The sequence below is a fragment of the Scomber scombrus genome, chromosome 10 (assembly GCF_963691925.1).
Source record: "Scomber scombrus chromosome 10, fScoSco1.1, whole genome shotgun sequence".
Taxonomy (NCBI): domain Eukaryota; kingdom Metazoa; phylum Chordata; class Actinopteri; order Scombriformes; family Scombridae; genus Scomber; species Scomber scombrus.
In genome coordinates, this window is record NC_084979.1 from 13,061,644 (window position 1) to 13,133,732 (window position 72,089).

General features: G+C 38.9%; 3 protein-coding genes across 4 annotated transcripts in view; all 3 read left to right on the forward strand.

The window, feature by feature from the left end:
• The first annotated feature begins 10,795 nt into the window (after positions 1-10,795).
• Positions 10,796-42,864, forward strand: LOC133987455 (contactin-3-like). Its single transcript, XM_062426833.1, has 22 exons — positions 10,796-10,850; positions 11,628-11,763; positions 14,865-15,040; positions 16,434-16,529; positions 16,657-16,860; positions 17,738-17,840; positions 18,187-18,371; positions 21,383-21,519; positions 22,908-23,037; positions 23,567-23,717; positions 23,920-24,047; positions 25,400-25,569; positions 27,141-27,258; positions 31,906-32,064; positions 33,308-33,457; positions 33,641-33,711; positions 34,331-34,565; positions 35,343-35,452; positions 36,834-37,020; positions 37,965-38,077; positions 41,361-41,529; positions 42,767-42,864. The coding sequence occupies exons 1-22, from the start codon at positions 10,796-10,798 to the stop codon at positions 42,862-42,864; spliced, it is 3,081 nt and encodes a 1,026-aa protein (XP_062282817.1).
• Positions 42,865-48,189: 5,325 nt separating this feature from the next.
• Positions 48,190-72,089, forward strand: part of exosc10 (exosome component 10) — a 161,907-nt gene continuing 138,007 nt past the window's right edge. The window contains exons 1-25 of one of the 2 annotated variants that reach the window (XM_062427613.1): positions 48,190-48,356; positions 48,977-49,113; positions 49,605-49,728; positions 49,815-49,919; positions 50,118-50,277; positions 50,393-50,501; positions 50,591-50,666; positions 50,757-50,867; positions 51,082-51,225; positions 51,883-52,073; positions 52,256-52,412; positions 52,603-52,751; positions 52,952-53,002; positions 53,139-53,250; positions 53,349-53,396; positions 53,495-53,570; positions 53,855-53,964; positions 54,050-54,142; positions 54,991-55,059; positions 55,195-55,300; positions 55,383-55,456; positions 59,608-59,788; positions 59,911-59,975; positions 60,056-60,132; positions 60,232-60,297. In XM_062427613.1, the coding sequence (XP_062283597.1) occupies positions 48,231-48,356; positions 48,977-49,113; positions 49,605-49,728; positions 49,815-49,919; positions 50,118-50,277; positions 50,393-50,501; positions 50,591-50,666; positions 50,757-50,867; positions 51,082-51,225; positions 51,883-52,073; positions 52,256-52,412; positions 52,603-52,751; positions 52,952-53,002; positions 53,139-53,250; positions 53,349-53,396; positions 53,495-53,570; positions 53,855-53,964; positions 54,050-54,142; positions 54,991-55,059; positions 55,195-55,300; positions 55,383-55,456; positions 59,608-59,788; positions 59,911-59,975; positions 60,056-60,132; positions 60,232-60,262 (2,682 nt within the window). In that variant the 5' untranslated portion in view covers positions 48,190-48,230 and the 3' untranslated portion in view covers positions 60,263-60,297. Of the gene's footprint in view, positions 48,357-48,976; positions 49,114-49,604; positions 49,729-49,814; positions 49,920-50,117; positions 50,278-50,392; positions 50,502-50,590; positions 50,667-50,756; positions 50,868-51,081; positions 51,226-51,882; positions 52,074-52,255; positions 52,413-52,602; positions 52,752-52,951; positions 53,003-53,138; positions 53,251-53,348; positions 53,397-53,494; positions 53,571-53,854; positions 53,965-54,049; positions 54,143-54,990; positions 55,060-55,194; positions 55,301-55,382; positions 55,457-59,607; positions 59,789-59,910; positions 59,976-60,055; positions 60,133-60,231; positions 60,468-72,089 lie in introns of those variants that run through there. The other variant, XM_062427612.1, reaches the window with a different exon arrangement.
• srm (spermidine synthase) overlaps positions 68,893-72,089 on the forward strand; it is a 3,837-nt gene continuing 640 nt past the window's right edge. The window contains exons 1-7 of the mRNA XM_062427536.1: positions 68,893-69,117; positions 69,396-69,516; positions 69,624-69,716; positions 69,841-69,994; positions 71,374-71,457; positions 71,747-71,892; positions 72,041-72,089. The exon at positions 72,041-72,089 is cut by the window's right edge and continues 74 nt beyond it. Coding sequence (XP_062283520.1) covers positions 68,975-69,117; positions 69,396-69,516; positions 69,624-69,716; positions 69,841-69,994; positions 71,374-71,457; positions 71,747-71,892; positions 72,041-72,089 — 790 coding nt within the window. The 5' untranslated portion in view covers positions 68,893-68,974. The remainder of the gene's footprint in view (positions 69,118-69,395; positions 69,517-69,623; positions 69,717-69,840; positions 69,995-71,373; positions 71,458-71,746; positions 71,893-72,040) is intronic.

The following is a 72,089-nucleotide window of genomic DNA, read 5'->3' on the forward strand; positions in this document are numbered from 1 at the left end:
AAGGTTCCTTCTCCAGACGGCATGTTTCAGCTCCTTCCACAGATGTGGGACCGAGGATTTAGATCCGGGCTCATAGAAGGCCACTTCAGAATAGTCCAATGTCTTGCTCTTAGCCATTCTTGGGTGTTTTTATCTGTGTGTTTTGGGTCATTATCCTGTTGGAAGACCCATGACCTGCGACTGAGACCAAGCTTTCTGACACTAGGCAGCACATTTCCCTCCAGAATGCCTTGATAGTCTTGAGATTTCATTGTACCCTGCACAGATTCAAGACACCCTGTGCCAGATGCAGCAAAGCAGCCCCAGAACATAACAGAGCCTCCTCCATGTGTCAAAGTAGGGACAGTGTTCTTTTCTTGGTATGCTTCATTTTTGCGTCTGTGAACATAGAGCTGATGTGCCTTGCCAAAAAGCTCCAGTTTTGTCTCATATGTCCAAAGGACATTGTCCCAGAAGCTTTGTGGCTTGTCAATATGCATTGTGGCAAATTCCAGTCTCGCTTTTTTATGATTTGGTTTCAACAGTGGTGTCCTCCTTGGTCGTCTCCCATGAAGTCCACTTTGGCTCAAACAATGATGGATGGTGCGATCTGACACTGATGTACCTTGACCTTGGAGTTCACCTTTAATTTCTTTGGAGGTTGTTCTGGGCTCTTTGGTTACCATTCGTATTATCCGTCTCTTCAATTTGTCATCAATTTTCCTCCTGAGGCCACGTCCAGGGAGGTTGGCTATAGTCCTGTGGACCTTACATTTCTGAATAATATGTGCAACTGTAGTCACAGGAACATCGAGCTGCTTGGAGATGGTCTTATAGCCTTTACCTTTAACATGCTTGTCTATAATTTTTATTTCTAATCTCCTGAGACAACTCTGTCTTTCGCTTCCTGTGGTCCATGTTCAGTGTGGTACACACAATGTCACCAAACAGCACAGTGACTACTTGAAACCCTTTAAATAGGCGGACTGACTGATTACAAGTTTGAAGACACCTGTAATGCTAATTAGAGGGCACACCTTAGTTTAACATTTCCCTATGGTCAAATTATTTTCAATCTTTTCTAGGGGTACCATCGTTTTTGTCCAGGCCTGTTTAATTAGTTATTATTCTGTTGAACCACAATTCAAAAGCAATGTCTGATTTTCATTGGTTAATTTCAGTAAATGTTTATTTATTATTACTTATGTCAGTTTCAAGTTATTTCAGTGACCATTGTGGGTTTTTCTTTCATTAACAGAGGGGTACCAACAATTTTGTCCACGTGTGTATGGTGGACTTAAACTGTTAAACCTTAAAGTACTCAACTCTGCATTAAGAGCATCACTTATACTTAAATTTATTTTTAAATCTGCAGTGGTTGTCAGCAAAGTTATTGATGTCTGTTCATCCTCTATTTAATAAAAAAAAGTCTATCCTTACCTGCAGTTAACTTATTTTCAGTTAACTGCGGCTGTGGCTCAGGAGGTAGAACGGGTTGTCCACTATTAAGTCCACATGCTGAAGTTTCCGTGAGCAAGATACTGAACCCCAAATTACTCCCGTGTATGAATGATTAGCTCCTCCTGAAGAGCAGGCACCTTGCATGGCAGCATGAATGTATGAATGTGTTTGAATGGCATGTAGTGTAAAGTGCTTAGAGTGGTCAGAAGATTAGAAAGGCGCTATACAAATGCAGTTCATTTACCATTTACTATATTAAAGACAAAGTCATTTCCATAGTTATCAGGTTTCTTGGAAGAGGTCATAGTCAGCTGGCAGAATCATGTTATGAAATCCAAAGCCAAGTGTTAAGGTTCAATGGAAATATTTTGATTAATGATGAACCTTTGTCTATTGAATTAATATTTGAAAAAGGACTATTATTTTTAAATGATCTTTTAAAGAATTAGGACGAAATCATGTCTTACGATGGTCTTGTATGGTACGGTAATATCTGCTGTAGTGGTAGCTATTCAGTCAAAATGGGATGATTTGGGATGCTTTGACTCAGGCTGAAGGCTGGACTTAAAAAGGGGAAAGAAAAAATGGACGAAGTTCAACTAAAGGGATGTAAATATTTTCTTTTTTGGCTCTGTAACTAAGTAATTATATACAGGAGTGTGAGTATGTGGATATGTACAGTTGAAACCAGAAGTTTACATACACTGTATAAAAAGACATATAACCTTTTTTTTCCTCACTGTCTGACTTTATATCAGACGAAACTTTTCCTGTTTTAGGTCAGTTAGGATTACACAAATTATTTATATTTGCTAAATGCCAGAATAATGAGAGAGATCATTTTTTAGACAATTTTTTATTACTTTCTTCAAAGTCAGAAGTTTACATACACTAAGATTACTATGCCTTTAAACAATTTGGGAAAGCCCAGATGATGATGTGATGGGTTTGGAAGCTTCTGATAGGTTAATTGACAACATTTGAGTTAATTAGAGGCACACCTGTGGATGTATTTTAAGGCACACCTCAAACACTGCTTCCTGTGCGTGTGACATCATGGGGAAATCAAAAGAAATCAGCCAAGATATCAGGAAGAGAATTGTGGACTTCCACAAGTCTGGTTCATCCTTGGGTACAATTTCCAGATGCCTGAAGGTGCCACGTTCATCTGTTCAAACAACTATACACAAGTATAAACACCATGGGAATGTCCAGCCATCATACCGCTCAGGAAGGAGACGGGTTCTGTGTCCCAGAGACGAACGTGCTTTGGTGAGAAATGTGAGTATCAACCCCAGAACAAAAGCAAAAGACCTTGTGAAGATGCTGGCTGAAGCTGGTAAGAGAGTGTCATTATCCACAGTGAAACGAGTCCTGTACCGACATGGGCTGAAAGGCCACTCAGCGAGGAAGAAGCCATTACTCCAAAAGCAACATAAAAAAGCCAGATTACAGTTTGCAAATGAGCACAGGGACAAAGACCTTCATTTTTGGAGACATGTCCTGTGGTCTGATGAAACTAAAATTGAACTGTTTGGCCATAATGACCATCGTTACATTTGGAGGAAAAAGGGGGAAGCTTGCAAGTCTGAGAACACCATCCCAACTGTGAAGTACGGGGGTGGCAGCATCATGTTGTGGGGGTGTTTTGCTGCAGGAGGGACTGGTGCACTTCACAAAATAGATGGCATCATGAGGAAAGAACATTATGTAGAAATATTGAAGCAACATCTCAAGACATCAGCCAGGAAGTTAAAGCTTGGGCGCAAATGGGTCTTCCAAATGGACAATGACCCTAAGCATACCGCCAAATTAGTTACAAAGTGGCTTAAGGACAACAAAGTCAATGTTTTGGATTGGCCATCACAAAGCCCTGATCTCAATCCTATAGAAAATTTGTGGGCAGAGCTGAAAAGGCGTGTGCGAGCAAGGCGGCCTACAAACCTGACTCAGTTACACCAGTTCTGTCAGGAGGAATGGGCCAAAATTCCAGCAAACTATTGTGAGAAGCTTGTGGAAGAATACCCAAAACGTTTGACCCAAGTCATACAGTTTAAAGGCAATGCTACCAAATACTAATGAAATGTATGTAAACTTCTGACTTTGAAGAAAGTAATAAAAAATTGTCTAAAAAATGATCCCTCTCATTATTCTGGCATTTAGCAAATATGAATATTTTTTGTAATCCTAACTGACCTAAAACAGGAAAAGTTTCGTCTGATATAAAGTCAGACAGTGAGGAAAAAAAAGGTTATATGTCTTTTTATACAGTGTATGTAAACTTCTGGTTTCAACTGTATATGTTTTGTTGTTAATGCTGATGGTCCCACTTAATATTTTCCTTTACATGTACAGTATGTGTATGTATTCTTTTCACCTTGTGTAACAAAAAGAGAGAGAGAAAGATAAAAGGAATGCATCTGTCACTCAAATGTAACTATATGTTGTTTTTAGGCACCTGATATTATGACACACTGTGTCATTTTTCTTGATTTTGTCATTTATCACCTATTATATACTTTTCCTACTGTGACATGTCGAAATAAACTTTTAGAAAAGGGACAAATATCACTAATATCAATATCATAAATTTCCAACTCTGTCAGTATTTAAGTTATAACTGCAGATACCTGCTCTGTTACATTTCCACAATAACCAGGCGTGTTTTGTTATGTGTCATGAGTGGTACAGTGGTGAACAGATCCAGTTGTAACCACAACACTTCAGTCTCCTCCAAACAGAAACTAGTTTGAGTGATGTCTCTCAGCCCCCTCATATTCCGATGCATACCCGCTTCCACACAAAGAAACAGCCACACATACGCATTTTTGAGTCATTTTAACACCCCTCTCTGCAGCTCTGTGTTTTCAGCCACTTTCAGCTCATTATATTGGTTTCCTGGTACACATATGCTTGATTCCCAATGGCTCTCAACCTGCTCCCCCCACATTTTAAATGGCAGCCACTCCCAGCACATAAACTCACAAAAGCTGATTTTATGCTACTTATCTAGTGTCAAATGAAGGCTTGCTGAAGTAAACAAGTGACAGGTAAAGAAAGTTGAACCACAAAGACACATTTTTCTAGTGATCAGAAATATCTTAATGGTGCTTTAAAATAGCCAAGTAGAGCCAAGAAAACATTTTCACCAAATGCAAGATGGTTAACACAAAAGATGGCAAAAAAAAGAAAAGAAAAGAAAAAGGAAAAAAGGTCTTAATTAAGGTTTGGAAATCGAGCTCTTTTTATGTTTTAAATTTGCTGAGAGTAAGATGGAGTACTACAGCTTAATCCATACTGTTTGACAGTGTCACCAATCTTTTTTTATATTCTGCTTGTTGCAGAGATTCTCTGAGCATCATACTGTACTTAATCTTTTTCCTGATATAAGCTGACTGTACACTACAGCACAGAGACAAAGGAACTGAGGAAATGAGCCACGGGCAGCTAACATTTGACATTTTCTAAGGTTTAAGAAATTGAGTTGGTGGTTTGAATATGGACAAAACTCAGGCAGAAACACATCTTAAGTTCAACAGGCTGACAGAATAAGGAGGTCAAAGAGATGCCTGTGCTACTATCAGATGCATAAGTATGTATTTGTTTGCAGCTTTTAACTGTTGACATCTTCATCCTTGTTCCACTGTAGCTAGCACCTGGGCTTTGTCATAGTGGGTTTTTCTTCTAACAAGACTAGGTCAAAACCTATAGTGTATGTAGGCTACAGCTGGACAGTGTATGAAACACTAGAGGGTTTTTCATTTGTATGTTGCCTGGTTACCATCAGACATGGACATTGACAGCAATTTTAAGATGTTTGTTTTTTATGTAAGTTTAAAGGAATTTTATTTAAGATTTAGTGGCATGTATTGGTGTGGTTGCAGATTGTAAAAACTCACATGTGTGGTTTGCCTGTTCTGAGCTACTTTAGAAACATGGTAGTGCAACATGGCAGTCTCCATGGAAGAGGACGCACCTCCTATGTAGATATAAAGGGTTCATTCTAAGATAATGAAAACATAATGATTCTTATTTCCAGGTGATTATACACTAATTAAAACATACTTAGGAATATTATCTTCTATTTCTGCCGATATTTCTGCCAATAGATTCACCTAAATCTTTCACATTGGTCCTTAAGGTGTAGTTATGTGTATAGTACACAAAGGAAACACATTAAAAATATGAAAAATACATTGCACCAGATTTTGGGTGTAGAATATATGGTGCTATTGTAAGAAGGCGGGAGTTAAGACTGTTTTATTTATTACTTCACTTTCCTATGACCTGAAAAATAGTTTAAATGCAGTAGCAATCAAGTTAATCATTAATGCAAATGTGGAAGTGCTTTATTATAATGTGCAGAAATAGATTGACAGTAAGTTACACTGGTGACTTTGCGTAGATCCTCTCTTCTTACATAAATGTCAAACAAGGGTATTCTTTGAAGGTAATCATTTCATTATTCTCACCTGAAAAAATATTATCACTTATTAAAGTCACATATTAACAGTCATTCATTCATTCATTCATGTTTCATACCGCTTATCTCCTCTAGAGGGTCACAGAGGGGCTGGAGCCAATCCCAGCTGTCATTTGGCGAGAGGCAGGGTACACCATGGACAGCCCACCAGTCCATCACAAGGCTAACATATTAACAGTCCTACAATGAAAATTACAACAGCTTAATTTCTGCCATGTCAGTTGGTGCAAAATGCATTCATGGATTCTTAGCTTTGGCCGACCAAAGGTGTTACTTCACCCTTCAGTGAGTGACTCAGTCAGTCAGTCAGTGACAGACTTTGTTGGGGGCCTTATTTGTGTGATCCAGACAAAAAGCTGAAATAATGGAATGTAGGATTTTCTGTCTTTTATGTTCAGTTAATACCTACTGCAGTGCAGTAAAAATGTAACCAGAGTAAAATTATTTAATATGCTTTCAACATGCCCTGCTGGCACTTTTTCAAAGTGTGTGTTCAAAACATGTGTTCTCTGTCACATTGATGTTGCAAATTATTCAAAACACATGAGCCAAACATGAGCCACTGTTGCTATGGAGAAAAACTCATAGTCAGAGTCGCCAGTCAGAGCTGTCGTTAATTCCAATGAAGTGTTTCTGACACTAAGTCAGAAAACTAAACTTTAAACACCTGATGGATATTATTATTATTATTATTATTATTATTATTGTTATTTATTTTTTCCCCCTCTCAGTGTGACCAGTCTCCTAGGTGGGTGGGATGCAGATGTTGGTACAATGTATAATATGTAAATGTTTGAAAACTCCATAAAAACATATGAATAATAAACACCTGATGGATTTATTTCCTCCACCCACGGTTAGGCTAGCTGAATCACTTTTAACCTCTGAGTGGACGTTTCAAAATACTTCTTAAAAGCCATAGTTTACTTTTGATGTTTTTCTGCACAAAAGTGTGTTTTTCTAATCAAACAACCAAATTTTAACACAATTGGTCATATTTTATACCATGATTAGTTCATGAAAGTTTGGGGAATTGCTCACCAAAGGTCAAACATTGTCTATTGCAGCTTTAATATTTTACTTTAATGAATGTATCATCAAATGGACAATGTTGCACATATTCTCACTACAGTTTGTAGTTCTGTGGCTTTTGGCTGTACGAAACTAGCCTACGTATTATAGTTTTTCTCAGTCTCTTTGGTACAGTAAGTGCACTTCTTGAAATGATTCTTACAAATAGCACCACACAATGGATGGCCTGCAAAATCCTTAATTTATATCTCAAAAGTAAATATGTCAATGAACATGTCAAGCAAGATCAGTATTGTATGGCTAAGGTTTTGATGATGATGATGAGGATGATGATGACGATGATGATAATAATCATCATCATCATCATCTTTATTGTCCACAAATGTAGAAATGTGCCTTCAGCGTCACAGGTTGGTTAAAACACATCACAGTAAATCACAAAACATAAAATGCTAAAATAAAATAAACTGCATGTGGGCAGCGACGATCTCTAAAGCTGTGCACCTAAACCTGTTCTGATCATCTTTTTTTAGTTTTAAAATCTGTGGGGAATGTTCTGAAAAACTACACCTCATGTTTCTGTAACAGGTGCCGACAACCGTGGAGACTCCTCGTTTCAGGGCAATACTCTGCTTTGACGCAGGGGGGCGCAGTTCTCCGCCAGGTGGGTTTTCCTCCCTCCGCACCTTCCCATCCCATCGCTGCTGGTTGTGGCTGCTCCGTCCTCGCCGCCGTGCAGCCCCCTTCTTCCGTGCAGGGGGAGCTGACTTGATGCGCATAATAAATCATCTCTGCAAGATCCCTTTCAAGCCCAAATTCCAGACCTACGCGTGTTTGATTTCAGAGGCGAGACTCGAGCCTCTTGACTGGCGATGATTTAAATGTGATTCTGCACAGAAAACAACGTGGGTGTTGTTTGTGTGCGTGTGCGTGTGATTGTGTGTGTGTGTATGTGTGTGTATTTGTGATGGGGAGTGGAGGAGAAAGGGAAGAGCAGCGATATGAAACGCGTGTGTTTATGCCTCCTGTGTTATCTCTGACTGACCACCGGCTCAATTTCACCTGTATGAACGACCTTGCGATTGTGACCGAAATTTTCCTAACAAGGTTTCCATGGAGGATCAATCTGTCGCTTTTTCTGTGAGGGCTGAATTTGGTTCCTGCTGGTCTCAAGATATTTCAAGATAAGAGGTAAGACAAAAACATACATATATAGATGTATACCCCAAGAGCGCGCTTGGCATTTGTGAACGTGCACAAATACAGAAAGCTAAATTATTTACACAATGATATTTATATGTTGAAATATTTATTCACTCTAACAGGCTCACAAGTCGGCCCTGTCTTCTGTACTATCCCGAATTGGCACATCAGTTCTTCCTGCCATTGCCTGTTTGATAAGAATAATAATTGTTTGTTTAAGCTGGAACAACGTGCCCTCCCAATTGCAGCCAATTCCTTTACACTGAGTAGTCTGATTTAGGGGAGGCATGCAGTCAGAAACAGGCACTTCTTTATACAAAAAGGAGTTGCTTTGTGGCTCAGTCATGCTTTTCTTTGTCAAAGTGATGTGCACTTCCATGAGTCGCATGCTGGTATTTTAGCATTTGAGTACCACTGTGGTGCCTACCTGGTGTGATGCCACACTGCAGCCCAGCTTCACTTCACCTCACTGTCTGAAATATGTTGCTGTAGGCCAGCACCAACATATTTTAAAGCCAGATCAGCCTTGGGTGCATTTGCAGTATGGTGGTTTTATGTACCAGTTGATCAATGAGAAACCTTAAATGTGTTCAGGTGATATGAAGGACCATTTAAATATGCCTTGTTTAAAGGTGAAAAAAAAAATCTTACCTGTACCTTGAGAGTGTTGTGGCGGTGATTGGCAACATGCTTTCAAAGATACTGTATGTGAAAAACATGCAGACATACACACAACATTTATACCCTGCAACATTCACCAGGTAATTGTATAATGGTATGCCAAGATGTCAGCTGGAATATCTGTGATGAAGTCAGCTCAGGTCTTCAAAGTAAGTACACTCCCACTCTTCCAGCTGGGCTATTTGTTCAACCAGCCTGTTACTTGGATGCAGGTGGAGTGTGATGGAGGTGCTAGATATTGTGATTATACATTATTTTGTTCATGTCAGTTAACCCAGTGATGTGTTGGTAAAGGAGGGCACCCTTCTTGATTGAGAGTGATTCACCCTGTAAAAGCTTTCACACCACCTTCTATCACCATCATCAAGTGTGTGTGTGTGTATGTGTGCACAGATACATGCTTTTGTACATGTGAATCACTGAGTGGTCGGCTCCTGGGTAATATCAGAGACAGGATTCTGTATTAAGCATTTGTAAATGATTTATTAGAACTGCATTAAAAAAAAAAGAACACGTGGCATCAGCTGTTACACAGTGCCATCCCTAACAAAACCCCATTACAAATTAACCATAACATGCAAAGTCGACAGTAGTGTAATACCCTCCATACCTTCCAAACACCAATCCACAGTTCTGAGGTACCAGCAGTTTGCACACTGTGGGCCTATCATCACTGAGGTATGGCATGCAGGACTCCACTTGAGAAAAAGCGTACCAATCCCATTTTGCAGACTTTGGGGCGAAGAAAAGGACCGAGCAAACATGAAAGGTAGGGAAGAAAATCCTGGCAGAGACCCCACGTGTCTGATTTGACATCCAGGCAACTGACAAACAATTAGACTCTCCATAAGTAGTGCTCTGAACCAGGCTCGCCCTGGGATTAGGCCACAAATGAGCCGCGCATCACGGCTTATGTCTTCTAAATGGAAAGTGAGTATCTGTGTGGAGGCAGGGTGTTGTATTTGTTGTACACAGTGAGAAAGTGAGTTTGGTGTGTAGGTGTGTGGGGGTTGTGTGACATTTAACGGATTGGTTTTATCTGTTTCTGCCCTTAATATATCTTGAACACCTCTTGAAGAAATGTGTGTTTTGTGTATGTTTCTGTGTGTGCAGAGCAGCTGTTTTATGTGCATGCCTTCATGAAGATGCCCTCTAATGTACACGGATCTGCTCGTAGTGTGCACACGTGAATGTGTGGCTGCTCACCTAACGGCTACGTTGTTGCAGGTTCTCTGTTGTGTGTAGGTTTGACATTTCATAATTGTATCATTACTCGTTCAGTCTCCTCCTGCAAGAAGTGGGTGCATCGCAATTTGCAACACATGCGACGAGCAGACAGACACTTGCCCTTGATTATGGACCTGGGTAGAATGGCTTCCTCATCAGGCTGTCTTGATTCACCCCAGCATGTGGGGAGACACATGCTGCTGTGGGTGAATCTAATTGATTGGATGGCACCCAATTCCCAGGTCCAAGTCTCCTCAGGCAGCCAGAGTGTGAATCCGTCCAAGTGAAGGATGAGGCTGGGCGTTGGTTGCTCCCGTAATAGATTGGCATGGGCTTCCTCCCATATGCCTCTGGTATCACCCTCAGACATCTCTGGGTGCAAGTTGGCCACCTCACAGGGCACAAAGTGACACCGCCTGGATCTTCAATGATTGGAAATATGAGAATGCACTGAGGGAACAAGATGCATCTTGAACCAAATTCCATATCCAATTTTATCGCTATTATGTTTTATTAGATCCCTTTATTCCACCAAAACTTATGCTTCCTCTGTCTTGTCCTGACAGGCAATTAAAAGGCACAGTATTGAAAGTGGAATAAAAATGTTAGGGTTTGGTATTTTACAACTAAATTCTCGTTTCAACAGGTCAAGCTCCCCTCTCTCACAGAACACGAGTGCCATTTCAAAGCTTATTGGATGAAAGTCTCATTTGCCCTTGGCTGCCAAAGATGACGTTTCCATGGAAACAGCTTCTACTGTTATCAATCATCGACTGTCTGGCAGGTAAACCACCTTTTTATATGAGTAATGATTCTTTCACGTTTGGACGTTTACAGTTGCGGGATGATAGCTAAAGAGCCGAAAATCATGTCAGTGTCAGAGATGATAGGATGGCCCCGGTTTAAAGGAACAATCCTCAGTATTGACTTCCATTCACAATACAATGCGCTCGATCTTCCTCTTTACTCCCCTCTGATTGTAACCTGGTGGAGAGACATCGAATGCTGTTTCCCTGTTTTTTTACACTTTTTTTGGCACTTATTGGAAAATTTGAACAACACAAAGCACAGAGCAAAAACTATCCTTTTTTATTATTCAAAGAAATGTGTTATTTTTTATAATGTTCACTGAGAACACAGATCAATAATTGCTCCTCCAAATTCACAGCTTTTTTGAAATATGTATATAAGATGTACATTTACCAATAAATTAATGAATTTACCAATGAGGAACAAATCCCAAATCTCTTGTATTAAATTAAAAAATACTATATGTATCATAAGTTTATGTTGTACCACTATGAGTACATATAAGCTTGCCAAATTCAAAGTGGCAGGAATGTCAATGCAATACGTTGGTACATTTTCAGGTGTCCAGCTTATCCATTTGGAAGAGCGTGCACTTTGTTACACCTGAAAATAATGTGACATGTATTGAGTTTTTTTCCATGTTTGGTAATGTCCAACCTCCCCTTTTTGGAAAAGCGCTCCCCTGTTAGGCCCAAATATCCTATTTCCGATATCAAAAATGTCGCATTTTTTGTCACTGTTTTTCTGGCAGATTGTCTAGACAGCGGATCATATCATGGTCCGAGATGGCGGATGGAGCCAGGTGACTTATTTATTCCTGTAGACTCCATCGAGGAAGAGGCTACTCTGACTTGTGATGCTAAGGGACCCACACCTCTTCAGTACAGGTACACGCACGTTTATTACATTATTTTAGCTTTAATTTTTTAATTGGTCCATTTATGTTTACTTCAGCGAAAATCGGATCTACAAATCCACAACATTTGTGTGAAAACTAGATTATCAAAAATATAATTTGCAGCACAAAATTGTAGTTTGCCAAGTAAGAAAGTTCATTTCAATTGATAACGTAATCATCATGCATTGCTTTATTTGTATAGACTCAGGTGCACAATCAACAGTTCGCTTGCACTTTCCGTCTATTTTTACCTTGTTTAATGTAAATTACTGTGATCAGTGCAGGAAACAAACAAGCTTTGTGTGTGTGTGTGTGTGTGTGTGTGTGTGAAAATCAGTTTTAAATGATCTGCTCAGGATGTGGTTTGGTGCCAATCTTTCAAAACCAACAACATTTACAGTAAATAAGGATTCGTAATTCAAAGATTCTATTTTTCATTTGGCATGGAAAGGGGCTTGCTCCCCCATTAATTTTCTCCAAATTAGAATTAAATGCATGCATGTCATAATGGCTTCGCTAATTCATATTGACTAACACGCCACCGATCTGCCTCTAGTCTCGCCAGATAGTATCTTAGTGACACACATGCAGCATCTTAATGATGGTCCCCTCTTATAAAACACCATGAGACCAATGCAGGTTACTAGACACCAGTTGGCACCAACAGGCACTGATTACAAGTGTCTTTGGCGTTGAACAGTGGAATTACTGCAGCACAGCCAGCACAGACGAGCTCAATGATAGTGGTGTGGAGTACGTATGCTCATTATTTCAGGCTTTTCACATTCCCCGCCTAAGACCAGGTATTTCCATGTACTGATTAAAGGTGAGATGAGCATGTTTAACGTGGTGTCTTGTCAAGCTGGCTGTGCTAGGCACTGCATGCCCTCAGCACCTCTCTGCCTCCTCTCTTGAAGTGTAAATGGGCTCACACTGCTCCCTCCCCCTACTTCTTTTTTCTCTCTCTGTTCCTTTCCTATGCCAGTCCTGTCACTCAGTGAAAGAGATGAGGCTTCCACAATACACAGCATAATAAGTCATGGGAGAAAGCGACATACAGAAAAACATCTTGTCTACATAGGGTCATAAAAGTGGTGCAGTTTGAGATTTCTAAAATCTAAACAGAAGGTGACTTGACTAACCTTTACTCAACCTGAGATTTGAATCCTGTGGCTCTGACTGCAGTGTAATCCTGAATACTTGTGTTTCTTTGTGGTCAGATGGTCAGACAACATGTGTTAACAAAATGAGTTTCAAGCAGAGTAATTCAGTTTGGAGTTTCTATTCAATCACCTGCCCAATGTTCAGGGCACCACAAAGCAGCAGTGGCACTTCAAAGCAGGTCAAAAAGAGGTGAAAATGGTGACTCGGGGATAAAGAGCTCAATGCGTGCGAGAATGCAGACAGCTAAACAAAGACAAGTGTGTATCACTAGTTGATCCAAACCTTACAGGCAACATCTTAAACTATATAGTTGGAAATACTTGTAGGTTTCACCTAAATGTGCACACATAGCTATCGAGTACAAGTGTTTAAAATATGGCGGTGAGCACCCATCAACATTCAATGATTGGATTTTTTCTTTAAGAAATTATTTCAAACTTGAAAGCTTTTGAAAGGTTGACCATTATGGCCTCCATGTCTTTCATTTCCACTTAAGGAAAGCAGAATTAAAGAATGTGGCTGAAGGAAAGAAACTGTTATTTTCTATGCTTGAAGAAGAATGAAGGAACATTCTTGAACAGTGCTCCGTCCTTGAACCCGTCAGTGCTCCAATTTTTAATAGTATTTAAAAAGAGATAGCGTGTTGTGGTGGCAGAGAAAGAGTGTCTTTTCTTGCTGAATAATGGGACTTGTTTAAATCAATGAGTTAACCTTGTGTTTTTAAGAGTTCTTTCAGGTGCTTCATTTATTTGATAGCGCCATCTCAACCTGCCTTTCAAAGTATTCTTTTCTCTTAAATTCCCACGCCTGTTAAGCGTGAGAAGAAGGATGTAATGGAAGGTGAAAAAGAGTATAAAAGGCATCCTTTGTTACATCAACCCTACTGTTACCTCTTGCCAAATGCTAATGTTTTGTTATAATGAGAAGTCAAGGTGGAATAATGTCACATTATGTAAATTGTGACAGAGAAGATTTGATGGTTAAGATTGATGGTAATATATGATATGATAATGATATTTTGATAGTTATCTATCTATCTATCTATCTATCTATCTATCTATCTATCTATCTATCTATCTATCTATCTATCTATCTATCTATCTATCTATCTATCTATCTATCTATCTATCTATCTATCTATCTATCTATCTATCTATTTATCTATCTATCATAATATTGGGGATGTCTTTTAAAACCATTGTCTTCTGCTTTCCTTTAAATGGCAGAGGACAGCTTTGTATACGATACTCTAAGATTAAACTTTAATGATCCCTGTGGGGAAAATGGGTTAGCTGCAGCAGCAAAATAAAGAAAAAATGAATAAAAACAGATAAATACTGAATAAATAAAACATGTTTGAGTATTATATAAACACACAACCAATAACACCATTGCAGCACTGCGGATCACAGCAATAATATAATTGGATTACCCGGACAAAGAAGTATACAAACAGTTATGAAACACATTCAGAGTATGATAAATGTGCAGTTGTGTAATAAAAACGAGAGTTGACAAGAATGTGTGTCTGTGAAAAGTATAACCACGACTACAGAGGCCATTCAAATGCTCATCAATATACTTTTATATTGCTTTAGACATATACACACATTTATCAACTGCTTTCTCCAAGTTCCTCTGTAACTTACGTAACGGAAAATACTTGTGTATGTGACTTTGTCAGGAAAATAGAGGCACTGCAAGAAAAGCATTAATGGTAAAAATCTCAACCATTAACTTCATGCTGTACATGTCAAGCCCATAATTTCTAGACACCAGTGCAAATATACAGTGTGTTACCATTACTTATAGTGAGTTACTGCAGTGAGTTGTGTTCTCCGCTCAGACCAGTCAGACCACCTTGGTTGGTAGAAAGAAATGGACAGTGCATTTTGCCAGGGACTGATGGTGTCTTTGCCCTCACAGATGGTCATTGAATGGGACTCTCATAAATCTGGACCTGGATCGCCGGCGGCGTCTGTCTGGGGGCAACCTCATTATAAGCAGTCTGGACCGTTACCAGGATGTAGGGATGTACCAGTGTATGGCCTACAACACTGTAGGAGCAATCCTCAGCAGGAGAGCGAGTCTGCAGTTTGCCTGTAAGTTTAAAATCAGTGTATGTCACCTTTTACTAAGAAATGGCATGAAAGTGTACCTGCACTTTGCAAATAATGCAGACTCACACTGAACTGGGTGGGCGACATTTGCAACATTTATTAGAGTGCTGCGACATTGATGTGAAGTCACATTAAATGTTAAAGTAACAAGGGAGCAGTTTGAGTGTGATGACTTGTGTGGTCACTTCAAATGCACGTGCAAACTAAGAAGGACTACTTCACTTTGCTTTGCTTAGTTCGATTGAAAGTGAATGGTGTTTCATTGGATGTGCTCTGGGATAAATAAATCCAACAAATTGCAAAAGTGTTTGATGAATATCTTAATAAAACAGTCTGAAGCCTGAGGAAACCAGCATTTACTTTAACTGGAACATAATAGGCTTTTATTGTGATAAAAAGATATAATGCAAATGGACAAAATCTACATAATGTTTTAATGTTTAAGATTTCACACATTGCTTTAGAGTATATTATAGCTACATCATCCCAAAACATAGAAGTTAGACCGTATATAAACTGATTTTTTTCACTTCACATATCTGTGGTAGTGAAACCAGCAAACATCTGAATGATTAAATGCATACTTTCTGTTTATGTGCTATTCATTAAGGGGTCTTTTCATGCAGATCACGATAAAACATCTTTTCACACCTACTCCTGATGCTATCAGGACATGCAGATATTTTGGAGGTTTTATTTGACAAGCTTTTAAAACATGCACTGCTGAGACTTGTGCTGATGTGTGGCACCCATGAAAAGGAAAAATGACATTTAAAAAAAACTCAACAACAAAGAGAGCAGAAATAATGTCGTGGTTACAACTGATCATCTAGACCTTGCACCTTGCCTATTTTGTTTTACCTTCTAATGAAAATGGCAATTGCAACATGTCTATGGAGCATCAGTGATAAGTAGGAAAATATGTTGTCATTATTATCTTGAAATGTTTTATGTGGTTTTGAGTGTGTTTTATCTCAGCATTAATTGGATGTGACATTATAGGATATAAGTAAGTGAACACCCAAAAAAAGTAATGAGTTAATTAATTATTTAAGGTCCTTGTAAAACTTGCTGCACTGCTTTTCGGTTTATAAGTTCAGTGCTTTACAAACCACCATGTACTTAGAAGAAGCTCTTTTCTAGCTCTTTCTCTCTATTTCTCTCTCTCTCTCTCTCTCTCTCTCTCTCTCTCTCTCTCTCTCTCTCTCTCTCTCTCTCTCTCTCTCTCTCTCTCTCAGGCAAAAGTGCAATTCTCCTGACAATTTCCTTACAGATTTGTGTTAGTATCTTGCTGAAAGCTTTACACCACTCTGTTCCACTGTAATATGTGAGATCCTGCGGTGATCTCTCTTTTCATTTTTTTTTTCTGCCTCAGACTTAGATCATTTCAAAGTCCACACCAGAAGCGCGGTGTCAGTCCGAGAGGGACAAGGAGTGGTGTTGCTTTGTGGAACGCCCACTTCCTCAGGAGGTAAAACTCTCTAGCCTTCATCTTGACCTCCAAACAACCTCAACGCTGAAGTTCTAGTGGTGTTTTCTCCATGATTGGCTGATGTGTGTCCTTACACGTCTGACATGCATCCATATTTATCTTCCAGACCTTACTTATGCATGGGTCTTCAATGAGTACCCGTACTTTGTTCAGCAAGACAATCGACGTTTCGTCTCCCAGCAGACGGGGAACCTTTACATCTCCAAGGTGGAGCCCTCTGATGTGGGTAACTACACCTGTGTAGTAATGAACAGCATCACAAAGGGCAAAGTTCATAGCTCACCTACGTCTCTGGTCCTCAGGACAGATGGTAAGACCCAGCTTATGACCACGATATGACAAATATGCCTCTCAGCCTTGTATTACTGCAAGGACCTATCCTTTCAAGGTGGCTTTAATCATCATCTAGCATGAGTGCTCTTTATCCTGTTGTGCTGTACTGTAGTTGAATCACAGAGTGCTAATGCCTGTAAGTAAATAGTTTCTCCTCAATGTAGGGCAGCAAACAAAGCAAAAAATCTCTTCTTTGCTGACTTAGCTTTCTTTATAATTCGCATTCCCTTTAAAAGCTTTCCCTCTGCTTTCACATGACTTTGCAGCCTGGTTCTCGATGGCCTGTTGTTCTGTTCCCTCTCTGTTATGCTTTCATAGAAAGTGTGCATAAAGATTGCCTTCGAAATGAATTAAACATAAGCTGTACGTCATTGGACCATTACATTGAGTGTTCCGGTGGCTCAACCAGTTAGTTTCCACTCAGTGTACTGTACATGTAGCTGCATAAATTTAAATCCCATCGCATCACTTTCTGATCCTGGTCCTGACTGTCTTCTCTGAATACTGATACAAACAGTGAATCGACAGAGACTGGTGAACTGCCCACTCAAGCTTTAAAATAATACATAAACAGTCAGACTAGTTGAAAAAAGAAGATTTCAAACATATTCTGTCTATTCCACCAAGAAGACATTTAGATTATTCCTTGCTGGTTCTTCACTGCACTCTGGTGACTGCACACTTAAGTGATGTACTACTTTGAGTTTACCCATGAGAGAATGTTTGCTCATGTGTCTTCTATTTCTCCTCTGTTAGCTTTGCGGTGCTATTGTTTGGTCCATAATGCAAGCCATATTGCTCGTAAGTCATGAATAATGGAAGACTGAGCAAGTTCTTGTGCTTGCTCTTCATAGGAGTGATGGGTGAATATGAGCCGAAAATAGAAGTTCATTTCCCAGACAATGTACCCTCAGCAAAAGGATCAACAGTTACGCTGGAGTGTTTCGCCCTTGGGAAGTAAGCTGAATTCCTTGAAGCATGTTTTCAATCTTCTGCTGTCTTTTATTCCAGATGAGGAAGCCTAGGATTTCTATATAGTAAAGTTACAGTGGCAATTATATTTCTTAGAGTGTAGCACCAAGCCGTGATTGGTCTGAAAACCATGTGAGTCGGCTTATTTTGTTGCTGGATTGGCTTAACTGTGACCCATTCATCCGTTAAAAAAAAAAACGTTGAATAAGCTTTAAGCTCCATCAAACACTTTATTGCAGGATTATTACAGACACACCTGCAACCTGAGTGACAATCTGAAAAACTTCAAAGGCAATTATATCAGAATTTCTGCTTCCTCTTTCTTTTGCAGCCCTGTACCAGAGATCACCTGGAAGAGGGCAAACGGAGTTCCCTTCCCCAGCAAAGTCAAAATGAAGTACTCCAACGCTGTGCTAGAGATCCCCAGCTTCCAGCAGGATGATACAGGAGCGTACGAGTGTGTGGCCGAGAACAAGATGGGCAAGAACACAGCCACTGGTCGGCTGGCATTCTATGGTACTGAAGATTTTGTTTGGCTTGCAAAGACAAAAAAAAAAAGCCTAGCTCAGATATTTATATCTCCATGATAACAGAGCTACCCCCAAAACAGTGGATACATTTTTTTGAGTGTTGAAACCCCTGTGAAATGTCTTGTTTCAAGATCAGAATTTGATACAGACACTCCGATAACATTTTCGCTGCATCATGAATCATTTTATCCCATTCAAATAAGCAGGGGGGGGGGGGCTTTGGAGACATCAACAATACGTGCTGATACAAAAATGTTTTATTTTTGGTCTTTTCATGGGATTTGTCAACAGTAAGACAAATATTGAAAATCACTAGCCTTACCTTCAAATTTATAGCAGCTGAAATGTTTAAATGAAATGTTTTAAAACTTTTGTAAAACTTTTATTGGATGATTAAAAACTCAAAACTTGTTCTACTCTAAATGGTAACCATATGAATAACACTTTCAATTCACCCCTAGAACTGTTATCTGAGAAAGCATTTCTCGGCATATCTAGACATGCCAGTTTCTGAGTATCCTTCTGAATTCAATGTAAGAATATAAAAATTGTTACATAGAAAATATTTCACTATATCATAAAAATATATAAAATGTTAGTCTACCACTAGATATCACAAAAATGCCTAATTAACAAAGAAGTCTCATGAATGGAAGGTGTCAAGCTAAATTTATCACAAACAGCAACATATAATTTGCGTGTTAATGTGACTCTTGCTCCCTGCTCTCACACTTTATAGCAGTATGTCACTCATTCTGTTTCTCTCACCTTCATATTCTTAATACAACCCTGATAATACATCAACTACTGCCCTCTCATTCACACCCATCTCTCTGTCACTCTCCATTTCAAACTCTTGTTCTGCCGTTCGATAAAAGGCATAAAATACACTCTGTACACTCCCATAGTTTCTAAATGTTGCTGTCATTCTTGCTCCCTTTTGTGAACATTTTGATAATCTGCTTAAACATATTCAGACATTAATCATTTCAAATTAAGGCCATACTAATTATAACAGTTCAACGTGTGGATTCAAAAATATTTATTTTCTGTTTGATGATTTAGGATAAAACCCATGCTCCAAGCATTCATGTGCTACAAAAAAGTCTTTGCTCTGCACTCCACTCACAAAATATCCTGTCTTGTCTTAAGCACTCTCAGCACTTGAGCCTTTGTTGAGAGGTGGTTGCCAACCAGTTCCATCACAAGTCTTTGTAAAACCTCCTTATTCCAACATCACACACTCACAATGAAAGATAACTTTCTCTTTGGCCAAATACCATTTATCCAGGCCCCAGATTATCATCCCCCCAGACTACATTTGGTGTAGCTTTTCTAGTTTTGGCATTATCTTCTCTTGGTATCTTTGTGTCTGTTGTCATACATGGATATAAAAAAGGCTTTACAAAAATGTACATTTAACCGCTGGTAATAATGTTAGTGAGAACTGATTTTTAATATGCATGCATGGCTGTTATTTTTCAAACTGCACAGAGGGAAGCGTGGCTGTGTTAAAGGATAAGTCTGGCAATTTTCTATAGTCAACCAATCTCACTTTTGGATCCAAAACAAACAATGAACTGATCTACTAACAATTATTGCGTGTTATTCCTCTGTGCTGTGGACTTCCACTGTTGTCCAAAAACTATTAAAAACATGTCCGTGAGCCTCAACGCTGCACTAGGTGGGATGTTCCTTCATTATGAAGGGTTTGGTCACATTAGTTTGTTCAGAAACGCAGTACGCAGGCTCTTCTTGTTTCAGCTGTGTAATTCTGCAGCAAAGACCAAGGGAAATGAGGGGTTATATTACTGTACTGTGCTACAGTTAACACTAGAGAAACTCCATTCCACAGACAGGTACAGCACATATTACAAATTGGTCTTCATAGTAGGAAATAGAATGTATTTCCTCTAGAAATGTAGAAATTATTATGCGTTTAGCACCAAAAATAAATGTACATTGTGTCCTAAGGAGAACCAATGATTTTGGTTTCTATGATTTTCCCTATTTTTCGTCCAGTTGCTCCTCCTTTCCTTTAGAAAACTCTCATCAGCTTGGAGGAGGGGTGATCTAGCTGCATGAACATATGTCTCAGTGGGACGGTGGTGATGTGAGCAAACTACACAGTATGGGTTAATAAAAACAGGAATAAAATAAGTCAAGCCAATGAAATGGTATTTTCATTTCTGTAATGTGATGAATTTTAGTTAAAATATTACATTAGAGTGGGACATAAACAGGTAGTGTGGGTCATTCTGAACTATAAACCAATGCATCACCTTAACTTGCAAGTACAAGTGGCCAGACAAATTTGCCTCACTTACCCCATTAAAAAATTATTACTAATTTAGTTATGAACATAATATATAATAACTGTCTTTATGCTCAGATAGTAGCTGGCCTCCTTTTGAAATCTGCAATGAAAGGCTTGTCTTCAATTAGCAAATAGCGTCTGGCAACATTTTTTTTCCATTTTCTCCTTAACCACCTGTTTGCTATTGTTCTTTTTCACCTCAGACAATAGTGCTAACTTTTCCTCCTCTCGACTCCCTTTGATTTGTCCTGTTGGATAGTCTGGACAGTAGATAACCTCTGCTCTTCTAGGTTTCTGCACTTGATTTGGAATGGTGCGTGGATCACTCTGTTTACGCTTGAAGGAATTGATATTCAGCATCCAATGTTACGCAGCTTAGTGTGGTAGTTCACCATTTTGTATTTCAAACTAATCTTTCACCCATAGAGCCAGTAACAGTAACTCACTACCTTAAACATGGATGCTTCTTCAATAGTGCTTTAGCTACTGCATCAAATTCAGCACTTGAGGGATAAGATTTATATTTCATGATTTGTGATGTCAAACAGTCAAAAATGTCACACTTCATCCTTGGACTAGGACTGAAGAGAGTACCATTTCATTAAAAGTCACTGGAGCTGGATCTCTACATCATAGACAAACTCGGGCACAGGAAATATTCACTATTTGTATTTCCCCAGCCAAGCCTCAATGGATCCAGACCATGAAGGACACAGCCCTGGCCATAGAGGAGAGACTATACTGGGAGTGTCGAGCCAATGGCAAGCCCAAACCTTCCTACATGTGGCTGAAGAATGGCCAACAGCTGCTCTCAGAGGTAAATTACTGCCTGTCTTCTGCCACCTACCAGAGTTTCATTTTAAAGACTTAATCTTCAGCTTCAGCTCATCCTTTTCATTTTAGAAAGCCTGATGTCAAACACATTGCTGTTTTTCCAAGTGCAAAACAGAGTGAGATGAAAGGAGAGTGTAAACATCTTGCTGAGGTGTGCCAGTGATGAGACATGGATGTAACTGTCTCTTATTCTGCTCTACCTTGGCATATTACACAGTCTTAGAGAGTGGATCAGTGTAGTCCCCAGGATATTGCTCTATTTCATCTGAATGGAGTCAGTGGTTGTTTTTCATTATTCATGGTGCATGTTTAAGCTCCTCCTGATTTAGGGACAATGGACTTAATCTACTGTGAAATATACTGTATATAGCAGCGCACCTTACTCCAGACCACCAGAGAAATACATGTAGGGTTGAGTATTTTCAGATCCACGGCTTTGAACTTGACAGACTGTAACATGTTGCAGAGATTTATTTTCTTTCTAGCATTTAATTATGCTCAGGGCTAGGCATACTTGGTTTGAATTTAAATGCAAATATAACCTGTCATATATTATTATTAAAAATACATTTTTTTCAAATGTCAGTCTTTAATTTGATTTTTAAGAATATTGTCAGTAGGATTCTTAGCATTAAAGGTGCTGTACTATGTAGTTTTTGTTTCAGATATATAGCTTGTGATAAGAATGCTGTTTGCTAAATGTATATGCTTTCATTAAAATAATATTGAATGAACATGAGAGCTTAATCCTCATTAATAAAAAATACATAATTAGACTGTGAAGCATTTTGGGTTATGGATATGAAAGTTTTGATAATGCATGTGGAAAAATGTAATTTGTCATGCCAGCAGCATGGCTTTATGCATGTGATTAAGTAAGATGGTTACCATGGTAAACATTGTACCTGCTAAATGTCAGCATGGTGTCATTGTGAGCAAGTTGCAGTGTTAGCATTAGCATTTAGCACCACTGTATTACTTTAGAGCTGATAGCATTGCTGTAGGACCCCTTCAATTAGCCAGGGTGACACAAATGTGAGCTCAGTTTTCACTAAACAATTTTGTTAAAAACATCCATTGAGAAACAATTGAGCCCACCACCTGGAAGCGGGACCAACCAGCACACTATAAATAGCCTACTGGTTTACATAATGGTGGAAACAAGTAGGGACATATTTGGGAAATTAAAAAGTGGTTTGTGCTCGGACTGATTCATTCTCTAAAAGACAGCCCTGATTTGATCTACGCTCATTGACAAAGCCTCTAACCCAATCCAATGGTTATTAAGCTTTGCCAGAGAGTGCTGAGCAAAGCAAAAGCTATCTTTAAGTCTTAAGCAATAATTGCTTTCTTTCATCCTTTTCTTCACAGGACAGAATCCGTGTGGAGGACGGAGTGCTGTCAGTGTCAGTGCTGACACTATCTGACGCGGGCATGTACCAGTGTGTGGCTGAGAATAAACACGGTGTCATATATTTTGCTGCTGAACTAATGGTTTTAGGTAGGATGGCATTTATCTTTCCCTTAAATCCTCAAATCATTGTTGCCAAAGAGTCTTAAAGGTCATCTTACTGTCATTCTAAAAGGTTGTCTGGATTAGTGGATAATGGGGTCAGTGAGGAAGGTTTTGTCGGATCAAACACATTTAAAAAAATATTTTTCATGATATCCTGATTTACTTTGATGTGATAGTGCAGATTGAGGTGGTAGATACAGAATACCAAAAACAGTTTGAGCTTCTCATGTTAAAGTTGAACGGTAAATATGATCTTTTATTGGAAAAAAAGTTTAAAAAAACAAAACAAAAAAAACAACCCATTTTTAATGTTTCTTCATTTTATTAATAGAACATGGAATGAAAATTCTCTGCATTGATTCAATTTTATATCTATTTGATTCCCATTACAAATGTTTAAAACGTCTGTCTCCATTACTTTACGATTTTCACAGATCAAACTGAAGCATGCTTCAAATGCCCTGTGAGATTTGCTGCAGTCTTGTACTAAAGTCAGTTTACTGTTTCCCATCAGCTTCTCCACCAGACTTCACAGGGAACGTCCTCAGAGCTTTGCTCAAAGCCAAGGCAGGAAGTACAGTGACTTTAGAGTGTAAACCCCAGGCCTATCCTATCGCCAGCATTTTGTGGAAGAAAGGAAACCTGCCTATCCACACCAATGACAGGTACTCAACTGAAACTACTTCGTCTCCAGTTGAAAGTGTTGCATCAGAAAAAAAACTGATGGCTATTCCTAATATTTATATTAATGTGCACACATAGCCAATTTATTATTTTTGAATCCAAACTTTTATGTAATGATGAACTGATGCTTTGTTCTTTGAAGCTGGATTGTAAACTGCTGTCTCTGCTTCTGCTCTCCTATAGGATCACGCTTTCCCCAGATGGAACGCTGAGGCTTGCCAATGTGAGCAAGTCTGATGCTGGCAGCTATACGTGCTTTGCTAGGAATAGATTTGGCATGTCTAGTACAACTGGAAGGCTCCTTGTTACCGGTAAGCTCCACTGATAAACAGCAGAATGTTTGTGTGCCCCACGTAGTAAGCAGAATTTATTGCTCAGTATAGATTAACACAAGGGAAAGCTGGTGTGCCACGAGGACTTGAGTCAATAACTGGTGGGTAGAAAACATAAACAAATGTTAAGTTTTGCTCTAAAGGAGTGTCGAAACTTAGGGAAATCTCTATGCTTGCATAGAGTTTCTGCATAATTAAGTAACAGCCTTAAATGTTTTTGAATTATTTTTTTATTTCATTTATATTTTGTATACTTTATTTATTTGAGGGTGTGTAATAGTTACCAAAACTGCAAGTGGAACAAACTCTTGTCTGTCAAGTTAATGTTATTGAATTGTTTTGCCTCGCTGCATTTTGCAGCAGTTGCAATAATGCACTTGGAAGTTGTTTGAAAAAATACTCTATCATTGTTTTCCTCAAAGCGGTTGAAACAACCAATTTACTGCAACAAATGAAAGTGCCCTGAGTGGAAGCAATGAAAGCGTTAGCGAGGAGGTGTAACAGACAATGTTGTTGTCGAAAGCGTATTTCCAGTGGCGTGCGTGATAGTTAAGTTCTCCAGGATCCTTATTGGTTTTATTAATGTACTGAATGCTATTGTCTGCCACCGTGAGTGCCAAGAACATGTTTTTTTTTTAATTGCTGGAGTATTTTTCTAAGCCATAATGCAGTCAGTGACACAGAGCCATGACCCAGACATTGATTATTACTAGCTTAAGAAGTGCAGGGACTCCTTTTAACATATGATATTTTTTTCATCCCTCGACAGTCAATATAAGGTATGATGTGAGAGTGCAAATCCTCTTTTACTTTGTTGTACCTTCTTTATTCGATTCAAGCCGATTCATTATCTTGTCTTTTAAAGCACAGCAGACTTAGCCAAATGATTGTTATGGTAGACTTTGAAGCAGTGCCCCTCATTTTGTTCTGGGTGCACAGAGCAGCCTATTACGTGAGGTTTTATCTGATTCACAGTGTATTGTAATTGCTATCAGGATTTCAGAAGATTATTCTTGCCGTATCAGCCTGTATTAGGCCGTTTTAGTGGTGGCAGGCTGCATGTTATCACATTATTCCACTAAGACTTTCATGAGACCTGTCTTTATATAGATAATACTTCTCTCCCTATGACTTACTATATTACAGAGCATGCTCTTGTCTCCCAGCAATTGTCATATCACGAGTGTGCTTCCTTTTCTCAGACAGTCAACAAAGCACTGCTCATCTTTTTTGCAATGTTCTGTGTGATATTGGCTGCTATCCCGTCAAAAATGACTCCTGCTCATAATGTGTTTTTTTCTTTCTTTTTTTTTTTTTTGGGGGGGTGGCAGATCCAACCAGAATCATCCAGGGGCCAGTGGACATGGAGATCATTGTGGGCGAGAGCATCGTGTTACCCTGTCAGGTCATTAGTGACCCCGTCCTTGATGTTTCTTTCTCCTGGGCCTTCAATGGACAGCTCATCGCCAAGGGGGACGGTCACTTTGAGCTAGTGGGTGGGGTGAGTGACCTGCAGTCATACGTCTTCAGAACGTGTGAATGGGCAGTTGGCACCTCATCCCATCTTGCCTCACTTCATCCCTGCCATTAGTTAAAAGAGACAGCTTGTGGTTTGACATCACGTTATTTCTGGGAGATTTACTGTGGTTAGCATTGCTGCAATTGGTGTGAGACCATCTTTTTTGCCATTCTCCAAAATCTCCTCAGAGGCATAATAAGTTGCATGCATGTGAAAATCTTTGGAGGGATGTGCTGTTTGAACACTGGGCTATTGTAAGCTTCCAGTTGTATTTTTGTATTTTTGACGGTATGCTATGTCAAAATACACTGCAGTCATCTTTTTGGGTACAGATCTTCTGCTTAAGCTCAGTAATCTATTTTTAATCAATCAGTCAATTTCATGATAGTGCAGAATGACCGTGGTCCCAATACACCTTACAGTTAAAAATATACAGCATGCCAATAAAATGATAAAAGTTAAAATGGGACAACCACATTAAAAACATCAATGTTAAATGGATGTTAAGAAGCCGATGGCCCCGACTATTGTAGACTGTAATGAAGGGAATAAAGGTGGGTTTTCAGTCTTGATTTAAGAATTTAAGTGAACATGATAAGCCAACTGATTTTTGTTAAATGAAGGAATGACCAGGAGACATTGTTACTTTGGTTGCTTTCTTTTCAAATCCTTCTTTGACATAGCCTGCTGCACATCTCTTCATAACAGAAAAGGGATACACATCATTAGAGGTGTCTTTATAAGGAATGAAAGCATGGCAGAGCCCCAAATGACAAAACACTTTCAGAACACCCTCACACCCTTCGAGATTAGCCATTCTTCCTGTGTGTGTTTGACTGACAATGTTCTTATCTGAAAAGAGACTCCTTCCCCAGAAATGCTTGGATGTCCCCAGTCTAAAGAGATTATCAACTTAACTTTGCTGCTTCAAGGAATTTAATTTCCATAATTAAACCATGTTGGCATCACTGCCACATTTCACTGCCAATGCCAAGAGAACGACTTCGCTACTAATTTACTGTTTGCTGCTTATATGGGTGTCCTCTCAGATGATAATCTAGGGGGCCTTTTTCCCTCTCCAATCGAGCAAAAATTGCCTGCTTAACTCAGTAGCAATAGCTTATTTTTGAAGTTCCAACAGGTCTTGAAGGTCATGGTGAATACATCTGCATAAAGCAAGTGAAATAGCTGAGGCCACGTCAAACACAAAAGCTCAATTCACTGCACGCAATATTTGTGAATTCTAGCCTTGATCCTTTTCATCTGAGCTCGTCTTGGATCGCTATATGTGACTATGAGGTTCTGTCTTTTTTAGTTTTGCCTTTATAGCTCTGACTGCAAGAGCTGTCAAGAGATGTGTGTTTAATACATACATAGTATCTTTTTTATAAAACAGGCTTATATTCTCCTGCAAAGTCCTTGCTAAATAACTGCAACCGTTTTTGGCACCGCTATTTACTGCACTTTATGTATGCCTCACTACATTTTTTAATAAGCTGTCACAAGGTCTGTTATCTTTCATGCTACATAAAGCTTTCTTTCTTCCTTGGTAGAGAACAGCAGGAGATCTTATGATCAGGAACATTCAGCTTTACCATGATGGCAAATATATCTGTGTGGTGGACACGGATGTGGAGAGCCTGTCAGCTGTAGCTGTATTGATTGTGAAAGGTAAGAAAGCCTCCTCTCTGCTCTGCAGTTACTAATTAAAATGAGGCTTGCAGCCAAGTTGTTTTTGGGTTCCCCTTTAAAAAAGCAGAAATTAAAAAAAAAAAACTAAAAAAAAAACAGTAAAGTAGGTGAAAGACACAGCTACAAAACAACCCATAATAAGAAAATGTCAGTACTCTGTATTACCTAACAAGCTGCGCTGCAAAAAATAAAGGAAAATATATCTTATAAAAGATGTTTTTCGAGACATTATGTGAATTTGCCACTTTCTGGGTATATATTGTTCACGTAGGTTTTTAAACTCAAATGGGTTTTGTTTCAGCTGGTGATTGCTGTGAGACTTAAATGCCCACATTCACGTGAAAATCATTCTGGGTTTTAAACGAGAGTCTACAGTTTTTATGTCTTTCTTTGTTGTATCAACCGTTTGATTACATCAAATCGAAGAGGCTTATTTTTCTTTTACATTACACTCAGAGATGTTTGTGGAAGTACAGAACTTGACAAAATTGTTTGGATGTGGGTTTTTTTCCTCCTTTTTTTAATGGCCAATTTTCAATATTGTTGCAATGTATTTGACAGTAGAATGTTTAGATGCTTGTCTGTGCTCACTCATGCAGTATTTACATCTCCAGAGAGACATAATTGTCAAGAGCTGCGTTGGGTAAAACAAAATAGGACTATTTTTTTTCTATGTTTTGGGGAGTGGCAGATTTGTATAGCGTGTAGAGTGAGAGGAGGATGTTTCTGGTTGTGATCAATACCCCAAATGGTCAAGCAAATTGACACTACGCAAATATGTTAAATGTCAGATGAGGGGAGGGATTATTTCGGTGTCAAGATTTGAAAAGGTTGGATCCATATCTTTATCTAGTAGGGATACCCACCAGTTATTTGGCTTGGCACATTGAAGACCGTCTAGGCAAATGGCATAAATAGGCACTCCTTTCCAAAATGGCTGAAGTGGAAATAAGGTTGTTTCTCAAGTAGAAGCAATGTCAAGGCCATGAAAATGGATTGGCCTAGTATTGACTTAAGAGAAACTTGTCTGTGACTCAGACTGCATTATTTACACTTCCTGCTCACTGCAACTGTCACAGATGTCTCATTCCTTGGATCGAACGGCTTCAAATGTTGGGCGGCAAAGCATGAAGCTGGATAGAAAACCAGTCATTGAGGGCAAATGGCTTCGATTTATCACAGACTTGCAGCAAAATGATGGTGGTCACATGTTGATCAGTATATTATTTTCCAATCTAGCAGCCAGCCAGTCATTATCCAGTTTGGAAACCCAGCACCTCTACCTATAACCCATAAAGGGCACAATAACACCTCTAAATAATGTGCAGCACTGCTGACCATGCATCAGTATATGAACCTTCCAACACACTTGCTGTGGTCACCTTAAAGGGTATTCTCTTTACTTACCTCTACCAGTAGTCATGTTAATAGCTCTGGTTGTATTTACCTTCACCACAGACTTTTTCAGAAAGAGTGTTCCTGTTACTCTTAATAATCCCCATAACACGCTGTCAATTGTTTTTGCTGCAGCTACTTTTTTTCAAGAAAATACTTCTGTGTTTTGTTCTAAAGAGATGTCACTGCTGAATAAAAAAAAAAAAAGTCATTCTCAAATGCTGCAAACACAAAAAAACAATATTGCTCAGAACCTCATTTCTTTTGAGGTGGTGGCAGAAATCTTAGAGACGGATATCTCAAAACCTAAATCATCTGCATGACTAAATACTACAAGGTGCGAAGACAACTGCATTTACATGTGCAAAAAAATCTGCAATTGCAGTGTTTAGAAAACAACGTAAATAATGCAGGAAACATTTAAGTGTGATGATAATGATAATGCCAGTGTGACTGTGCTGTTAGCGACATTTATTATTGTACTCACAGCAATAGTAACTGTTGGTGTTACAATAGACACATTGTTGCAATCATGTAATATTAGCTGCTTATAGTAGCTCAATAATTGTGCACAGCACTATTTGTGGGCCTGTTTCGCTCCACTCCTCTCGTAGCAGTGAAGGTCAACGATAATCGTTCCTGACACAAAGACTCTTGAGTGATTATCTGGGTTCTTGTTTTTTTTACAATGGCAATGGAAAAAATGTTTTAGATGCCACTCCACGATGCCTCACAGAGACTCTACCGGCTGGTCGTGGTTATGGAGAAGGTCACGGTGCATGGATTGCATCGTGGTCATTAGCATTCAAACCACTTGGTGAGCACTTGTGCTTGTATGACAGTTATGTCATCATCAGCACCATCCTGGAAGACAATACGTAGGGAAATTTACCTCTGAACAGTCAGCACAACACTGTTCACTGATGTGTTTTATCAATATGATTTATTTTTTAACATTATTTGATATAGATGTACTTTAGTGTGACATGTGTGATGGGATATTTTACAAATGTAGGTAGTTTAGACCAGATTGATATTACCATGGCTGTAATTATTAATAATACAGCCAGATATTAATTTGCCCTGAGCCAAGTTCACAACAAAAGCCCAGACAGTCTGTCCATATTAATAACAGATTATTTGAACACCCTCAAGACACTGACAGCACCCTCTCGCCTCAGCCAATGAAATATAATTAAAAGGATAAGGAATTGATCCTTGATTGTGCGCACCATTAATATGTATTAATGAGGCCAGTGTATTTTTTTGTATGTCAGTGTATGTTTTTTTTCATCAGGTAATGCTAATGAGTTTTATACAGATCAACGGTCCTCAAGCAAGAAGCACTCATACAGACAGATGTGTTCTTAAGATGCACGTACGAGAGATTTAAGAACATTTGTGGCACTCATTAATTTTCTACTACAGAGTATTTTCTTTTATGTATGAACGAAGCTTCAGGGTCCACACCTGTCGTACGTGTCATGACTAGATTGTCTTTGCCTTTCCTCACTGGGGAGATACACTTGTTTGACTCGCAGTTATAATATCCTAATCTCAATTAATTTGGAGTTTAAATATAATACTGAAATTAACAAAAAAACTAAATACAAGAAAAACAAATGTAACACACAATTTATATTCAGTTTATCCATATTATAATCATCATCATGGTTTTTTAGATTTTATGATTTTTGTGGCCATGTTATGGCGCAGCAACTTCTAAATTTCAGTAGTTGCAGGAAAACTTCTCTCACTGTGACAGCTGCTGTCTCTGTATGTCTCTGCAGGTGTCTGACCAGTATCATGTTGTGCTGCAGCTGACAGTGTAACATCACCTCTAGGCTATAATTTTCTCTCTAACATGCGGTAAATGTCACATCCCTTGACCGCCTCTCATGACGGAGCACTGTGCTTTCGAAAGATGTTTTTTAGCATTTAACTTCCCGTCAAAAGCATTTCCTCTAATGTCATGTTAGCTGGATTAATATTCTCTAATTATTTTGTCACTCCTAAATTTGTTCTTCTGATTTCTGAAAGCAGTACTGCAAGTTTTGCTGTGTTTTTACTTTTTGTGAAGTTTTCGGGAGTTAAACTCACCCACAAACATAGCGGAACATGGACCTTTATATGGCAATTTTTGAGGCATGGATTGTGGTAATGATCACATCTAACAAACTACTACTACTCATGAACAGGTGGCATTCATCAGGCTGAAACAAGCGATTTACAACAATTTCAGGAAGTTAAGAGTTTGTTGAATCCGACTTGGAACATTTGTACAAGTAAACCTCAGAGAAAAGGCAGAGAGTTTTAGGATAAAAATACAAAAATACTATTACATGAGGCCCAATATCTATAAAGCCAGAGCTTTGTGCTTTGTGGGCAGAATGTACAAGTCTTCTGTAAACAAAAAAAGCAGTTCAGCGAAACCTTGTTTAGCATGCCTGTTTAATATTTAGACATACATGCAAATATATATACCTCATTCATACTGCATGAACCATAAACACAAATTCTGTTTTTGTGTTCCCAAAACATTGATTGTTTGTTTAAAATATAATTTGCTGCTTTAATAATTAGAATATTTTGCTTCAGATTAGAAACCACTTCAGATCCAGTGAGGAGTGTGAGCAGAGCTAGGGGCATTATTATTCTGCGGTCTGTCTCACAGCTCTCTAGTGGTCTATTATTTCTGATGAGCTGACACATTCATTAGAACAGGAAACAGTAGATGAGGCTAAAGTAAAACATCACACAGCTTAATTGGTGGGATAATGAAAATAAATGATAAAACTCTGGTTCTTTGGGGGTATGAAGCGCTTTTTCATTTTTTACCTTTTAATTTGACTCCTTGCATCTTGCGCCTGCCGTTCCATCGATCAATTACCAGGAGGACCATGAAAGGAAAGGATTACAAGTTGGGTGAATATTGGAGGATAAATCTTGAATTAACTTTTAATGCCTTTTGAATGGCATTACTTCTCTTCAAACCTAAAGCTTTTGAACATGTTCTGTTGCTAATATGGGTTTAAAGCTGTAAAGGCTTTCAGCAAAGTTTAACGATACTCTCTACTACAGTTTAGGTGGATGTGTTTTTTATACAAATATACATATGTGCTATTCATGTTTTCCTTGCAGTATATGTGTATAACACACATACCACATTCTGTAGTCTGTGCTTCCCCGTCTGTGAGTACCTCACAGTGTCTGTTCCTGTGATTGAGCCAGGCGCCCCCAGCCCTCCAGACTCAGTGACAGTGGAGGAGGTGACAGACAGCACAGCCCAGCTGTCCTGGAGCCCCGGCAGAGACAACGGCAGCCCTATCACCAATTACCTCATCCAAACCAGGACTCCTTTCACTGTGGGGTGGCAGAGGGTTAATACAGGTAAGCAGCACTTGAAGATGAATTTTCATCTCAAAACACATGTGATAGTATTCAGAAAATTCATGGATGCCCACAGGGAGATTCTCTTTCTGCCCTCAGCAGGGAGGTCAGGAGGTAGGGTCAGCTACAGAATGAGGGCTCTTGTGATGGGGGGGGGGGGGGGGGGTCATTACTCCTGCTTTTACATACTCTCAATTGAACCACTTTAATGAACTTTATCCCTGCCCCAGAATAATTTTCTTTTGCCTAAGCCAGGTCAAGTCTCTGTTGATGATATCAAGCTCCTGTTCCTATTGGGGGTAAATGTATCATCAATATAATCAGATTAAACTCTACACGAAGCAAAGGAGGAAGGGGTGTGTCTCACCCCATTCCACATAGAAATGTATAATGAGTGAATTTCGGTCTGACTGCGCCAAAAGCTGGAGAATCCACCAGAGTTGCTGTGGACTGGCCCAAGTACAAATACTCCCTACTTACAACAGTAAGGCCCTATGGCCAGAACAGAGGGTCCCCGTTGCTATTGATGTTAATTCAGCAGTTTAAACACAAAAACAATAGCACAGCCTTGTGCATTTAGAACAGAGATGCAGAATACTCTGTAAATCAAAATGCATGAGTTTGTTTCCCTTAATGATAATACTGTATATGCATTGAAATATACATGGACAAAATGTACTTTTCTCCTACTGTATAGGCCGTGGCACACAAAGTTTAGAAGGCCCAGATCATATGGCCAGTAACGTGACATATGTACAACATGAATACTTATGTCTTGTTTACATTACCTTACATTACCTTACCTTACCTTACCTTACTTTACCTTGCAGCAACACAAGGTAAGTAACACAAGGAAAGCCAGGTCTGTCTTCTGGCTCTGTTGCAAACCTTTTAGGAGCCCTGAACCTGAGCATTGACTGACTGTTTCTCAGTCTCACAATCATCATAATGGCACTGAGATTATCAGAATCAGAATAATCTTTATTGGCGAAATATGATTACACATACATGGAATTTGACTCTGGTTTAGTGGCTCTCAATGTACTTACATAGAATAACATCTCAACAGTCTTCAGGTATATACACAAGGAATGGTGAAACCATTTCTATGAACTGTAAACAGGATATAAATAGTGCAAAGAGGTGCAAAAGTGCAAGTGATGGGATAAATATTAAATGGTAAAAAATTATCCTTTATGATAACTTTATATACTTAATTTATTATTTCTTTATATTATTTTAGTCCCAGAGATAATCGATGGGAACACACTGACAGCTACTGTGGTGGACCTGAACGCCTGGGTGGAGTATGAGTTTCGGGTTTTGGCCAAAAACAGTGTTGGGGTGGGAGAACCCAGCCCTGTGTCAGTCAAGACCAGGACAGAGGATGCAGGTACAGTAAATGTATTTCACTTTTTTTCCTCTCATCTTGATTAGATATAAAATACCAAAACCAAATACTATGGGCTGAACACAAGCAAATGGTCTGGGATTATACCAGTATTTCTTTATGTAAAATTTTATGAAGGCTAAAGTGTTTATTTGGAGGTGTGTGAACAAGGTCTGTGTTGTGTAGTTCCTGACGCAGCGCCAGGTGATGTGGGTGGAGGAGGTGGAAGCAGATCTGAACTGGTCATCACATGGGAGGTAATTCATCAGTCTTATGTCAGTCTGTTATTCAGAGTGTCTGCAGTTAGTTTTGAGGTGCCTAATATTTCTCAGTAAATCAAAGCCCCTGCTCTGTCATAAATTCTGGGTCAAATGAAGTCTAGCGCTGCAGTCATTGTAATATCTTAGTTAAGAGTCTGCATTTGAAGCAGCAGCAATGTATATACAAGCAGAACACTGAATCTGAGGCTGTTTTCATTTATGATGCTTGGATCTGTGGTGAATTTTTGTTGTTCAGCCAAATCCACAATGCAAAAATGTAGCAATGAAGTAAACCAGCCGGGGAGCTGTAAAGTAATGTTGATATTGAACATGTCATTAGTTGGCTATAGCTACCTCATTATTTGAGTTTTCTCATTTCATTAAATGCTGAAATAACTTATCATTTTAAAAGCAGCACGGTCGTTCTGTAATGAGCTTAGGTTTTTTTTAATGGCATTTTACTCCTCATTTCATTCCATCAGGTGACCCACAAAAGCAATTTGTGGGTCATGCACACCATGAAAGTGGGTGGTGATTGTGTCAGCCCAGCAGCGGGTTGAACGTGAGTGGTTTGTATATGTTTTAATATCACTATAGTTTTGTGTTTCACTCTCAGCCTGTCCCTGAAGAACTACAGAATGGTGAAAGCTTTGGTTACATCATTGCTTTCCGCGCCTTTGGAGAAGTTAGTTGGACCCACGTGGCCACTTCTGCCCCCGGTGCATCCCGCTATGTGTACCGCAACGACAGCATTGCGCCCTTCTCCCCATTTCATGTCAAGGTTGGCACTTACAACAGCAAAGGACAGGGTCCCTTCAGCCCAGTGGTCACCATCTACTCTGCAGAGATAGGTAAGGCAATAAACAGGAGTGGGATTTTTGGAAAGCTTTTCCTGCTTTTGAAAAGGACAAAGATCTTGGAAGTGGTTTTTATTGCATCTACTCAGCTGAAAGCGCTGGATAAATAAAATGACTTGCAGGAAAATAAATATGTAGAAATCTTTGTAAAATAAAATGTAAAAATAACACTGCAAACTGCAAAAATACAAAATAATGTAATTTAAAGCCTACATGCTCATCTATGTTTTTGGCTCACCTCTTTCATAGGCTTCAAATCCAAAATGTTGCCATAATTGTGTAGTTTTCATTTTCTTTGACACTAACTCTGCCATGTCTCGTCTCATCACCCTGAAAAAACACAATAACTTTCTAATAAACAACACACCATGGGCCATGTGCATCTTCCACCCACCCACCTTTGATCTGTTGCTGGCCTCAGCACTAAATTGCACATGGCTAACATCAAGCTCCATTTATAAACATAACATTATCTTAATCACGCTGGATTTAGTCAGTTGCTGATGTAGATTCCTTTTTAAGTCTGTCTCATAATGACAAATTCAGTTGGTTCCCATAACATCAAACTAGTTTAAACTTGTACTCTGGACCAGACCAGAAAACTGACCCAAACCTATTTATCAGCAGCATAGGTGTGTGATAATTCATCCTAGTAAAGATCAACAAGAATGTCACAGTTATAAATGTCAAAAATTGCAGAGATTTGGTCTGCTTGTCTTTGTGCTGTTGGAAGAAGACAGCAATACTCAGTCTCTTGTTGTCTGTTTTCAGAGCCAAGTGGGATGCCAGCGGGAGTTTGGGCCAGAAGTGTTTCAGCCTCTGAGATTGAGGTGAATTGGCAGGCTCTCTCCTTCACCCCTGAAAGGGTTCTGGGCTATGAGGTACATTTTACTCTTTTAAATGGAAATAGAAATCACACACAACGCAATTCAAATGCTTGTCACCCCCGCTGTACCTCAAAGCCATTACTTCCAAACTCTGCATTGCCATGGAAACGGCTGTTTCAGTTGGGCAACTGTTGCAGCCAAATGTATACAGTTCTTTGTACCAACACGAGAGAAAAACATGTTTGAAACATGTGTTCAAGAGAACAAAAGAAAATTGCTTGTCCACATGCCTTTTCGTGTTGCTGTCAGTTATGTGGTGTTATGATACAGTGCCTCATGATAGTCTGTGCCACAATACTACACCAGACTGCATGCCAAGTGCTATCATACCTCACCAGAAATACTGTTGTTTAACAATGTGAATCAATAGACTTGTCATTGTTCCCTGAATAAAAGAGCAATATTGAACTATTCAATTTCAAACCCAAAATGGTTGATTAGATTCTCTCATACCATAAAAAACGGAGACAGCCTGAATGCCTTGCCTGCATGCCCCTGACTGAATGATCAGGGTGATCAAAGGGCTCTGATGTAAGATGTTGGTGTTGTTATTCTTTTGCAAAGTTGTTTGAATATTTCCATCTAGGAAAGCTTTTGTGCCATTTTAGAAAAAAACACAAAAACTGAAAAATTATGACCAGAAAAGTAGGCAGGTGGGGGTAGTTTTAGGATAATTTATTTTTAGTGTAATGGGTAGAAGGACTGGTAACTTTATTTGGTATTTAAATGCATATTCAAATGTGGTAATTAGTCTTTCATTGCTGTAAAACTAAATATTACATGCTGTGTAATGCAACATAGATTGATTTATTGTAGTGCTTAAAGGATTAGACAATAAATCCATAGGTGATCCACAAAAGATCTTGGGTGGTAACTCTGATAATAATGATTTGTTTCAGTTATCAAGGAAAAATACATAATAGGTTCCTAGCTTCTTACAAGTGAGCATTTGCTGCTTTTCTTTAAATCATTGTAAATCAAATACTTTTGGGGTTTTTTTTAGATAAATGTGATGTTGTGATCTAGGAACTTTCACATTTCCGACATGTTATAGATTAAATCATTAATGGATTAGCTGTAGTAGCTGAACAAAAGTGTTGTGACAGTAAATTAATAAAAGCTTTGTAATGTCACATCAAATATCCTGCTGGAAAGGTGAAACAAAGCTATAATCTCTCTTCAGAGGATGCACCCTGAGGCAATCATTTAAAAAAAAACACATTTCTCTCAAGACATCAAAACAAATACAAGTCAAGTACTGTTTTTGGCTGCATGTCATAAAAAATGCATGCCTCTGATTTACACATTATGCCGGAGTCTGCAACTTTAATATGTCTTGGTTCAACCCAGATGACATGCTTTTTGTCTCAAATAGGTGGTGTACTGGGAAGATGACACCAAACCAGAGACCATGGGGAAGGTTAGGGTGCCTTGGAACCAAACCTCAGTCACAGTCAGCGGCTTGACAGGAAACACACAGTATTTCCTAACAGTCAGCGCCTTCAACACAGCAGGCACCGGCCCATTCCTCCCTGCAATCAATGTCACCACAAAAAAGCCACGTAAGTCTCAGGTCCCGAGAAAAATATATGTACACTGATAATAATGTAGAGGTGGAAAAAAATTAAGGGTTTGAAGGAAGTTTATTCTTAGCTGTTACTGCAAAGTTAATATGTGTTTCTAGTATGTTTGGCTTGTTGTTTCACATAAGGCAGAAAAAAGGAAGTATATGTATTTCCATATACCTTATATCCTCAAATAGTAGCCAGGGCCATTATTTATCTCAACTGCAGAGTGTATCAGGCCTTTATTGGAAGCAGGCTTATATTAGAGATGGGCCTTTATTTCTAATTCCATCTGTATGATAGAACAAAGCTTCCTTGTTTTCTGATCTGCTTCAGTTTGCTCTGTTAGATTTTTGTTACTGCATTACCAGTAATCCACTTACTCTGATGTGCAGAACAATAATTTGAGCGTTTGAGTTCAACTCAGAACATGTTGGCAGTGTACCACTCAGCTGTAGCTTGCAGGTAAAATGCTCATAGATGTATGCCTGCCTACTCGGCCAAGTTACCCTGGTTACCCTGGTTACCCATGCTCATGTTACGTGGCTGCTGTCACTATTATTAAAATATGCACTGTTATCCCTGTATTTAAATGATATTGCATCTCCTCCATCCCCCTCCATTCTCTGTGACGGTTGGTTAGAGGTCTACGTATGCACTCATAGAACTGGAGTTACATCCAGGTACCTACTATCTATGCCTTACTGGTATGCACATAATATAGCAGGCACCACAAGCTTATCCCTTGTTTTTTCTCTGCCTTTATGTGTCAACCATGATGCCGGCCATTATTGGAAACCCAGCTATTATTGGAAACCCAGCTTTTAATGACTACTGTATATTATTTGAGGAAATATAATATTGTAATTGTAGCATGATGATGAGATAGTAATATGTTACTGTGCTGACATATACAAATGTATTATTTTTACGTCATACAGCACCAGCCCAGCCACCGCTGAATGTTGAATGGACCCTTAATGGCCCTCAGCTGTCTCTTTACTGGGAACCTGTGGTGGCGATGGAATCAGAGTCAGAAGTTACAGGATACCAAGTGAGTTTTACTTTGTCACTGCACTTCCCATTGATATGTTTATTCCTTTTTGCATCAGGCTGAGTGAAAGCGTGGACCTTACCTGTGTAGAGGTATTACTACTTTCAGTATTAAATTTAGCAGTCATTAGAAAATGGAGCACCACTCTTCCACTGAAGTTAAATAATTAAACCAAATTAAACAGTCCTGTATCCAGCATCAGACAAGGAACAAAATTTGCTCCTGGCAATTTTCGTCTGGGCCAGCCCCATTCTTCCCCAACACGTGCGCTTATGAGTTGCATAAAGCAATATCAGACTATTCACTTTATATCATATAGCACCCTAACAACCAGTGTACTTACAGGGTTGCATAAAATAAAGTAATAAATAAATAAATTGCAGGGAACTGGCCCCAGAGGAAAAATCAGTACCGCAAGAGGCATTTGTAGAATTTTCTTTATTTGACAATTGAAAAAACAACTCTCTGTGCATCTATAATACAATCTATAACTTCACAAATAAAATGCCATAAGACTACAAATGATATAAGCATATGTCATGATTGTAGTCAATGTCATGATTCAATGTTGTCAATGCTCGTAAAACAAAACTAGCCAAAACTTAATTTCCACACTGGACAAAAGCTTTCCAATGACGAACTGGAAATGTGAGAGCTATTTATAGTCAATCATCTGACTTCGTGTTGCAGCTGATTATTATTTCATGCTATCACCTGATAGGAGGATGTCATGCACCTTTCACAGGAACAGGATTTTGCGTGGAAGTGGCATCGCTAGTTTGAATAAATGTGTTTTAAAATATTAAAATATTTTGTATCATCAGCCATGAACATTTTTTTCTCTCTGACTTTTTCCACTTCACCTTTTCAAATTTTGGGACATTTTTATAAGCTAGCATTATTTTCGATTCAAACTCCACTCTTTCTGTCTTAATGACTGAAATTGAGGCTTATCACAAATGAATCAAAGTGCAATGAGGGGACAAATAGTTCTAACTAAAGCCAATACAAATATCATATAGAATCTAGCTCTTTGCATCAACTCAGACAGAATGCATGGAAGATAATTAGTTTCCATAGTGACAGAGGGCTGTTGATGAGGCCTAGGACAGTAAGGCAGACCCAGTGATCTTCAGGTTGCTGTGGTGACAGCCAGATGAGGACCACTGTAGGTTCAGTGAAGCACTCTGGTTCAGTGCTTCTTCAGGCGAGTGAATCCAACGCTAAACAGGCTCAGACTAGCTGAAACCACATAGTAATCACACAGTAGGGTTCTGTTTTTTCGGTCTTAATGCGTTCAGCTTCAGTCTGTAGAGTTTGATGCAACTCCAATCAATTATGGAACAACAATGCTTAAGCACCTAAAGACACAAAATTGCAATAGTACATAATAATACAAATGTAACTACATGATAAAAATAGAAGATTACAAAAAATCATAAAATAGATATTCAAATGGCAAACAGTGTGCAATGGCTAAACTTACACCTCGCTTGTGGCTATAGGCGTCTTTGCAATTTTTCTTTTTCCTTGAATTTCTTTTTGGAGTTTCAGCTCTCAGCAGAAATTAAAATCCATCATCCAAAATGCAGTGAATGGGCCATAACGGCTGGCAAGGCCGAGAGAACAACAGAGGAAGCTTTTTAGATTAGAAGATTTGTAAAACTTTTTATAGTCTAGTAGGCATGTTTTAGAAGAAAGAGGATCCTTGGCACTCTTTTTGAGGGAACGCCTCGATTACTAATTAATTTCTTTGTGTGAAGAGAAAAACTGACCTTCAGCTGAGGGGGAGTCATTTTATTCCTATCCTATCTAGGGAGAATATTTGAAGGCTACATGCTTGCGATTGGATGCTCACTCATTTCTGTCATCGACATTGACTTACCATGAAAACCAGTTGGGAAAACACTTGCCTAATATTGATTAACCAAATAATTACAGAATGAATGAATGATTTTTCTAATTTGTAGCAATTTGCAATAATACAGTATACAGTATGTTACTTATATCATTTTCTTAGAAAATTGTTACCGAAACAGTCATTAGGTGGCAATGTGTCACCATGCTAATTGAATTTTTCTGTCATTTCAAAATAACTATCGGATTCTGAATTATAATAAATGTTAACAATGGTTGGACACATCAAGATACATATATATACACATTATAGTAGGGATTTCTGACTATTTAGATTGTAAAAAAAAAAAGGAGAGGAAGAGAGAGAGAAACACACACAAAAGAATGTGGGTTTGTCTATAAATTCATGACGTAAAATAGTGTAAGCAAGTAGGCTGGTGCAGTCTGTCCGTATCTGGAAGAAGACAAAACCATTAATTCCAAAACTGTCCATTTGCTTTCATGACTGGTAGGAAAGGCTGCCTTTTTTACTTCTGTTCAATGTTTTTCTTGACATCATTCATGCCCTGAGTCCAGAGATCACTGTGTGTGTGTGTGTGTGTGTGTGTGTGCTCCTGCATACACACTGATAGACTGCCAGACCAAAACACCACAACCTTTCTGAAAGAAAACAACTTTTTCTTATGCTCCTGGGTTCGTCTACTGCACCCATTTGTCTGTCTGTCTTTGGAGCTGTCACACGTATGTAAGAATTGTAGTGTAACATTTTGGTAATAATTACTAACAATGAACAATTTTGTATTTATCTTTTATTTTATTATTATTACTATAGAAAAAGAATGCAGTTGGAAAAGTAATTGGGTAATATTGAACTTGAAGAAATCTGTGATAAACACTGGTCACACAGCTAACAGCAGCTGTGGGGAATAGTGGGTGGCACTGAGGGGAAAAAACAGAACTCAAGGCCAAGCTTACATGCTCTAAAGGCTGGAAAAACCTGCAAGCATAGAAATGAATGGGGAGAATGGAGCAGCCACAAAAAGTGGCTGGGGGCATCTTTAGGACAGGTGCCAAGAAAGTGAGATCATGTTGGGTTGGAAGAAGCGGATTGGTTGAAACTCACTCCACAGTGGGAGGGGGATGAAACTTTTTGCAGGGGTCAGCAATATAGACAGAATAAAAGAGACCCCAGTTTTGAGTTCTTTGTGTCATTTATACATAGATTCTGTCTGTGTATGTTGGCTCCGGGTTTTGCTGTCGACAATAAAACTCTAACTGCATTCAGCTGGACGACTCCTGGTGATTTTTGACTGAATCTTTTTGGAACTTCAAAATTTTTCGAACGACAAAATACTTAGAAATAATTAGAGACTAGAGAATACATATTTCCATTGTGTCACCCTCATTGTTTCTCTCCCATGTTCAGCTGTCATACAGGAGACAGAGACACAAAGAGGTAAACACACTCACAACAACCAATTCAACAGCAGACTTGACCCTCCCCGAGGACGACGATGAGTACATCATCCTCATTCAGACGCTGAGCGAAGGAGGGTTGGGCCCGTCCTCAGATCCCATACGAATCCACCAACTCAGTAAGCTCATTGTTTGGGTTTCATAATGTTGTTGTGTTTATGTGTTTAGAAATAGAAAGTTCAAGTTAAAAGTTCTTGCTCTTGACTGAAAATGATACAATGACTGCTACTTTTCAATTCTTTCTCAGATGAAAAAAAAGAAGTTATTTCAAGGTTTTCAGTGTTCAGCTGTAATGCTGAAATATGCTGATGCCACTATGTTTCAGGATACAGCAGAATGACGTTTGACATAAGGATTAACTGCGACCTCAGTCTTTTCTGAACTTTTTTTTTCTTATTTACCCACTGTTGAAAATGAAGTCACTTAACACTTTTTAAACCTGACAGGGATATTTTGTCCTCTGTTGACTCACCATTACTCGTGTCCCTAGCCACCCCTGTTGGGCTCTTACAGGCTTATATTTTGCTGAAATATGCAGCACAATCCATCTCTGTCGCAGAGGTTGACTTCCTCTTTTACTAGTTGTCATGTGGGACTCCGGAGGTGCTTTTTCTTCTGTTCTAAATGCTAATTTGCATTGTTGATATTCTGTGTTAAAAATAGCATGTAAGAAAGATAAAATTCTGCATTGTTTATTTCCTTTTAAATTTCATTTTAAAAATAGGTGACTATTTTCCAGAGAGTCTTTGGATACTGAAAAGAAAAATATGCAGGCAAAACCCTTAAACAGGCAAAACAGATTGCTCTGTTTATAGACTTTAGTGGCTCTGAAACATCAGAAGAGGTTCAGGAAATTTCTTTTGCATCAATAATATATTTTTTTTCTTCAGGAAAGGGGTTATGGATAGTATATCATTACTGGAAAGTAGCCAATGATCCATAAGAATGAATTGACTAGCTTAAATCATAGATGGGGAAACAGGTGATGAGCACAAACTGCATCGGGTCCCTTTACGCACAGTTCCCTCAGCACATTTTTTACTTACAATTGCAGTCATAAGCCAGCACACATTTTGCCACATTTTCAGTACCCCTGTGAAACATCAGTATGCATGTTGTTTGTTTTGGAACACTAAGCATCTCATATTTAGTTTGAAAGGTGTGTATCTGTTTTTGGTTGCATCTAATGGTAGCATAGCAGAGAGCTAAAACTAAAAATTAGAATCAGGTATTTCAGATTGATGTTGTTGCTGCTGCCATGTGTGTCAGCTTCCTCCGACAGGTTGTTCATCAGTTTATCTGGATTTTTGTGTGTGTGTGTGCGTGTGTGCGTGTGCGTGTGTGTGTGTGTTGCAGGTATGAGCGCCCGCGGCTCAAGAGCCTTGAGTGTGGACAGCTCCCCCCTCTTCCTGTTCCTCGCCATCGCAATATCAACATTCAGGTCAACTTCATGACACAATGACAGACTCTGCTCTGTTTTTCAACCTTCAGTATTATTATTATTTTTTTAATTTGTGAAAATTGCTGGAGTTTTTTTTCTCTCTCTCTCTTTTGGAGATGACCACATGCTATTTTGCTGTGTAGTTTGCGGGTACGAGGCAGCACCAGAGCAGTGCTGTTAGAAACTTTAATTAACAATAAATGCTTGAGCTTTTTTTTTTCTTTTTTTTTTTACATAGGTCTGTTGGTCTTTTGGGAACAGTGCTCCATTTCAACTCTTTTTTTCGACTCTAGAATGATAAAGATGCCTTACTTCAATTCATGTGCCAAAGTAGTTTCAGCCTTCTTGTTGTTATTGCTAAGATAGCTACATGCTTTCCTCAACATTTTATCCTTAACAGTTTCTTATTATTGAAGATCTCAGTGTACCTTGCAGACACCCGTGATGAGAAGTTGTGTTTGTATTTTTGTAAGTTTTGAGTTTTTCTCCCCACATCTGATTTGGCGAGCAGGAACATGTTCATTCACCCGTGCCCGTGCCTTTGGAGATTCTCGTAACGGCGTACCACTTATAGACACTAGTCAGTGATACTTAGTGTATAGAAGATACAGCAGATTCTCATCTTTATTTGCTCCATTAAAAATTGGTTGTGTCCCAGATTGAAACTCACAAAACACCTCGCATCACCAATGTTTGCCATTTGCTGAATGTACATTGAGGGCTTTTAAAGGTTTAAATGATTCAGACCAGTTATTGTTTTTTCAGATTACATCTGCCTTTATACAGCAGTAGAGGGAGAGGTCCAGAACTGCCAGTGTATTTCCGTCAACTCTAGTGCTGAAACAATCAATCAAACAGTCAATCGACAGAAAGTTAATCAACAACCAGTTAAGTAATTTATCAAGGACAAATGCCAAACATTGACTGGTGTGAGAATTTGCTGATTTTGTTTTGAAGGTAAGGTATAATACCAGATGAGGTAGACTTGGAGGATATTGTGCCACTTGACAACGATCTGCCATGTAACATCAAATTATTATATCAATCGTTGTCAAACTTTTGACCTCTTTTCTTCCATAGAATGGAGTGACACAAAATGATAATTTAGTCTGATTATCAGGCTAAAGGAGAGAATCTCCTTTGAAGAAACTGTTTTCATTTTGGGAAATAAAATCAATCCATATCATGTCTGTGTGCATTATGTACAGAGCCAGCGCTGTGAGTCGATTAGTGTAGCATAAAGACTGGAAGTAAAGGGGGAAACAGCTCGCCGGGCTCTATACAAAACTAAAAAAATCACCTACCAGCACCGCTGAAGCTTAGTAATTAACACACTGTATCTCATTTGTTGAATTTATAGGCTCCGTAGTCAGTGCACATACATGAGAATGGTATTGATTGTTTCATCTAAGTCTCAACAAGAAAATGAAAACGATATGCATATTTCCCAAAATGTCAAACTATTCCTTTAAAAAAGTAAATTCACTTTAAACTGATCAAGTAAAACTGTCAAACTATAAGAATAGTATATAGCAGAGAATAGCAGTTTAATACTTTTTGAGCGTGAAAGTTCATTTATTGACATCGGGAACAACAGTTTGACAAAATAATTTCTATTCCACTTACTAATATATTCCAGAGCTCTCAACCACATCTCACAGTTATCCTCAGTGATTGGAGTTAGCTCAGTTGTCATTGATTATCACATAACCAAATTGAAGCAACTCAGTGACAACTGAGTAAACTGATTAGGATTGTGAAACATTGTTGAAAGCCCTGGAAATATCTAGTAAGTGTATTTTATCAAACCATAATGCTGTCGCATAACAACAAATACACACGAGTCAGAAATGTGCTGTTTTTCTGTCTGAAATAAAGGGATACCTGCCAGCCAATCAGAATGGAGAATTCTCAGTGGCCATGGTTAAATAGCTCAGATTAATCATTTTAGAGTTTTGGACAGTTGGTGTGACAAACAAGCGATTTGAAAGTTGTGATGTGTTATTCATTTTTACTGTTTTCTGACAAGATGAAAGATTTAAAGTGCTGCCAACTGTGCCAGTCTGATAATTGAAATTGAGCCACCAGCTTAGACACTATATGGCAAAATGTATGGTCAGCTGTGTTTTAATACTTTGTGAATCTGTCCTTTGTTGTCAGTTGGCTTTTTATGTGTTATGTGTTGTCATTGTTTGTTGTATTTCAGCAAAACCCCACTGCTCAGGTATTCAGACCTGCTTCATCTTACCTTTCAATAGCCCTAAAACGGAAGGAACAGATAGATCAGAAATCTGTCAGCACATGACACAAGGGTCCATTTAACAGTCTGACTTGACGAATGGAAAGCTTGATATGTGCCATGATTTAGCAGACATTAAAACATCTTAATAAATTAGAGCAGGCCTTAGGGGCTTCTATGGGAAAGGGCATAGGAGTAATGGCACTAATGACACCCACACAAGACTACTATATCAGGATTTAGGGAGGACTAAATCAGGACAATCCCATCAAGATGACACCAGAAATATTCAAGTGTGTGTGTGTGTGTGTGTGTGTGTGTGTGTGTGTGTGTGTGTGTGTGTGTGTGTGTGTGTGTGTGTGTGTGTGTGTGTGTGTGTGTGTGTGTGTGTGTGTGTATGGGTGAGTAAGTGAGTGAGAGAGCAAGCATGTATGTTTTTATTCCCTTACCCTACGGTGTCATGGACAAGTGGTTTGAATTTCTGCTATTTGGAAAAAAATGTAGTTTCAACTCATTTATTGTACTTAACTGTGGTTCAGGGCTGTAGGCAACTCAAGCATTGCGGATATTCAAATAGACTAATACAAGGTCAATATGGAAGGTTGAAACAACGAGTTTAACCCATGGATGAAATATAAAACTACCGTGGATTGGCAGTGCAAAGGAACATGTGTAAAAGCTCCAGAATCCAAGGCCAGTGTGGTGCAGCTTGCGGGATTATGTTCATATTAAAACAAATTGTTTTTTTTGTTTTTTCGCCAATGAGTGTTAATAACTTCCTGAAGAGCAGTTTTGAATCCTGTTATGTTGTTTTTGTGGCTTTACGTGTGGTTTAATCTGTATACATTGTCTCATCAAGGAATGTCATTGTTAAGCTAACAAATGTTTACACAGGAAATGCATCTTTCTGACTGATTTATTGATTATATTGAACAGAAAAAAGACAACATTGCACCATTTATGAACTTGTGTCTTGGGTACATAGAAGCATTGCCAACCTCTTTGTTTTGTAATGTATCAGTACTGTGGAGATGTTTTGATTTTGACTTAGACTTTTTTTTAATGTTTGATATGGTTACTGATTGTTTTGTTTTTTCTTCCAACAACTCTGCACAAAGGTCAAGTGTTGCTTTAAAAGGAAGGATTAAGAGTTGGCTCATACAAAAGCCAGTGAGATCTCTTTTGCCTCCATACAGTAGACTTTATATACTGTATGTATTTTGTTATGATTGGAAGCAATGGCCCCAACTGAGAGACCAAACTGTGGTGTCCTACTTCCAAATGTAATTCTCAGTCAAACCCAGAATTTTAAAAATACACCAGAGAGTAACGTTTCTCAGCAGCTGCTGTCACACACAGCCTTGTGGTGCAATGACATAAACCCTACCTGTTACAAGGTAGTCGGCCAGTGTGCAGCAGATAATACAACTAGTACTATCTACTGGTGCTTCTTGTCTTTTTATACCAATACAGCTTTCCAATGTTCTTGCTACTTTGAAGATCAGAAAAGGCAGAATTGATCAGAAAATGAATAAACGAGTTACCCCAAAAACAATTTAATTCCATAAAGATTGATGAAGAAACACTATTAGGGCTCTTGGTGACAACGCTTGGCCTTTCTGTTGTGACTCCTCAGTATTTTGATGTCCAGGTGATCTCCGTGAGATCGTGGCAGTAATGTTTTCACATTGAAAAGTCATCAGCTGATCTTGATATGCTGAAGCTGTGCATGTATGATATCGTTTGGTGCATTTGTGTTTTCTAAATGAGCGAGTTAATAAAAATAATTCACTGAGGATTTTCTCCTGGATTTCTTCTTTTTGAAGTGGTAACTGTCATTTTCAGCATCAGCAGTTTTAGTGTCTTTTACTGCAGGATGAATTTGAGTGGTGCCTTGGGGCACCATCAAAGCTATAAAATGGGTAATATTATTAAAAAGCATATAAATGAGAGTAAATGGCAGCAGTAATGTCCTATTCAGTGGATAAAGAACACATTCCCAAAGATTTTTGGTGCATATACTAATTGTTTTATTATATTATCATCACAGGGGATCATATTTTTTGGACATTAACATCACATGTAATATTAAAAAGAATACATCATCTAAAAACTAATATATCAAGGCATGGTTGGCTTTGTGCTGGTAATCTTTGCAAAAGATACTGATTAATTTCTTTGGTTCATTAGAGCATGTATTTGCTGAAGTCCAGACTTTCTGCTAAAACAACGGAATGACATGGAAAGCTACTGTGAAATATTGATTGAGCCAGTGTTGCAGAGATGCTTTTAAGATAGTAAGAAGGAGAGGACCCTGTGAAGAGATCAATAGCAAGGGGAAGTGAAGAAAAAAGAGGTTTCTCCCTATACACCACAGATCATCCATAATGAGCTGCTGTGTCAATACTTCAGCAATGGCTCTTCACATGCTATTGACCGCTGAATCACAACACCATGGTACTCTAACTTCTGGGGTTTTTTTATACCAGCGACTAGATGAAAGATATTTATGTGATTAGTATACCCACAGTATCACATTTATTGTTGAAAACTGCCAAATGCTTTGGATACAGACATGGTTTAGATAGCTCTAATAGAGATATTGGCTAGGACATGATTGGTGTGTCTTACCTCTCCCTATATCCCCCAACACAGTGCAGATGCTGTAGCTGAGTTGCTGCAGGTAGCAAATGTCAACACTGCCCCCTCATGGTGCCAGCATCCTGGTGCAGTACTACTCTGATCAGGTTGGAAGGGTGAGCTAGTACAAGGGAGATAAGGGCTCCGTCTGCAGTGTCACTGCATTGAATGGGTACACCACAACCTGCTGGCAATGCAGTAGAAAACGACAATATCCATGAAAATGTCTAGTCTTGCTTTGGATGTGAGACTGAAAGGAAACCTACAATGTTGCAGAAATATAGAAATGCAATATACAGTCTATGGTGTTCACTTTTAGATTTAAACATATAGCAACATTTCTTCAACGAAATGCATACATTGTTGCTGCAGTTTCGTTTTGCTGCCGTGCACTCCGTGCCTGTAGGTGGCACTGTGGCTCCCTCAGCAGCTCAGAAGAAAACATTAAGGAGAGGCGGCTGCTTCCTGAGGCTCACATGTACATACACACACTAAACTAGATGATGGATTCTTCAAAGAGTAAAGATTCATCCAAAAGTGACCGTGAAGACAGTAATACAGACAACAACGACGATGAAAAAGCTGAGTTGTGTCCCGGTTTCAAAGACGCGGATGCCTTCGTTAAAGTAAGTGAAATAACCGAGTTGGACGTGGAGTTTTGAGTTGATGCTAGCAGGCAGTCTGGCAACGTGGATGTGCATGTTGGCTAATGCACTCTGGTCCCCTTATAAGTTTGGTGCCGATAGGAAACATGCACAGCTAACTGTTGAGACAAGTCCATGACACCATTTGATGTTTATTCCACAAAGTGTTCAAGTTTAGCCTCTTTAGCGTGCTGTGCTAACTAGCGTAAAAATATGCCTGTCTCAAGTTAAATTTTTATCTTTAGTAGCTAGCTGTGAAGCTACACATAACTAAAGTTATTCAAGTGGTTAGCTGTTAAAGGACGAAAAGCAAGCAAATATTCACGTCATTTTAAAAAGTTAGCACATGGTAACATGGTTTTAAGCACTAGTAGATAAGCAAAAGAAGTCATTATCAAAAGTGGTATTAATACATTTTCTGTGCTGAAATATCAACTAATCATCGAAGCACTATGGACATGTCAGTTTAACAAGTCAAAATAATCAATATCTGTTTCTATTTGTTACATTTTACATGAGCTGCCTTTAATTCTTCTGTGAATGTGTTTTTTCTTCTTCTTTATTTTTAATGACTAACAGTTAATCCTGTCTTTCTTCTTCAGTATGGACTTGGTGCTGTATTATCAGCCACCAAAGCATCTGCCAGCTTGCCTCAAGCTGGAGATGAATTTGATTTCTATCGAAGCTTCCCGGGCTTCCAGGACTTCTGTGAAACTCAGGGAGATAAGCTCCTGCACTGGTTAGTCTGCAGCATGGTGTTCCTTCTTTTCAAGTCAACTTTCGGTCAGCCTTGCACCTGTCTCTGAGAATGTTCGCTCCATTTTTGATTCAAAGCCAGAAGTCTGTGCAACTCACAAATTCATCATTCATTTGTTTGCAGCTCATGAATTTGCACTTCTGGTTAAGAGAAATTGAGCGGTCTTGACATGTTTTACCATTGAATATGAAGACAAAAAAATGGGTTGTAAGAATATTACATCACTGCATTTGTGAAATAGTACATACACTACCAGACTACACACTGCAAACATGATCTCATTTTGTTTACAGTTTGTGGTTGCGCTGCTCAATATTTTCTTGTTTCGTGCTGGGTGCGAGGTAATTTTGCTAGACTGAAAGCAAGTCTGACTGTGCTCTAGACATGCAAACATGAGTATTTTTGTAAAGTAACTGCCACCTGCTGTTTCCCAATTAGAGAAATTAATTATTTTCACTATGTTCTTGTGCCAGCATGAGTCAGATAATGCAGCACCACGGCTGCAGATCTCACATGAGAGACCGCAACAAGCTGACGGGGTTGGAGGAGAGGTTTGACTTGGTTGTGGACTCAAACGATGTCATCCTCGAAAGAGTGGTATGACCTACAGCTTTCATGTTTCACAGATTTCTGCTCAAAGGGGGCTTTGCAAACTAACCGAGCTCTTATATCTGATTTTCCAGGGGATTCTTCTTGATGAAGCTGACGGGGTGAACAGGGGCCAGCAGCCTGTCATGCCTGCAGGGTTTCAGACTCCCAAGATTGTTGTCTCCAGCTGGAATCGCAAGGTTGGCTAATTAACCTCTGAGCTCGTACACTGCAGATGCCAGTCTCTCTTTTGGGCTGCGTTCAAACTGAAACGTTTGCCAGTCCTGGCATTCATGCACTTAAAGCAGTAGAAAGTTCAATTTTTTAATTCTTGAACATTTGATACATATTAATACTAATACTCCACACATTTTGTAAACAATACTTTTATTGATCAGGGTTCAAGCTCTTCCAGTCGTTCTGGGACGTTCAAACTGCTCCATGCCAAGAATATAATGAGGCCTCAGCTGAAATTCAAGGAAAAAGTCGACAACAGCAACACGCCCTTTATTCCCAAGATCTTCATCAAGCCCAACGCAACAAAGTCTCTTCCTTCTTGTAAGAAAAACTTTTCCCTGTCATTGTCTTCCCATATATTGTTTTCATAACATTCATTTGACCTACAATCTTAACCATTTGGAACCTATTTAATCTTTTGCTCTCCAAATTGCAGATTTCACCAACAAACAAATCCGAAAAGAGAGACCTGAGGATCTCGATGTTCCGGCTGCCCTGGCTGACTTCATTCACCAGCAGAGAACTCAGGAACATGTTGAAGACATGTAAGACTTGTCCTTCATGCTATAATGTTGACATTTTGTCTTTCCCTTGTCTTGATGCTTGTCTTAACTTACGATTTCAATCCGTGTAGGTTTGCACACCCATATAAATATGAACTGGACCATCTTACAGTAGCAGAAAACCTTCTGTCAAAGCCAGAACCTCAGGTAAGTTATAGTGATCACTGATCATATAATATGATAAGCTCACTGTTAGTGAGGCCTCCACTAAATCTGTCATTTGTGGATTATTTTTAGATGTACAAACCAATGACTGAGACAAAGTGCTCCTACATTGACACACTGGAAGATCTGGTGGCTCTTAATGAGAAGCTGTGCAAACTGTCTGAATTTGCAGTGGACCTTGAGGTAAAGGAACTCGAATGAAAATATATATATATTTGCCTATATGAAGTACTGTAATCCAATACAACAGATGCAACCATTTGTGAGGCTTACAATGTTGTCTGGTTGTGTTTAATGTATTGATTTGTTTCTGTGGGGATTTGTTTGAGGCTGTAGTAAAGCCTACAGGTTCAAGTTTGTAAGCAGATGTTAAGCATTGATGTTTTCTCCACCGTAGCACCATTCCTACAGGAGTTTCCTCGGCATCACCTGTCTGATGCAGATCTCCACCAGAGAGGAGGACTTCATCATCGATACCTTGGAGCTCCGCAGTGAGATGTACATCCTGAACGAGGCGTTTACTGACCCGGCTATTGTCAAAGTAATGCATCTGCACCACAAACCATTTGCTCTCTTTTGAAATGATTTCCTGCACTCTATCCTGGTATATAATGTAAAAGGGAGAAGTTTGTCCAGAGGGAGGATGTTATAAGCAAACTATTTTATGAATGTATTGTTTCAAAATTGTATATAATCCTCTGCCTAATCTAACCATACACTGGAGGGAGAGTCTCCACCAATCTGTCACTTCTCTTGTTACTCAAAGCGTGATTCCATGATCATAAACAGTTGCCTTCATTTTTAAGTTTCATAATGAGTTTTGTACAGATTTAAGCTTGAAACCTTTCAACTGGAATTCCTTTGAGGTCTCTAAGAGCTCCATCGTTTTCAAACACATCTCATAAAGCTGGCAGGTGTCCTGTGGTGTGTGGGAGCCACTATGACTCACACACAGTAGGACACCTGTGAAAAAAGTGTGATGTGTGGGCTTAAACTGCTAAAAGAGACGAGATCTGTGAAAATCATCCAAGTGGGAACATGTCACATGGTGTGTTTCAAATATTTACTGTCTCTGAGCTGTCACATTAGTTGGGTTTTTTTGTTTGTCTGTTTTTTAATAAGTCGAATTACTTACCAGAAAGGGTCCTCAGCACTATATCATCATTTTCAGTTAAATGTACTGTTTTACTGTTAACAGGTATTTCACGGCGCAGACTCTGACATTGAGTGGCTCCAGAGGGACTTCGGCTTGTATGTCGTCAACCTCTTCGACACACATCAGGGCAGTAGAGCCCTGAACCTGGCCAGACATTCCCTCGACCACCTGCTCAAACACTTCTGCAAAGTGGACTCGGACAAACGCTACCAGCTTGCTGACTGGAGGATTCGGTACGGTGATGTCTTGGCCTTTTAGATGTTTCAATGTACAGTTATTGTTTTAAGTGTAGCTGTGGGTCCTTTCAATCACGTAACGGGGAAAATCCATCTTGTATTTCAAATTATTTGTAATTGTAACATTTCCTGCTTTAAAAGAATTATAGTAAGATATGTCCCATAACTCTGCCCTGTAGCCCATTGGCAGATGAGATGGTGCGGTATGCACGGACAGACACCCACTACCTCCTTTACATCTACGACTGTGTGAGGGCGCAGCTGTTGGACTTCAACTACGGGCAGCCTGGCCTGCTGCAGAGTGTCTGGAATAAGAGCAAAGACATTTCCCTGAAGGTTTGCATAAATCTCCCTCCTTACACCATAAAGATTAAACTGACACTCAAACATCAACCTCTGTACTCCTGTTCCATTATTCGTCTTCCAGTAGATGCGCAGATGTTTTATTGCAGTGATATGCACACTTTAATCTCCTGCATTTTTTGACATTTGTCATGATTTCACTATGTGCCCCCCACCTGTGCAGAAATATGTGAAGCCTATATACACAGAGGAGTCCTATTTGGAGCTGCAAAGGAAGCAGAAAAGGTCTTTTAACACCCAGCAGCTCACTGCCTTCAGACTGCTGTTTGCCTGGAGGGACAAGCTGGGCAGGCAGGAAGATGAAAGCACCGGGTAGGCTGTTTGGAAATGTATGAACTTGCAGCTCTGAAAATCTGCTAGAGCTCTTTTCCTATTTGTGGCGGTGTGAGCAGAGCCAGATTTTGCAGAGTATATGTTTTAGTGACACTCTCCTTGCCTTTACAATCATTAAATCAACATCCTCTTTAACATGTATTTAATGTATGTATTTAATAGTTTCATTTGTGTTTTAGATTTGTGCTGCCAACTCACATGATGATCAAAATATCCGAGGAGTTGCCCAAGTAAGTTGATTAGATTTCTCACTTAAATTTTGATTCATTTTTAGTTGCTCTCACTTCAGTGCAAGTGATTTTTTTTTTAATTGATTTTTTTTAATTCATAACCTCCAGCATAGTGTTTTTGTCTTCATCTACCTAGGGAGCCTCAGGGCATCATTGCCTGCTGTAACCCTGTGCCCCCACTGGTGAGGCAGCAGGTCAACGAGCTCCATTTGTTAGTGCAGGAAGCTAGAGAAATGCCTCTCCTTAAGGTGAGAAATGATGGAGCGCAGTGGGGGAATCATGTTCTTCTATCAGTTATCTTATTTCTATAATTGTGTTGTAACAATGTTTTATACACATCACACAGGCTGAAATTGCAGCTCAAAAGAAGAAAGGACTCACGCCCATAAAAAAGGTTGGTTGAAAACAGATACATCTAAGATGGCGTTTTCATTTTTTGGATTTAATAGTTAGAACTGAGGTAAATTAATGTGATTTTGTGTCATTTTTCAGCCTGAGGTTACCTTGTTTGGTCCTCATGATACATCCAGGGTCTCTGAGAGTGATCTCCCCCACTTTTCTGCTGATGGTAAGTTTGATGCTCATGTATATTATATTAGGGCTGCAACTAATGATTATTTTAATTATGATTGTCTTGATTAGTTTGTTCTTTAAAAGAAAAAATAATAAAGTTTCGGAAACACTTAACAAAGCCCAAAATACATCCTAAATTTCTTCGCCCTGATCAACAGTCCATAACAAACACATTTCTACCACAGAAGACAAAAGACACCCACATTTAACTTACTAATCATTGCAACTCTTTGTTGTACATTATCCTGGTAATGTGATATTGTATGTATTTATTTTCAGAACTTCCTGTTAAACAAGGGGTACTCTTTTCGGATGATGAGCACAAAATGGATGTTGATGAACAGAAAACAAGTGGTCTCACTGCAGAAGCCAGAATCACACTGTTTGAGGTAGAGATCAATGTTCAGTTTATTTAGACAGTCAGTTTATATGTAACTGTGTTGACTAATGTAACCGGTCTTCTTCCTTTTGAAGGAGCTGGAAACAAAGAATGATGAAGAGTCCCTCTCTGTGGGTCAGATGAAAGCCAGACGCATCATTGAGTCTTTTGAAAACCCTTTCAGAATGGTAAGAGTGGACCATTGATTCACCTTCAGTGTTGTGTTTTATGTAACTGGACACATAGAGCCTGATTTACTAAGATCCCAAATAGTAGGTACTAAATTGCGTGTACAGTGCAATAGATTGCGCGTTTCGTTTGCGTGCGTTTTGCGGGTGATCTACTAAGATTTACTGCGTAAATGAAAACAGGCGCAACGGGGTGGAGACAGCAGTATTTAAATGAGGGTTTTGCATGTCTTAATGGAGAGTTTGGACGAGCAGAAAGCTGCAAGCGCAAAATGAAATGTGATCAGGTTCTAGTGGAAGAGGTTAACAAATATATTGAGTTATAACAAAAACAACCAGAGAAACCGACATATGGGAGAGTATTTGTCAATGCTGTTAGTAAAACCAAAAATATTAACACAGGTGGAAAAACTCCGTCCTGTGCGTATTCTGTCATTGTGCCTCCGTCTCCTCCTCTCCACAGTTACAGCAGTCATCTGTGCGCAGTGCACAGCTGGTTAATACCTGCCCTTCAAAGGTATTATTTATAGACGCAGTTAGCGTCAGAAAAAATACCTTCAGGTTTGGTAAATCACAATGTGTGTGCTAAATAACATATTTGCATTTTCTTCTCCCTGTATTTTGCACACTGGGGTTAAACCCATTTCATATTCATTATAGAAAACGTACTTAAATGGACAGCGCGTACTATCTTGCACAGTTGAAAGACGCAAACCTCAGTGCGCTGCGTTAGTAGATCAGCTTGCACATGTTTCGCGAGTGATGTCAAGTTTGCACACGTTTTTATACATGCAAACCTTTAGTAAATCAGGCCCATAGTATTCAATTATCTTCCTTTGTGTTTTCAGTATTTACCATCCAATGATGTGCACATCAGCAAGAATGCCAAGTTTGACCCCTCTTCAAAAATATTTGAGGTAATCAAAGAGCTCCCTTCATTCATCCATATCTAGACTCAGAATGAAGTTATTTATCTTTCTACTCCAAGTTTATTTCTGTCATCTTCTTAATTCCATGTTTGAATATTCATAGCTGCACTCTCACATTTACAGATCAGTAAAAGATGGAAACTGATGAGTATTGAACAGCAGCAGAAGGAGTTGGAGTCCAAGAGGAAAGCCAGGGAAGAAGCAAAGGAACATGTGAAGAAAGTGGCAGGTAATGTATGACTTGATTTAAATGCACACTTTTTATTGTAAGCCTTTTGTGCTTCATTCTATTTTATTGTTGCTTCCCACAGAGGAAAGAAAGAAGGCTAAAAAGAGCTACCAGGAGTCTCTACAGAACGTTGCCACCGTTCGTCAGCAAGCAGCGGTGAGTAATTTGCTCTCTTGTCCTTCAGTTTCTTCTTTTCCACTTCAGATAGGCATTGCACTCTGTCAACGTTCCGTTTGGGGAAAGTACAAATCCATGAAAAGCATGAAGTATACTTACCCAAGAGCCTGGCACAGCATATTAAAGATGCTTTAATAACCAGTTTAACCCTCTGTAATGCCCCCCATTTTCTTAAGACGTGGCTGGTATTTCTGCACGTAAATACAGTGACTCACAAGCGAGTGAACCGTTGCTACCAGCCTGCACCACCAGCGTTGCAGTGGCCTTTTAATATTTATATCTGTCACATCATGTGCCTGGGGAGAAAGAATGCACAGCATGGGACTGGAGCATTAGAGATGTGTCCTCCACTCATCAAACACTTTCCTTTCCTCCTGGGGAACAAAAACAACTACTTTCTGCCTAAAAGCCCACTTCCTGTTCGCTGTGTCTCTCTGGGGTATTGCTTGGCAACCTCCTGCTTGGTTAGTCATATGCACTCTTGCCACCATATGGTGTTGTGTCTCTTTTAAATGCTCAGTTAGACAAAAGTGCTTTAGAACAAAGAGATTGGTCACTGCTGTTGGAGTCTCACTTTTCTCCCTGCTGGTGGATGGCACAACTTCCCCTCTGCCATTCAATGCTTGAGCCTCAAGCCATCAGTGGCTATTGCCAACAGTAATCCACTGTGTGATAATGGCTTAAACGTAAAGTTGGTTTTAAGGCACTGTCTGCTGAAACAGCGCCTCCAAATAAGCACGTTGGCACCGTCTGGTGGCATGCATCATAGTCAGAAGTGTTGGCAGCTACACTTGAAAGTAACACTCGTCAACTTGCCAACTGCAGGCAAATATTGGCTGTACCGGCTTGCTGTCAGTTTCAGCCTGCACTTTGGCAGTGAGGTTCTCTTGTCTGATATCAGTTTGAAAGAAAGCTTTGTGATTTTCCAATGCATCTAATAAACTGATATTATGATGGACACTGAGGAGTGTGTGCTGTGATTGGGCTCCAGCATCACTGATTTTCTCTTTTGCCTGCATCCTGTTCTCAAACTGTGGCATCATTAACTGTCTTAGTTAAATCTCAACTAATTACAGTGAAATAATATTGCAATAAAACATGATTTGTTAAGACATAACAGTTTTTTCACCTTTTGTAAGGTAATGGAGAATTCTTTAGCAGTATAAGATTCTTGATTGGAACCATACGTGTAGATATATCACTGACATGCTCCAATCACACAGAGGAGAAACTTCACGTGGAGGAAAATGTGTCTTGGCCAGAGAATCTGTTTCAAGCCTCATCTGGCAGAGTTGTAATTACAAAGTTATTATGAAGGTGAACCCTCAGTGAGGTGACACTGACGCTGTCCATCCACGCTGTGTGCTGTGATTGTAGTAAAATATTAGGCCATATAAAACCTTATATTAAAACATACATATGTGAAGATTTATTGTTTCTGTGAGATTGGCACTGAACTGTTTACTGGATAACTACCACTGTAGACCTGAACATTTTGACTTAAAAGAAAAAATTGAAACATTTAATTAAGTCAGTATTACATGATTGATTAAACTAGTTAATACATTGCAGATACCGTGCCACAACATCATCTTGATGACTGAATGATTACACATCTTGTATGGCAATCGTTGCACTGACAGCAACAGATTAAAAATGTTTCACAAACAGGCATGTGAGAGTTTAATGTTGCAGAGTGTGAGGTAAAGTGAAACTTTCAAACTGTAGATGGCGCCAAAATCTGTATTTTCCACTTCAGACTGTTCCATCACTGATTAATATAATATTGAGGAAAGTAGGTATGTCACTGCTTTACATTTCTTTTAATCAAAGGCTTATACAATCTTGAATTGAGGTGACATGGGTCCAAAAGTATACAGTGTACCGGGAAAGTATTCACACCCCTTCACTTTCCCCACATTTTGTTATGTTACAGCCTTATTCCAAAATTGATTAAAGTCCTTTTTTCCCTTATCAATCTACACACAATACCCCATAATGACAAAGCAAAACATTTTGCAAATTTATTAAAAATAAGAAACTGAAATATCGCATGTAAATAAGTATTCACACCCTTTACTCAGTACTTTGTTGAGGCACCCTTGGCAGTGATTACAGCCTCCAGTCTTCTTGGGTATGAAGCTACAAGCTTAGCACACCTGTATTTGGGGTATTTCTCCCATTCTTCTCTGCAGATCTTCTCAAGTTCTGTCAGGTTAGATGGGGAGAGTCGCTGCACAGTTGTTTCCGGTCTTTCTAGAGATGTTCAATCAGGTTCAAGTCTGGGCTCTGGCTGGGCCACTCAAGGACATTCACACACTTGTCCCAAAGCCACTCTTTCGTTGTCTTGGCTGTGTGCTTAGGGTCGTTGTCCTGTTGGAAGGTAAACCTTCGCCCCAGTCTGAGGTCCTGAGCGCTCTGGAGCAGGTTTTCATCAAGAATCTCTCTGTACTTTGCTCCGTTCATCTTTCCCACGATCCTGACTAGTCTCCCAGTTCCTGCCGCTGAAAAACATCCCCACAGCATGATACTGCCACCACCATGCTTCACTGTAGGGATGCTATTAGCCAGGTGATGAGAGGTGCCTGGTTTCCTCCAGACGTGACACCTGGCATTCAGGCCAAAGAGTTCAATCTTGGTTTCATCAGACCAGAGAATCTTGTTTCTCATGGTCTGAGAGTCCTTTCGGTGCCTTCTGGCAGATTCCAAGCGGGCTGTCACGTGCCCTTTACTGAGTAGAGGCTTCCGTCTGGCCACTCTACCATAAAGGCCTGATTGGTGGAGTGCTGCAGAGATGGTTGTCCTTCTGGAAGGTTCGGAGCTCTGTCAGAGTGAACATCTGGTTCTTGGTCACCTCCCTGACCAAGGCCCTTCTCCCCCGATTGCTCATTTTGAGTCCTGGTGGTTCCAAATTTCATCCATTTACGAATGATGGAGACCACTGTGCTCTTCGGGACCTTCAATGCTGCACAAATTGTTTTGTACCCTTCCCCAAATCTGTGCCTCGATACAATCCTGTCTCAGAGGTCTACAGACAATTCCTTTGACTTCATGGCTTGGTTTCTGCTCTGACATGCACTGTCAACAGTGGGACCTCATATAGACAGGTGTGTGTCTTTCCAAATCATGTCCAATCAATTGAATTTACTACAGGTGGACTCCAATCAAGTTGTAGAAACATCTTGAGGATGATCAGTGGAAACAGGATGCACCTGAGCTCAATTTTGATATATATATCAATTTATAATTTTCTTTTATGCACTAGGGATGTCACGATCCGATATTTGGATCGGATCGGCCGCCGATATTAGCAAAAAAATGCATATCAATATCGGATCGGCCTGCACGGGAAAATCCCGATCCGGACTCCCGATCCAGTTTGTTTTCAAAACTCCAAAACTTCCCCCCAAATCCGGTCCGCGTTTTTCAGCACACCTAGCGACCTGTCCAGCGTCCCACTATTTATTTTCTACTCAGCTTTTTTGTGTGTTTTGCTTTTTTAATACAGTTTACAATATTGTTTGCACTGATGGCTTTTTAAGCCTTGGTTTACACTCTTGTTGTTCAAGAGCAGAGCACTGATGCCAATTCAGTTTGTGTGGTTAATTGACTATTTATTATTTTGTCTATTTTGTGTTTATTTAACCCTGTTAAGAATAAACAGGTCAGCTTCTCATTACCAACCATTGTGGATTATTCAAACTAACCTAATTAAGTTGGCTAGTTGTTCTTAAGAGTAAAACCCTTTTCAACATGAGTATAACAACAAAATAAGTAAATATTTTTAATCTTTAATACATGCTTGGATCGGCCGGTATCGGTATCGGCCTATGCTAAAAGCTACAATATCGGTATCGGATCGGAAGTGCAAAAAGCTGGATCGGGACATCCCTATTATGCACTATATATACTAAGTTTACAGCACAACAATTTAAACCCCATTATATTAAAGTATTAAACATACTCATAGAAAGAAAGCTGTTTGCTTACTAGTATAACACTGCACACATATAACTTGTCTCAGATTTGGAAACGGCCATCCAGCAGTTTATCTTATTACTTTGAATGAAATGTTTAGTGTTTATTCTCAGTATTGTACATAATATAATGTGGTCAACCAAATTCAATAGGAATATGCAAAAGGCGAAGCAAAGAAGAGAGAGAGGCCCGCCAGCGAGGTTGGAGAGTCAACTCCCAAACCTAGCAAGAAACTGATGAAATCTGCAGAGCAGCCCCAGAAGACAGAACCACCTCCCCAAGACACCTTCAAGCCCTTCAACTACAGTCAATCAGACATGAAAGTGTTTGCTGGTATGCATATGAGATTCTTTTTCATCACATTGCAGAAATCATAATTTCTTAACATTTACTCACAGTTGTTGTAGCTATGTAATAAAAGTATTCAAATTAGTGCATCCCTTTTTGTTTTACAGGTAACAAGCCCAAGGACAACACACAGTTTGATCCCAACCGGCAAAGCCACGATTTTAAGAAAAAGGTATTTGTTTGTTGATTCATTTGTTGATTTAAAAATATATTTTATTAGTGTTTGATGGATTCAAATTTTTTGTCTGACAGAAAACTCCCAAAGGACAAAAATCAAATTGTGGTCCTGGAAACCGAAGTATGTCGTACCTGGCTGGAAGATCTGAGCGGTAAACATATATAATACACAGTACAAGAAGGGATTTGTTTTGCTTTTACAAATTGAATCATCCCAGTATTTAACCTTTCTGTATCTTTTTTCTCTACAGAGGATTCCGGCATAACTGGCCCAAAAGATAAACTCTTCGATATTATTTTCTTTATTATTTTAAAACTTGTTTTTTTTTTCAGAAACAATGTTCTTCTCCTTTCCTTCTTGCTAATGAAATTCACTATTTCAATATTTAATGAATTTCAAAGTGTATTTTTTCCCATCTGTGAACAGTTTTCCCTGTAAATATGTGGAACCACAGACCTCTTTATTAAAGATGATTTTAGAGGAAAGTTCTTGCCCGTATTTTTTTAATCAGTTTCATTTTGGTAGAGCAGTATCAGCATCAGACCTCTCTTAAGATCTTCAGAACATTCTCTACTGACGGTGAGATAATAGCTGTGGAGTGCTGGCAAAAAAACAGTGATTTGTTCTCATTCAGACATAAGAACAGAAGTGTTACAATGTTATACAATGCCTGGTTCATAGTGTTCCAGTTCATCCCAAAGGTGTTGGAGGGGGTTGAGGTCTGGGCTCTGTGTTTTTGACACCAAAGTCTGAGAACCATGTATAAGTGGATCTCACTTTGTGCACGGGAGCATTGTCATGTTGAAACAGAAAAGGCCTTCCCTTGCATATAAAATATCTTTGTATGCAACTGGAACTTAGGGGTCTTGCCCAAACCACAAAGAGTAGGTACACATAATAAGCATGTCGATACTTTGTGATACCACATACTTTTGGCCATACAGTGAAACAGGAGTGAAAAATGCTACCACTAAATTGATGGACAATTTTTACAGGTTTTTAATACAGAGGTTGACACTTAATATCTGTATTAATGTATTCTGATGTTGATTAAGCCTATTTTCATCAGTAATGTGTAAAACTATTAGTAACAACCTTAACTTCTCAACTTCTGTAATTATGCATCTTAGCATACAGGTCAGTACCACTTTGTGATGCAGCACCATTTAAGGATTTATAGACTGCAATTTTTGTCTTTACCAATGGTAAATATAGTGTTACTACTAATTTATAATTTAAAGAGTTATAAGCCATTAATAAGTGTCTTTTTAGCTAGTGCCTCAGTTAATGAGGAATCGACAGTCTGACACTTTTGAAAAAGGGCTGCACATGTGGACCATAATCCATTTATAAACAGCTTATTAGTATAGCCTTAATAGATTATTGTAAGAATTGTAAGAACTTGATAAATTATGTATTAACATTCATAAATGCAAACATGATAACCTATTAGGTAGTGACAGACACATTTACTAATATGTTTTGGTAATAACATTGCTGCATGTTTCTATTGAGTGGAAATGCAGTCCTAAATGTGGATTCCAAAATATATCCAGGTTTCTCAAAATCATTATGGTTCTTACTATAATCTATAAAGTTAAGGTCCCCCTAATCAATAAACATTGTAGATTTATACTCCGTATTCTTTTTGTACAGATTATTTAATGATGTATTATTTTTGAAGATGTATTATTATTTTATTGAAATGGTTGCTCTTACTTTTTTTATGTATGAATTCTGCTAGAATGGTTGTGGGTTGGCGTGGTTTCCCACCCCACAGTTCCGATGGCTGCAGCAGGGGTCAGTTGCGCAACCCTCTCTCCCAAGGTGAAGGTTGGGTGGGCGTTCTCGCACCAGCAAGTAACTAAGGGCTACCTGATTGATCCTCTCAAAAGGAATTCATTTCCTCCCTGCGTGGCCATGGAGGCGAACCCACAGGCCGGAGGAGCACCATCAAGAAGCCAGCCAGCATGGGCCCTAGGATGGCAAGTCACGATTGCCAATCAATCAGTGGAACAACTATTTTCATCCAAAGGGCGGGAAAGATGCTTGAGCCCAAGGGGTCTGGCCTCCCCAGTCCTGCCGAAACACTTACAAAATTTCCAGGCAGTATTTTGTATCCCTGGTACACTAAACACTACTTAAAGTCATATAACTGACATGAGAAGACAAAGAACACTGGACATCAGACAAAAAAAAACCTTACACCATGGCACCTGTTAACATTGTAGATTTATATTCTGTATTTTTGTTGTCAGGATTGTTTAGCAATTTCTTCTTCTTCTTTTTTTTTTGATTTATTTTTGGACATTTATTTGCCTTTATTTGAAAGTACATGCATACAGGCCAACAGGAAAAATACTCAGACCTCCTTTGTGTTTTGTCATTTTAATAAAAGCAGAGTTGAAATAAAATATACACATATGTAGGAGAAGTCAGGGTACAACAGGTAGATGGGCTTTATTTTAGCAAAGTTATGACATTGCAAAATTCAAAAACTGTCAAAAGGACAGACTTGGTAGTTGTAGTGTTAAAGAGCTGTAGCTAAAAAGTACCATACTAGTGAAGGATTTCCCACAACATGGCAACCCAAAAGGCTTATTAATTCCTTATAAATTATCAATCAGTTGTAAGTTACCGTTCCAATAATTACAGTTTATAAAGCATTTACAAATGGTGCCCTGGTTATCCCTAAGGGAAAGTGTCATACAATCTTGTTGGCTTTCCCTGATAGATGTGGCTGGTTGTGTACTTTTTCCTCAGGACAAAACTGCCACTGTTAGGTCTGTTTACACCAGGGGCTTGTTTTGCGTCAACAGACAAACACAGGTCTACAGTTGAAACAAAAGGTTACACCTGAAAAAAAAAAGAAAAGTAAACTACTGCATGAACAGTGATGCAATAGCATGAGAAGAATTAAACCATGGTGGTATTAATGTTTCCGTCACATGTCCAATCTCCATCAGCAGTGTGTCACTCCAAACTATAACAGTAGTATAATGTGTGGAGAGCTTTTTGTAGTTGTAATACAGCAAACTGCAAATGATTTTCCTCCTAAAATTAAAGTGAAACTAATGATTGAACCATTTATAGCCTACAGGCTCAAGATCAGGGTAAACCAAGGCATTTTGGATAAAAATACTCGAAATCCAGATGTTTTGCTCATGGAATGACAGCTGCTAACACCCACTTGCACTCTGTGGCTATACAGCGTTGTGAGCGAATGAACTGAGCCAAAGAGTGGATAAACTACAGCCAGCAGATATATAATAAAGTGTTGATATCAGTGACATTCAGCAGGTGAACATCTACAGTGCTGAACAGTTGCCTCATAGCTTGAAACAGTCATCCAACACTCTGTATTATCTTGTTAGTTACAATATATGTTTAAATATAAAATATGTTTAAGAACTCATTATATAAGTTCAGTGCAGTTTTCAATGCATTGTTCAGGTTTTGATTATATGGGTTCAACTAGCTGTGCATAACTTGCAATATGTCTATCCCTATACCATATACACAAAATAGAACAACTGTAAATAACTGTGGTAAAGCCTAAATGTGATCACGTGATACTCCCTGGAAAAAGAGATGATTGCACCTTCCTGAATAAATATGAAGGAAAGCAGCTGTTAACATTTCTCTATCGTAGATGGAAAGACATTCTCTCTTAGACAGACAGACTTCCAAATAGTTGTATCTGTGCTGAAGGAGTGTGATGCTCCACACTGTATGGGAGAAGAAAGCACTGTATAAGATACCAGGATGAGAAATGAAAACACAAACTTTGTTTTTTTTAGATTTATTTTTTTAATTCAGAGAGGAAATAACTACTCAAGTGATAACAGTAAAACATTAAACTGTAACAAAACAAACAAAAAGAAGTTCCACTCCAGAGTGCCTTGGCCTGTTGCTGGGCATGATCTCCTGGGGTTGACAACGAAGGCTGTAGCAGAGGTCCACATAAGTTAGCAGCTGGCATAGCGGGACCTGGAGGAGGGAAGGCTAAGGGTCCTGCAATAGGCACAAGCTGAGGCTGGAGTGACTGATGACAAAGGTAACCTGGAAGCTTGGGCAGGTCACACTGGGCTGCAGTAGATGAGAAGGTGGCAGGCCAGGCCTGCAGGTTGGAGCAGTTTAAGGACTGAAAACCGTCAGCAATGTAGGCTGGCGCAGCCACCATTGAAGGAGCAGAAGACTGGAACTGACTCTAAGACTGGGGGGAATAAAAACAATCAACAAATCTTTGAACCCTTTGTAGGTCTAATCAACCATTTGGTAGAGGTCACTTTGTGTCATGATATCTAGTCAAAAACAAAATCTATTTGGGTTTTTTTTTAAAGTTTTGAACAAATGAGGTCTGTAGAGGTCTGTAAAACATAAAATCTAGGGTCAATGAGAAAAAAAATCCATGTTTTATGTTGTAATGGACTAAAAGAGGTAGGAAAAGCAAATAAATTATTTTTTAAATTCCTGGTGTGACCTATAAAGGGTTAAAAGAGAGTTTCTAACATCCATTATTAGAAGATGATCTAACAAAATACACAACAATGGTTTGTTGATTTCAGTTGCTAATAAATTCATACCATAATTTGTGCTTTTGATGGATTAGGCTTGGCTCAACTCTGTTGAAAGAGTTTGGAGGCTGCTGTGAGGCCGTGCATGGAACATTCTGTCTCTCAGCATCATGATCCCTATCTGGGGAGTCAAAATAGAGCAAAAACAAATATCTTTATTACAATCCAGAGAGAGAAAAAATATTTGAATTACAGATTTTAAATTGCTGAAAATACTTTTAAACTGCTCACAGTTTCCAAACCAACCTGATTTCACATTAACAAACATCAAAATGCATTAAACAGTTTGACCACAACCGGTCTGAACAAAATAGAAAATAAATAAAAATCCTACACCAGATTAAACTGGCATCACCTATGAATCAGTTTTATATCCTTGCCACATTTTTCATTACACAATAGTATGTTCAGATGCTTACAGCTAGCTTATTATATATATTAATGAATATGAATATATTTCTTTATGATTGGTTAAGAACGTTCAATAAATTCTATTCTCCAACGGTGACACCATGTTCAGCTGCTGGTCTTCCAGTCAGTCATTCCCTTCCCTCAGTCACTAACTTTCACTGTCATCAAATCAAATCAAGCACTATCTGGCTGATAGTGGTTCCTGTTCTAATTTATAGCTGTGCCCTTCATGACAAGCCAATGTCCATTAGTGCTTAATTGACAGTTTTGTTCAGACTGTAAACATTTGTTTGTCTGTTAACACAAAACTGGCCCTGGTGTAAACAGACAAAACAGCAACTGTTTTATCCTGAGGATAAAATAAATAAAATCAGCTGCATGCATCAGGGAAAGCCAAGATAATGTTCTTACACTTTCCCTTAGGGACACTTAGGGCACCATTTATGAATGCTTTATAATCTGTAATTATTATCTTTATTAATGACTAATAAATAATTCACTAATAAAGGATCAGTTATTAGGCATTAATAAGCCTTTCAGGTTGCCAGGTTGTGGGAAATGCTTCTCTAGCATGGCACTTTTTAGCTATAGCTAACAGTCCATTGGTGAGGTCCCCCTAATCAATTAGGGGGACCTCACCAATACACTGTTTGACCACCTACCTTCTGGAAAAGGGCTGCAGGGAATCTGGACCAAAATCCATTTATGAAAGCTTATTAACTTTTACAACTGCAGACTTTATGGATTATAGTAAGAACCATAATGATTTATTAACATTAAATTCACCTTACCACAGTTTCACACTCTGTGACTCACATTACCACAGTGTCTGTCCTGATGTGGTCAACGCACTTGGCAAATCTATTCAGATAACTGTTACTGGATTGGTGAAGGTATACCCCAGTGTGACAAATGTCAGTACAATGCCAGTGTACTGCTTCTCTACAGTTCAAAACACATTTCAAACTATTTATTATTTTGCTGGATATTTCTTTTTAATCTGTAAATATTCAATATTGTTTGTGAAAGTAGTTTGTTTTACGTGGTATTGACTTTTCACACAGCTTGATGACAACATCTTTAAGCTTAGCATGATTAAACTGTTACACAATACTACATAGTATGACATGGATGTGAATATTAATGTATATGTGGTCTGAATATGATGAATAAAACACTTTTCATGAATCCTGCTGTAATGAGGGACTACTTTCTCATTTGTAACTTACAACTTTACTTTAGGGGGATATGATGAAGTAATTGGGGACTACTTACTGTAGTAACAACTCAGTATTATGTAACACTTTACAATACTATACAAAAACAGTAACTTATTATTAGGTAACTAGTAATGAATCAGTCTCACTAGTGTTGTTCTGCTCAGAAGCTGGTTCAGTGTTAGTCAGTAAAGACTCATGAACAATCCACAGATGTTCATGAATTAATCATTACCTTGTGATTGATTAGTATAGGATCTCCCAATCTGTTCTCTAGTAAACCTGTATCTACTACATACTCCTCCATTAGGAATTATTAGGGAAGTACTTGTTAACAATTAATTATCACGTAACTCTTGATTCATTCCTCACATCGTTTCTCAATACCTAATCATTAACTATTCATATACTCATCTCACTGAAATGTGATTAGGTAACTACTCAAAATTGTGTGAACTTTATTGTAAAGTGTTATCAAACTTTTTTTCATTTTGCAGAGACATTTTTTCTTTTTTACATCTTGGAAGAGAAATATTTAATGAATTTCAAAGTGTAGAAAAAAGTTTTTGCCTTCATATTTTTTAATCAAACATTTTTAGAGCAACATCATGCAGTTTCAGGATCCAAACTTTCTTTAGATCACGACTAGCGTTAAGATAATATGAAGTGCTTGCAGGAAACCTCAAACATCCAAACTTGCAAGATGGCACAGTGGTTCGGGGATTGTTTTTTCTGTGCAAATGTTTCAAAGGAATACCTTTTGCTTCCAAGAGTGAAATAACGGCTGATGTCTCTTTCGAAGATATGTGAACAATGATGGAAATGTGTTGTAAAATGTTATTACAGTGAAATATGACAAGTCACACAGGGAACTACAAGTGTTAACATTTATTTGAAAAGTGTGGCAGTACAAGATCCAGTCCATGATGTATTCATTAGGTTCACCCCACCAGCAAAACTGGTTATATTACCAAAAGTATGTGGACAATTGAACAGGACACCCAAATATGATTATTAAATATCAAACTACAAAAATTATAACATTACCCATTACAATACTAAAGGGTCTAGTCCAAGCCACAAAAAACAACCCCAGACAAAAAGTACACATACAGATAGGGGTGTCCACTTACTTTTGACCATACAGTGAAAAACACAAGTTTGAAAAGTACTTTCATTTAAACTGACTGAGAGGTTTTATAGTTTTTTAATACAGCAGTTAACACCTGAATTAATGTTTTCTGATACTGTTAAAAATTATTTACACCACCAAGTTTTGAAACAGTGAGTGAAATTAACATTAACCTGGAAATGGGTTGTCATGTCTGCTTGAGGAAACAAGTCACTGTGCCTTTGATACAGATAAGCAAACGGTGCAATGATGATCATGATTTGGAGCAGATTGCACTCCACAAGGCAATTCTTCATTTTACAGATATCTATAAATCTGTAAATCTGAAACATTGATTTATCCAACTACCTGTTAAGATTGCATTTATTTACAGTCAACTGCAGTAAGTTTGTGATCACACCTGAAGTCATTCTTGTCTTGCCCTGACATGTTAGGATAGTTTGTTCACCCCCTGGCTTCAACTTTATCCCCAGGACAAAACATTCTCGTCAATGTACCGGGCCCACCCTTTTGTAAACAGACAAACTAAACCAAAAGTTTACTGTTTGAAAAAAACAAACATATTATTTAGTTTAGCAAACGGAATTAGAATATTTGTTATTCATGTTATTTAGTGTAGCAACCAAAATTAGACTATGTCCTCAATGAGACCTCATATGTGCATTAATGGTTTGGTTAATGCTGCCAACTTGCTCCTAAATACCACAGCTATGAGTGCAAGATGCACTATCAGCTGGATAGTGATTTAGCAGCGGATTAAAATTTATTGAAGAAAAAAACAAACAACGCCATACAGGGCCCAGTCTGTAGCTTTTCTGGAGGTTTTGATTTTCTTCAATTTCCATTTTGTCTATGTACTTAAGGGCCCTCTCGTTAATGTTGGATATAAGTTAAGATTAACAGTTCATTCTTGACTTCTAAATGACAAAAAGTTTCACCACAGGGTCCATTGTGGAAATCAAACCATCCAAGTGAATAAACAGCAGTTTAATAATGGCCTGTTTGATTGAAGCGGTTGTAAGCTGACTCTGGTGACAGCATGTATTTTAACATTTACATCAAATGACATGGTCTACAACAGCTGGCATATTAGCCCACATATTAGAAACAATTCAAATTAGGTGAAATTGTTCATCAGCAATGTATTACAATACAGAGTTCAGAAACTAAAGGCCTAAATCCAAAGGTGTGGCCAATGTGTGCTGAAAATAATGTAATACTAACCATTCTAAACTGTAAACTTTTAGACTTATACTTTAAAAAAACGGTATGGGTTTTTTACTATTGCTATCTAAAGGGAAGTAGCCTTTTTTCAAAATTTTTTTTTTATCAAATAGTCTAACATTAAATAAACATAATAGCCTGTCCGGCGCATGCGCAGTGATAACCACAGAGGACCATGGTTTAGCTTCACGTGGGCTCCTGTTACAGGGCGGTGCTCGTGGTGCGAAGTCAAACAAACTACCCACGAGCCGGTACACCCTACAATCCCATTGGCTTGCGTCACGGCGAGTCACCTACGTCAGCAGCGTCCATTCGCTATAATATGAAGCAGCACGGGTGGCTGTTAGATATCGACCAAGTGTCAAATCTTTGTCGTCACTCACACTGCCACATTTTTTAGAAACGCGTTAATAGTTTTACTTGTGGCACACGATGGCAGCTGACATGCAGAACATTAAAGAGGGATGGTTCACGGAAACCAGCCCGTTGTGGCCTGGGCAAGCCACCAGCTTCCAAATAGAGGAGGTCCTCCACCACAAGAAATCCAAATTTCAAGATGTTATGGTTTTCAAGAGGTGGGTACTTTTTAGCTACACATCGCTGCTAGCCATTAGCGTCTACTAGAAATGAATGAGCAACTTCAAAGCTTGAGAAGTTTCTCCAGCTAACAAACCAGTTAACTCTGTTTCTTTTTAACGTTGTCTCGAGTTTGAGTTTACTAACAAACGAGCTAGGTAACACTGCCAAATTCGATAACAGTCCCATTGTTGTTGTGTTATTTTAAGTATGGTAGCAATCGTGTAAACATGCTGGGGTTTCCACGTTTTCAAATGTGCTTCTCATCTCTCTTCAGTAAAGCCTATGGGAACGTCTTGGTGCTGGATGGAGTGGTCCAGTGCACCGAGAGGGATGAGTTTGCCTACCAAGAGATGATTGCCTACCTTCCCCTGTGTAGCCACCCTAGTCCCAAGAAGGTGAGTACACAGATTTGTTGTTGAGGAGATTCATAATACTTGTAGCATGGCTACACTGAGTTGAGTCACGTTTCCTGCAATGACAGACAACTTTTCTCTGTCAACAGGTGCTGATCATTGGGGGTGGAGATGGTGGAGTCCTCAGGGAAGTGGTGAAGCATCCACTGGTGGAGTCAGTGGTGCAGTGTGAGATCGATGAGGTCAGAGCAACAACACTAACAAAAAACATCTAGCTTCATTCTACAGATAATACTCAGTAATTACTCTTGCTCTTCATTAATGTGATGCCTGCTCACATCATTGTTGATGTTGTCCGCTGTGTAGGATGTCATTAATGTGTCGAAGAAGTTCCTGCCAGGGATGGCCACAGGCTTTTTCAGTCCCAAGCTTACCCTTCATGTTGGAGACGGCTTCGAATTCATGAAGCAGAACCAGGATGCTTTCGACGTCATCATAACTGATTCCTCAGACCCTGTCGGTAAGAGCCACTTTGTCAGTGTTATAAAAGACAGATTATTATACAACCCTGATTCCAAAAAAGTAAATGTAGATAAAAACAGAATGCAATTATTTGCAAATCTCATAAAACCATATTATATTCACAATAGAACATAGAAAACATATCAAATGTTAAAAGTGACAAATTGTACCATTTTAAGAAAAAATTAAGGCAATTTTGAATTTGATGGCAGCAACACGTCTCAAAAAAGTTGGGACAGGGCCATGTTTACCACTGTGTAGCATCCCCTCTTCTTTTAACAACAGTCTGTAAACATCTGGGTGGGAACTGAGCAGACCAGCTGGAATTTTTGGAATGGAATGTTATCCCATTCTTATCTGATATAGGATTCAAGCTGCTCAACAGTCCCCAGTCTCCTTTGTCGTATTTTTCATGATGCACCAAATGTTTTCGATTGGTGAAAGGTCTGGACTGCAGGCAGGTCAGCACCTGGTCTCTTCTTCCACAAAGCCATGCTGATGTAATAGATGCAGTATTCAGTTTAGCATTGTCTTGCTGAAATACACAAGGCCTTCCCTGAAAAAGATGTCACCTGGATGGGAGCATATGTTGCTATAAAATCTGTGTATACCTTTCAGCATTGATGGTGCCTTTCTAGATGTGCAAGCTGCCCATGCCATAGGCACTAATGCACCCCCAGACCATCAGAGATGTGGGCTTTTTGACTGAGCACTGATAACAAGTCGGATGGTCTCCCCCTATCTAGTCTGGAGGATGCAGCATCCATGATTTCACGGGCATACAATATAGATTTTCGGCCATGTCCCTTGCACACAGAGATTTCTCCAGATTTTCAGAATCTTTTGATGATATTATGTAATTTAGATGATGAGATATTCAAAGTCTTTGCAATTTTACAATGAGGAATGTTTTTCTGAAATTGTTCCACAATTTGTAGACGTAGTTTTTCGTAGATTGGTGAACATCTGCCCATCTTTACTTCTGAGAGACTCTGCCTCTCTGAGATGCTGCTTTTATACCCAGTCATGTTACTGACCTGTTGCCAATTAACCTAATTAGTTGCAAAATGTTCTTCCAGTTGTTTCTTTTTAGTAACACTTACTTTTCCAGCCTTTTGTTGCCCCTGTCCCAACTTTTTTGAGACATGTTGCTGCCATCAAATTCAAAATGAGCTAATATTTTTCACGAAACAGTATAATTTCTCACTTTCAACATTTGATATGTTTTCCATGTTCTATTGTGATTAAAATATGGTTTTATGAGATTTGTAAATCATTACATTCTGTTATTATTTGCATTTTACACAGCGTCCCAACTTTGTTGGAATTGGGGTTGTAGGTGGCAGTCCTATTCTACATTGTGTCTTTTTGTTTCAGGTCCCGCTGAGAGTTTGTTCAAGGAGTCTTACTATCAGCTGATGAAGACGGCATTGAGAAAGGGTGGAATTATTTGCTCCCAGGGTAACTTTGTATTTTATTACAGTTTTCTGTTCAGAGTTGTAGAAACACTGAGTATTTTAGTTATGTGCTGACTTGAGGAGAAGTCACAACTATTCTACTAGGGACAATTTACACTCCTTTATCCAAGTCTACTAAAAAGCACCGGTTATTATTGATGACTTTTATTAACTCTGGAGCTGTTATGTTCCCATTTTTATAGGCTGTCTTTCAAGTACCTCCATGATGGAACAATGCCAGAAAAGGTAGACATGAAATGAACATGCCCTTTTGTGTGCTCTCAATTTCACAGGAGAGAGTCTATGGCTCCATTTGGACCTGATAAAGGAGATGCAAACCTTCAGCAAGACCCTATTCCCTGTGGTGGACTACGCCTACAGCACCATTCCAAGTTATCCCAGTGGCCAAATTGGATTCATGCTCTGCAGTAAAAATCCTGTAAGTGTGCTTGTTATTCTCGTCTGTTTGTTGTCAGATTACTTGTAAATGCCAGTAGCTTATTTTAAAAACAATAAATTGTCTGCTGATTCTCTGTGATTAGTAATGGCTATCAAATCACTTAAGTCTCTGTTTACTTTTGATTCAGGAAACAAACTTCCGAGTGCCATTGAACGAATTGTCACAAGAAGAGCGAG

Bases quoted from the DNA above. Each gene is read 5' to 3' on its own strand.
- LOC133987455 (XM_062426833.1), top strand. From the start codon at position 10,796: ATGACGTTTCCATGGAAACAGCTTCTACTGTTATCAATCATCGACTGT. The intron at 18,372-21,382 runs GTACTGAAGATT...GTATTTCCCCAG, and splicing joins TGGTCGGCTGGCATTCTATG to CCAAGCCTCAATGGATCCAG. The intron at 33,458-33,640 runs GTACAGTAAATG...TGTGTTGTGTAG, and splicing joins GACCAGGACAGAGGATGCAG to TTCCTGACGCAGCGCCAGGT.